Source organism: Cyrtonyx montezumae, unplaced genomic scaffold, assembly GCF_038088225.1.
Source record: "Cyrtonyx montezumae isolate F1298 unplaced genomic scaffold, pur_monq_1.0 scaffold_8, whole genome shotgun sequence".
In the NCBI taxonomy this organism is placed as follows: domain Eukaryota; kingdom Metazoa; phylum Chordata; class Aves; order Galliformes; family Odontophoridae; genus Cyrtonyx; species Cyrtonyx montezumae.
This window is the reverse complement of record NW_027072089.1, coordinates 87,649,975-87,721,563: the sequence shown is the minus strand read 5'-3', so window position 1 is coordinate 87,721,563 and position 71,589 is coordinate 87,649,975. Positions and strand designations below refer to the sequence as shown.

Below are 71,589 nucleotides of genomic sequence, written 5' to 3'. Positions count from 1 at the left end.
ATACAAAATAAAAGTCCCTGCAATTACAGATGTGTAATTGCCATAATTTTCAGTTGTATCAGCTCAATGTGACTGGAAAGTTCCACAAAGTTTAAACACTCACTTCTACATATTTTTGGAGTACTTTTACCCAGTGGCAGGCACTCCAATACAAAATCTTATTGAAGACACAGTGCATGCAGGTGATGTCTCGAAATTCCTAGGGCACAGAAACTCAAAGCAGGGTTTACAGAATGAATTGATTCTCAAGTTATATGCTCACTGCTAGTAGAAAAAGTATTAACTATAAAAAATTATAAATAATTCCTCTCTATGTATTGGAGAGAAGGCCTGTTTTGGAACACCAGCTCCAAGACCATAGAATTACAGTAACTGAGAAGACATCAGTGTAACATTGACATTTTAGTAACTGCTGAGAAATCAGAAGGCATTAACAGGAGGTGCAGTAGGCAGGAATGTTGCTAAATTAAAATTCAAATGCAAGTAATACTTGCAGCAACCCATGGTAAAATTGCTAGTGAGGTGCTATTTATGTATTCGTGCAGACATGACAAAAAATTGACCTATTACCATATGGGGATGATGTAAAACTAGTTTTGACCAAGGGAAAGGATGAATGTTTATCTGTCTCAGTGAAGGCTCACATACTTGAATAAATGAAAGAAAGGATTGTAGCCTATCACTGTAACCCCTTCTACTATTACTAGACCTCTTGACATCACCATTGGTAGGACAGAGAAGATACTAAAAATCTGCACAGAAAGCAGAAGTTTTACCTGAAGATAGCAAAAGTAACATGTGAATACAATTCATGGTGATGGACAAATACAGACAAGGGCACTCACTTCAGAATTTCAAAATTCTCAAAATTTTTGAAAAATTGGAAAAAAAAATGTCACATTTCTTGAAAATGAACAGTATCCTTTTCTTCAGAGCTGGAGGGCATTTCCTCAAACCAAAACAGATCAAGCTATTTTAGTGGGGAAAGGGTATATCCAAAAAAGCACGACACAGTCTAACAAAGGTAAGAATTCATATTCAATGAATTCTTGACAATGACAATTCAATGAATTCTTGACAATGACAATCACATCTCCAAGACCTCTTTCCCGAGGAATAACTGTCACATGAAGCAGCTGACTTAGTAAATGGAGAGAGGGAGAGCAGGGTGGATCTCTGCACCAACCCCGAGAGGGTAGGGACTCCCTACACACTGCCATGATGACACACACCCTTGCCACCAAGGCCAAGCTGCTAAGAAGGGCTGTTTGGTAGAGATGGAGTTGCATGTCACAGACTGCCTCCAAAATGCCTCTGGATATCTAGTCTAAAGTTAGTTGTCCCGGGTGATGACAGCTTCATAGAGCTTTTGTCTGACCAAATGAACGCACTTACTGTGGAAAGGCAGCTGGAGGTAACGAGATGAACATGTACCTAGAAGGCTACATTTTTGAAGTTTTAATTATCATCAGATTGCACGACAGTACACTGAACCTATTATTTCACTGAGGTTAAACCTACTAGTTCATATGAAAGGCAAGAATTGACTCAGCAAGAAAATATAATCTTAGCCTCAGCCACCTGCAGTAAATTTGCTTTCTTCATCCTCCATTTCACAGCATTTCTGAAGCTTGCAGGCTGCTGGTAAGCACCAGGTGCTGCTGCTTTGTTTCTTGAATGGATGCATGGGACTACAGGCATCCTGTCTGCTCTCTGGAGGAGGAATTCTGTGTGCAAAATTCAAGGGCACTCTGTTTTGAAGAAAGTAAATAGAGGCACAATTGCTGCTTTCATCCCTTCTCCCTGCTTGCACTAAGATCATAGGATGCATCTCTTGACGGGACAAGCAGAGAAGGCTTGTCTCCCTCAGGCTGTATTGCAATAAGGAGCTTTTGCATACTTGCACAGATCATTCAAAAAACACTAGCACTGAGTATGCAAGTGATTTTTTATTTATTTTTTCCTGCAGAAGAAATAAGTATGAAGATGTATCCACTGCATTTACCACCAGCAAATTAGAATCTCACAACTGTGCAAAGCATTGGAGGACAGTCCTCCTTCCCCACGGGATCAGTAAATCTGCGCTGCCAGGAAGGCTGCAAGGCATGAAAAATGGTTCTGCTTCACAAAGCAAACCTAGCCAGATTTCCTCTCTCTTCTTCAAAGTCTTAGTCAACATCATAAAAATACAGTTGTCTTCTCACTAACCTTATTATGTTGTTATAAGAGCAATTGTTAGGAGTCCACATTATTATTTTTATTTAAAATAAAGACTTCAGACTCCTTAAGTTGGTAAGAGCAGCCAACAGACAGAAATCACTGAAACTGAGGAATCAAAATTGATGTAACAACATAGCAAAAATATGGGGTAAAAAAAGGTAATTCCTTCAGACTTCATCATATATACCCCAAAGAAATCTGGCATTAGAGTTCAGAGATTTATTTCCTTGCTTTAAAGAGAAAACTTAATGGCTCCTCATAGCAAGAGTAACTTCAAGAAGCTTCATACAGCCTGTTGTTAAAAATGGGTAATAGGGCATCAGAAGGAAAGTAAAAAGAAATTATAAAAACAGCTGTATGCTGATGACGACAGTTACACACCTTTAGAGGAGTTTTGTTTTTTTTCCCCATCATGCCATAGCACTTCAAATATATCATTTTCTTGAGGCAAGCACAAAATCAATGTGACAGAAATATTGAATATTTTATTGAAAAACTATGCTGAAAAAATATATGGGTACTCTTATGGAGTCTTCACATGTCAGAAGTTTCCTACTTGTAATTGGGAGACGGGATTTTGCCAGTTGAGCAGAAATTGACGCATCTAACTAGGAAATAGAAGATCCAGAAGTAAAACAGAAAGATGATGGAGAAGTGCTGGCCTTGGTTGCCTTTACCAACTGCAGCAGTCCCCATGCACCTGTTCACTGCACAAAATGGAAAGCCTCTACCAAGAGTGACAGTATCCCCAAAACATTGTCCTTGAACCCAGAGCAGTCACCAGCCACGCACAGAGACCACCATGCAGCATAATGACACAAAGGAGATAGGTTCTCATCTTCAAGGGTCTTAGTTAGCAGGGATACTGAGTTCACATTTCAAGCACCGATGGACAAAGTCACATGGAAAAGAAGTCTCAGCAACTTTTGCCCGAAAATTCCTTGATTATTTAACCTTGAGACCATTCTGGAAGAATCCTCTTAAAGAATTATGGAGCATGCCAAGTTGGAAGGGAACTACAAGAATCACCAAGTCCAACACCTGGCTCTACACAAGATCACCCAAAATTCAAACTCCGAGAGTTTGAGAGTGCTGTCCAAATGCTTCTTGAACTCCAGGAGGCTTGGGGCTTTGACCAGTGTCTTGTAGAGCCTGTACCTGTATCTGACCAACCTCCACTGGGTAGCAATGCTGTGCTTGATGTACCCTAGGGTACAATTGTCTCTTTTGGCTGCCAGGGAACACCGTTGACTCAGATTCAACTTGCCTTCAAACAGAACTGCAGCTCCCTTTCTGCGGGGCTGCTCTCCAGCCTCTCATCCCAGAGTCTCCACAGAAACACGAAGTTACCCCATCCCAGGTGTAGAATCCAACACTTGCTCTTGAAAAACTAAACGCAGTTGGTGATTTCTCGACCCTCTAATTCAACAAGATCACTCTGCAACGCCTCTCCAGCCTTGGGGGAGTGGAAAGTTCCTCCCAGTTTATTGTCCTCTGCAAAGTTACTCAGTATATGTTTTAGTATTCAAGTCACTGATGAAAAAATTTAAAAGGAACTGAACCCTGTGGAATCCCATTACTAACTGGCCACCAGCCGCATGGGACACTATTATGTAACACTCCAGACAGAAAGCCCCTCCGTGAGACACCACAGCCGCGCCCAGAGCGCGGCCCCTTCCCCACGCCCACTCCCCAAGATGGAGACGATGAACCTGCGCGGAACGCGGCGGCCGCCCCTGGGAGGCGTGCGGACGAACGGCGCTCGCTCCTGAGTCAGCGGCGGTGTGTGGCACACGTCACCGCCGGCCCGCACCCGCCGAGCGTCCCCGGCACCCCAACGCAAACCGCTGTACGCCCACGGGAGAGGCGGGGGCTCCGCCGGCAGCTGCCCACCGCAGCCAGGTAGGCCGGCTGCCGCGGCCTCGGGTGCCGGCGCAGGGGATAAAGGGGCGGCTGAGCTCTGTGCCGGGCGCTGGTTAGACTCTCGCTGCCGAAAGGCCGGGGTGGGGAAGAGACCGAGGGCAGGCAGCGCCCCTGTTGTGAGCTGAAGTGCTGACGGGACAGCGGTAATTCGTGTATTTGTGTGAATGGTGAGCACGGTGCGCGTGTTTAGTGTGCATAATGCTTCGTCAGAGCGCACTAATAAGCAGCAGAACTTAAACTGAAGAAAATACTAGCGCTGCAATCTAGGGAGCTATTTGCATTGTAATTGCTTGACAGTGTCCACGTTCCTTTAATCACCTTCAGGAATGTATGGCTCGAGCAGACAGCCTTTGAATATGTCATATAGTTGAGGGAACAAAATTAAGCATGAGCTGGTTTTCACTCCACTCCTCCCTAATCTGTTTGTGCTGTAGGAACTCTCCCATGTGCCTCATACTGAGTATACAACCAGAAATTGATGTTGATACAGGATACCGTCTGTTCAACTCTTCAGGGTTGGTTCTGTGTGTGCCTTTGTGTTTACGGTATTTTACAGGAGTCTGATGCACAACCACACAACTGTAGTGTGAGTTTCATTTAATATTCCTGGTGTTTTGCAGGGTTTACTACTGAAGCTGTTATTTCATTGTTAGGCATTGTCTTAAGCTAAATGTATGTCTTAAGAACCCAGCATGATGCAAAGTTAACAGGTGATACTGTCCCTGCTTATTTTGGTAACTGAGGTCCCAGGGACTGAACTGCTCATCATATTGCACTTCATATTTTGTGTCTGAGTGGTGCATGTGTATGTGTGCAAGGTTCACAGACCAATACTTTTCCCTTAAGCACAAGGCAAAGCAATGTAACCTGGCTTTTGCATGATTGAAGCTAATTGGAGTCATGTTCATGACCTGTGAAGGAGGCTATGCTCCGGGGTTGCTTGCCTGCCCAGTCTGGTCTGCTTCCAGCTTTTCCTACAGGGAGTATTGTGTTGGAGAAACAGATGTGCACTTCATTAACACTACAGTTTCCTCATAAAAACAACAACAAAAAACAACCCGCCTGTTGCATAGTCATTAGTTACCTACCAGTGATCTATGATTCTGTCAATTCTAAGGATTCCATCGAGTGAGGAAGTTTTGGTGACATAAGCTTTAACATGCATAATTTTGCCCTATTAGTTTTTGATGCTGTCTTAGCAGGAAGAGATGGCTACTAGTTGCAGTGGTGTGGAGAAGGGAGAGTTCTCTTGTCTTCACATTGACAGCTTCCTGAACCTGCTGGTGTAATGTCCATTGGGAACAGTTCAAAACTATCCCAGCATCTGTTTCAGGTGTGGGCCTTCAGGTCCTTTCTGTTTGAATAATTGCTGTGGACTTCTTCACATGTATCACAAACCTACCTTACAGGTCTTTTCTTTAAAAACAAATAAAAAAAAAACAAACATGGTAATGTGTTTTTGCTTTTTACTAATGCTGCTAAATGCTCATGTTTAGTAGGAATTTGGCATTTAGAGCTTGGTCTGTGATCAAGTGCTGTACATCCAAGCAGTTGCCAATTTCAAAGCTGTAGAGCAAGTACAGAACCATGGTAATGGATATTATACCCCTGGGGAGAAATCCTTCCTCCTGTCAAGCAGTTTGCTTTCAATTTGTGTTACAAACTGTCTTCTTGAACAAATTTATAATACAATTTAGCTGCAAATGCTGTTTTTCCATTTAAATATCTGATTTTTTCCTAGTCAACATCAGGGTCTAACTTTATTGATTCAAGATGATATGAGGTTGCAATTAACAGATATGAATTGAGTAAATCATTCTGGAGATAGAATTCAATTAGCATGCTGTCAGTTTTCAACTAGTTGGCCTTGTTGAAGAGGTGGTTTAGTGATTGTCTAATCCTAATATGTTTTCCTACAAAAATATCTGTTCTCTATGTGCTTTACTAACTCTCCTGCATGTTACAATGAGTAACAAGCAGGAAAAATAAAAAAGTGCTCAGTCATTTATGTGGGGCTGTGAAGGTTTTCCTGTTGGTCGGGTGTGTGCATGCATACTTGTTTTACCTGTTTGTAACAAGGAATTAGGATCGATTCACTTTTAAACTGAAATCTGACAACTCTTTTTTCCATTCTTTTCACATAGCCTATTTTTCATATAGTCTTCTTTTTCTACAGCCTGCACTGATGGTGTGACAGGAGCACTATATTTATGGGGATTAGATGTGTTTTTGGAGGGGAAGGGGGGGCCTTCACAAGTTCAACTTGCAGTTCTGCCTCTTCTGACATGGCCATTTTTACAGAAGGGGTATCCAATCATCTCAGCGGCTCAGAAGTCCTCTTTAAAAAAAAAAAAAAGTTGAAAGCTAATGCTGAATATAAAACTTAGCATGGTCATGGGGTGAAAAGAGTTTTTTCTACATTTTTTTGACCAAGGAGATGAGGTTCTTTTTCCTTTGCTCTTGTGTCAACACGCAAGCTTTCAAAGCCTGGAATGGATGTATATATCATCCATCTGCACTAAGTCTTTTCTTGAAAGCAGTAAAACAGGAAGGCACAAATCGAAAGCATGTTTCTACACATCACCTCCAGGATCTTGTCTTTTCTGGCCACTTCTACCCAAACCACCACACATGACTCTTTTTTCTCTGCAGTGTAAATGATGTTATCTCGGGCAGTGGCTGGATGTTAAGTACTCATCTCGGAAGTAGTTAATCGGCATTGTTGACAATAGTACTTGCATTGCTTGAGCCAGTCTCAGTCTGTGAACAGCCACTGAAAGCTATTGTAAGTTAGATTCACTTAGGTAACTTGAAAGTCTACTTTTGTAACACTATATTGATTTAATACAAAAAGATTACCTAAAATCCTAGCTCATCTATTGATCTTCAAATGTCAACTTACTGTCTCCTCTGATAGATGCTGTGTTGCTTACTGATGCAGACAATGTCAGCCACCTTCCACAAAGGTGATAAAAGCCATAAAATGGAAAGCTTGCTTTTCATTTCAAGTGAAAAGGATTCCAGAGAGCTTTTGTGTTAAAACTTGAATTCTAATAAGTAGTTTCATACATCTTTCCCAACAATGTTTGTATCATAAGTACTATGACAGGTACAATTTTGAAGTTAAAATGTAGTGAATGTGTTCATTACAACAATTCAAATTGCGCTGGAAAATAAATAACCCAAAACCTTTTTCTACTCCTTGTGTGGCTTGTGTTGCTCTGCATGAAGCTGTAAAATATTTCAAGACAAATCATATGTTGTGGGGCAGCCAGCCTTTAATATCTGCAGTTTGCTTTTATCAGCAATATCAGATCTGATATTCTGTGTTGTGCATTTCTAAGGTCATTGTCCAGGTTTCTATGCAGTATATTTACAGACTTGGATTATCCTGATCTGCAGGTGCAAAGCTTTGCTTTTTAGATAGATGCAGTGTTACAAGAAGTTTATTTTTAAGTGTTAGATATTAAATAGCACTATTGCTGCTATTTTAGATGTCTATTAAACAGTAATAATCCTGTAGAACTACCTGCAAAGGGTCACATATCATGCGTGCTAATTGTTCAAATCTCCTAAATCCTAGACAGTGATTTAAATGGGACCATGACTTTGTCCTGTGAAGACCTCCTTAAAAAAAAAAAAAAGAAAGAAAAAAGTAATATTTCAAGTCTTTAATGTTAGAATGTGAGTCCTGTAGATTCAGCAGTGAGAGAAGGAACTTTTTTTAGTACTGAAGGTTGAGATTTCTCAGTACTTCCTGTAGTTCAGGAAATGACAGCGAAAAAAAAAAAAGAAAATACTGAGGACTGCAGTACAGTGATGGTTTGTACTAATTACTAGCTCCTTTTTGTTTACTTTTGAGAGCTTATACTCTCAGTATGGGGCATGGGGGGGGGAAATACTCCTAGATTCAAACCGAGGTAGTAGCAAAATTTTTTGTTATTTTAGTAGATTACTAGTATGGTAATTTTGACTATGAAGAGGTGCAAAACCATTCTTGTTCTCTGCTTTTATCGGTTATTTCATCTTCAGCTGCTTGAGTGTCTTTCTTCTCCTTATACATAGGTTGTTCCAAAAGTACTGCCTCCTATATGTTTCCATGGAAAGTACAACAAAGAGCACAGTAATGCTACATGATAGAGCATATTTTCAGCTACAAAACATGTTTTTCAACTTATTTACCACCATTAGCTGTACATTTTCACCAGTGATTTGCAAGAGCCTGTCAGCCAATTGTAAAAATCTGCCATCCAGAATATATATTAAATTTCACATTGCTGTCACTGCTGTTGAAACACACCACCCACTGCCTCACTGTGCTCACATCCACTGTTTGGTCTCCTTAAATATTCAGCAAGCATTGAGGCATGTCAGTGGGTGCCATTTTTTTCCATGTGGAGCAGTTCAGTTCCACATCTTCATACGTACTTCCATGCCAGACGCCATTTTGCCCAGCTGCCCCCCTGCTGCCATCTGTCATGTGGCAATAAAAAGGAACACATGGAAGAGCATATGAAGCAGAGGTGTGTCACTGAATTCCTCTATTAGAAGAAAATTGACATTAATCAATGCTTGCCGGATGTTTATGAAGTCTGGTCACTCTCATGGGTGGACCTTCCACCATATTCTCCCTCACCCTTCTCTCAAGTTCATGAGGCACCAAGGGTTGAGATTGCTTGCAACACTGGGATAGGACCTGTTCCCTCTCATCCTCTTCTCTTAAATCCCCTCTCTCTGCATGACAATGGCAGTGCAGGTGATCCACCACTTTCCAGTGGCACTTATCACAATTTTTTTGCCATGCTTTTACCTTTCTGTGAAGAGTCTCTCTGTGCAAAGCTCTGCTATGAAGCTGATCCACATGGTGTTATTTCCTGAAAGTGAAGGTTTTCTGCTTCTTACTGGAATAATGTCTGACCCTGTGCTGTTCTGTTTCCAAGTCTGGTGCATTTTTTCTGTTGGCTAAAGGACTGACAGTCTGTTATATGCATCTGGTCCTTTTGGCTTCAATGTGTGAAGGTTGCTACAAATGCCCTATATCTTGAAGGCCTTGAGCTTCAGCAGGAAGTTCTTCTGCAAATCATAAATCTTTGATTGAAAACAGTGACTGGGGAAGTGCCTGATTACTGAAGGAAAGCAAATGTCACACCTTTCCTTTCCCTCTACTTATCATTGGTGAAGCCTCCCCTGGAGGACCATGTCCTATTCTGTGCTCCACAAGAGAGGCATATCCACAGAGATTTCAGTGAAGGACCATGAAGATAATGAAAGCAATGGATCATCTCATCTTAGGAAAATAAAGGATGGGAGAGCTGGAACTGTTCAGTCTAGAGGAGAAAAGTCTTAGAAGGGATTTATAAATGACTATAAATCCCCTAAGTAGGATAACAGTGAAGATGCAGCCGAGCTTTTTTCATTGATGCCCAGTGCCAGGACAAGAGACAGTGTGCACAAACTGGAACATAGAAGGATGTGTCTGAAAATCAGAAAGTATGTCTTTACTGTGTGAGTCTCAAAGCACAGATTGCCTAGAGAGGATGTGGAGTCTCACTTCTTAGAAATCTTCTGAAGGTGCCTGGGCAGCCTGTCCCTGCTGGAGCAGGGGTTGGAGAGGATGTACCCAGTGAACCCTGCCAATCTCAACCATTCTGTGGATTTATTAGATGGGTCTTCATCATTAATTTCAGTGCAAAATGAAAATAATTCTGTTTGCATCACTTTTACAGTAAAAGGAAAAGGTTGTGCTCCAACTTGAGGAACTGTCTGGACTGTTTCAGAAGTGCTCTTCCTCTCCTGTGCTGAAGAGCTTACTTCTTTTCAGTTGTAGTTGTTACCGTACTCTGTCCCTGTTTAGGGCATGGCCTTTTAGCTTGCCTGGGCCACACTGAACAATAAGAAAATGTCTTGAGCTGCTTATTTATGCTTCCCAGAAGCAGTGCTTCCAATTTATTTTCACAGAAACTATGACAGATGCAACAAGCATAGTAACTTTCTTTGGTAGAGTAAGATCTCAGCAAAAAAACACTATTTTTTGACATTATCACCACCAATAGCTATGCGTTTTCACCAGCAATGAACAAGAGCCTGTATGCCATGCTTGTCAAAATCTGTTCCAGCAGAGGTGACATGCTGTCGCCATTACTGAAACACCACTTCACTGTGCCAGACACCATTTTGCTAGGCTGCCCTGAGTGGGTTTTCAGGGTGTTTTGTTAGAGATTTTTGCTGAAATTTTACTTTTGCTTTGCGTCATCCCTGGCAATAATTGTTCACAAATGTACATACTGACAAAACGTAATGACATGAATAAGGTGTGATCGTGGAGTGATGGATATTTCTCTCTGGTAAGATAGGGCTTATAAGAGCCTGGTAAAGAGACATGGTCAAGTTTTTGTGTTGAAAATTGATTGCAACTCTCTACATTCCACTTCAAAATTTGCCAGTAATGTATCAGTGTCAACTGAAAATTGAGTTGCAAACATAAATTGATTTTTTTTTTTTTTTTGCAACCTTGAAACCTATTCTCAAATTCCTTTATCAAAACTGAAAGCAAAGCCTTGTATTTTCTTCTGGTGTATGCAAAGCTGTGTTTAGCCAAAGGGTCAACATGCATACAATTATTAGCCATTAACATGAGTTAGCACTGAGCTGCACCCTACATGTGCCCTGGTTTCAGCCCAGACAGTGCCAATCGTGCACTGATGTTTGGTTGTTTCTGGATGGTGGATGTGCACTCAGGGCTGGGCTGGGCTGCTTGGAATAGATGCCAACATGATGGCATGGGGCAGGGAGTAGCTGCACTGCAAGCTGGGGCAGGCTGCTCATAGGCCACAGATTGGATGTGCCTGACCTCGTGCTTAGCCATTTCACTAGTATTCTAATGGGGACATACAGAACAGTTTGGCTTTAAGAATAAAAACTTTGGGGCTCTTTGTCCCTTATGAAAACCGTTAACTTTACGGCTGGTAGAAGGGCAGAAGAGCAGCTGGGAAATGAGAAATGTCAGAAATGGCATTTCTGAAGAGTTTCTCATGGAGTTAGTACCTGGAGGAATCCTGATCCTTTCTAATGTGAAGTATTCCTAAATTAGTCGAATTCATATCTGGGCACAGGAGCCAAGATGTGTTTGAAGTGTTTGAAGCAGTGCAGAGATATTGTGTGGTGGAGTGGATGTGTTGTTTTTTTTTGTTTTTTTGTTTTTTCTTTTTTTGACAGTTTTTTTTTTTGTGCTTAGAGATAAATTCTAATTGTGCGGCATAAGAATGAAATGAGACCAACTTACTCTTCATTGTTCTGACTGCTTTGCAGCTGCCCTTAAGAAAGAGTCTTCTGCTGTTGTTAGTTGAAACAAAGGTTACAAATGTCAAGTTATATTTTAAATGAAGTATCAAGCTTTTTCAAAATTCTAATCTTATCTGGTTCTGCAGAGACCTTGCTAGAAGCTTTATCCTTTTGCACTTGGGACTTATTTTTAATCGTTTTACCCTTTTCTTTCTTCTCTTTTTCTTTCTGTTTTTTTTAAGGCTGTTTAATATCTGTAGCTTATGTGCAGGGTCCATGATTCTTTTTTTTTTTTCCCTGCTTTAGTATTTGTTGCTTTGATTCCCTTATTTGGAGAACCTGAGTCAGGATGCTACCTTTGAAATTCTGCATAAGTATCTACTTGCATTACCTTGAGAGCAGGGACGGAATAGCTTGAATTGTGCCTTGAGGGCTGACTTAACACCATGTAGACGTTTAATATGGATGATAGTGTCTATGATTCTTCAATTAAAAGCCCCTACCAGTTTCCAGAAAATGAGACTTCCAGGTAGGTAATTTGTTCTGTATCTTCAGCTTCCTTCATCTACTATGTATTCAGTCACGAGGTTGGGAACTAATAATGAAGTCTGTGTTTAACCTGTCTATTTGTTTTTATGGTAATCTTCTAATTAGTGCTCACATCTGACCCATTTCTTCCTGTCCTGTTTGTTGCAGTGCTTCACAGCCACAGCAGAGCATTTGAATAATCTTAGAGGAAGCCAACATTAAGTGGTATAATTTCTGCACAGCTGGTTGGAAAAGCAGTTGTCTCTGCCTTCTCAGTGCAGCATGGCATTTGAACTTGGTGCTCTTTGCCTGTTATTATGGGCAATAACAGGTAGGAATTTACTTCTTTTGTTTCTGAGTTACACAGAGTGAAGCAGCTGCTCCTGGGGGGTGTGTGGAGGAGTGAATAAAATGTGAATAAGGCAAAAGTTAGGAAACCTTGTAGCTCCTCAGTGAGTTCTCACAAGTACAGCTTCATATTTAGCCACTTATTGCCGTGAGGGAATGCAGTTTTGGGTGGTTGTATGGAAACTGTTGAATCACGGCCTGAACCACTGATTGATCTGAGGCAAGCACCAAGTCAGCTGTAGGGGCACAGGTGAAGGTAATGTACCTGTGTGATGGGAAGGGGTGGAGTCTGGCTCCACCTCTCCCAGACCCCATTTAAGGGCTCTCCACCACCGGGGAAAAATCTCTTGTTGTAGATCTCTCCTGTGTGGAGTCATTGGTGAGCCTCAACCATTGTAAAAGGTGAGCCACCCTTTACTTACAAGTAGTCAGTGTACCATCTATATAAAGCCTTATGGAAATAAACCATCCGCTGTGATATCTCCTCTGAATTCCGTCCTTTTGAATTATCTGCCCTACAGTGGTTGTTTGGTGCCAATTTCAGGAGGACTGGTTGTACGTGCATGACAGAAGAGGGATTGGAAGAAGAGTGTCAAGAGCTTCCCTTCTCTTTCTATTGCAGGAAAACAAATCAGCAATTATGTATTGCTTGTGGGCTAAGATTTTTTGAATTCTGGAGTATGATAGGACAGTTGATTTATGAAAAGCAGATATAAGTTTGTCCACATTTTCCACCTGCCCATCCCCTCCTCAGGCACATATTTCTTCTAAAAGACCACAGGAAAGTCCTTAAGGTTTCTACTTCAGCCTCAGAAATACTTGCATAATTAGACAGACAGAGAATAATTGGCTTGATGTCTACGTGGAAACCAGTGATGGGTAGTGTCCCTCAGGGACCTGTATTGGGACTGGATTGTTTATCAGCAGCAGGTACAGTGGTACCGACTGCACTCTCAGCATGTCTGTGAATGGTTGAGTGGTGTGTTCAGCACCCGGGAGGTAAGGGATGCCATACAGAGGGACCTGGATGGAGTTGGGAGGTGAGCCTCTGCAAACGTATTTCAACATGTTCAAGGGCAATGCCCAAACACAAATACAGGCTATGCAGTGTGTGGATTGAGTGCAGTCCTGCAGAGGAGGACTTGAGGGTACTGGCGATGTTAAACTAAATATGAGCTGGCATTGCACACTTGCTGCCTAGAAAACAAATTGTATCCTGGGCTGTGTCAAAAGAAGTGTAGCTAGTAGTAGCAGTTCTCTTCCTTTAACTCTGCTTTTGTGAGACTCCATCTGCAATACTGTGATCAGCTTTGAAGCACCCAGCACAAGGAGAATGTGGACATGATGCACTGAGTCTAGAGGAAGCTACGAGGATTTTCAGAGGGCTGGAGCACCTCTCCCATGAGGACAGGCTGAGAGAGTTGGGGTTGTTGAGCCCAGAGAATCAAAGGCTCTTGGGGGACCTCATTGTAGCCTCCCAGTACCTAACGGGCCTACAAGAAAGCTGGAAGAAAGCTGGAGAGAGACTTTGTATCAGGGAGTGTAGTGATAAACTGAGAGGGTAGGTTTAGGTGAAACATTAGAATGAAATCAGGTGTTGTGGGGCACTGGAACAGGCGGCCCAGAGTTGTGAATTCCTGTCTGGGTGAGGCTTTGGGCAACCTGGTCTAGCCAAAGGTGTCCCTGCCCACAGCAGAAGGGTTGAAACTAGATGGTCTTTAAGGTACCTTCCCACCCAAACAATTCTGTGATGATTATGTGGTTGTTAATACTTGCCTCTATGTTGTAGTGAGACAGTTAATGCAGGCAGCTTTGAAAGGACAAGTGCGGAACAGTGTATGTAAATGTAGGCTTTATTTCTGTAAAAGGCAGTGTTTGTGTTCTTTATGTAGAGATTCTGGAAGTGTCTATGGTAGCAGGAATTAAAAATTTAACTCTCAGTTATCCGGCTTCCCTGTCCTGTGATGTAAACAGGATTGACTGTTTAATGAGGAAGAGCCTTTAATATATGTTAGGGTTTAAATTAGTTACTGAATTTGTAAAAAGGTGGTTGAGGGGAATAAACATGAACAGTGGTAGTTAATGCAAGCTTTTTAGGAGAATGTACAGCTCAGTGTAGGGTTTTTTTGTGTGTATTTTTGCTGGGTTTTTGTGGTCAGTTTTCTACTAAGCAGTAAGTATACCCTTCATAAATAATCACGTATAAATACTGCCATGAACCCTATAGCAGGTACTCAGTGTCTTGAGGTGGAAGAGAAAGGACACAGGGAAGTGAGGAAACAGACAAAAACTAACCAAGAAATAAAAAATACACACTCTTCAGTAGAAGTTAATAATGTGCATTAAATGCTGAATATTGGCTGTAAAGAGTTTTCACTAACATGGGTTGCTAGCAGGCTGGAATATCCTCCATGCGCATATATAGAAAGTGTTGTTTTAATTCTTCCATGCCAATTTTGCTACCTCTTCATTATTTGTCTGAGAACAAGATTACTCCATTCAAACTATCTGTATTCCATACGTTTCCTTGTATCTCAGGTATGAGCACACATAGTTGAGGGGCTAATATACAAGGGTGTTCAGAAAACATTTCCTCCAATTTTATGTTGTCCATTGATGGTACAGCAGTAGAGGCTGAACCTTCCTGCCATTATTCTGTTACGTTTTGTTCTTGTGTAACAGATGGCAGCAGAAGGGCAGTCTGACAAAAATGACATCTGACGTGGAAGAGCATGTGAAGCAAAGGTGTGTCATTGAATTCCCCCGTAAGGAAAAAAAGGCATCTCTTGACATTCCTTGGTGCTTGCTGAACATTTATGGAACCCAGACAGTGGATGTGAGCACACTGAAGCAGTGAGTGCTGTATTTCAGCAGCGGTGACAGTGACTTGAAAGACAAGCTGTGTTCCTGACAGCCATGTGACAACTGTCACATCACAAAATGAAGAGTGTATTGATTAGCTATTCCTTTCAAATCAGAAGAGGAATCTATGTACAGAGCTGAATATCGGCTTCAGTGCACTGGACACAATGATGGCAGAAAGAACACTGTATGCAAGTTTGTCGGGTCCTACTGAAACAATATGAGGTTGAAGGTGACAGTTTCCTGGATTACATCATTACTGGTGACAAGATGTACTGTCATCACTGTGAGCCAAAGTAGAAGTCTATGAAGGGATGATGTGAATTCCTCATTGAAAGAAGTTCAAGACATAGCCCTCAGTGGGTAAAGTGCTGTGCACAGGCTTTTTGTATGGGAAAGTAGCAGTCCTTCTGGATTTCCTGGAGCTCTGACAAACCATCAACTGTGACCACTCCATCATGGTGTTGATTAAGCTGAAGGGCGGAGATAACCTTTCTCTTGTGACACAATAATGCCAGGCTCCCTACCAGTTTGAAAATAATGCAGTCACGCTGCCAATCTTGTCCTTCCATACCTATTGTATAGTCCAAATGTGATGCCTTCCAATGTCCTTTTGAGGATGTTGTTCTGTTCAGGCTGATGAAAGATGGGTTCTCTGAGCAGCATTTTCCTAGCAGTGATACTGTCATAGTGGCTATAAAACGGATCAACTCTGCTGCAGATTTTTACAGACATGGCATGCAGGCTCTTGTTCATCACTGGCAAAAATGCATAGCTAATAGTGATAACTGATTTGGAAAAATATTGCTTTGTAGCTGAGAACTTTCAAGTAGTGTTATTGTGCTCTTTGTATCAGTTGTAGTTTACGTGGAAATAAATAGGAAGCTTTACTTTTAGAGTGACCTATGTATTTTAGTATCATCTAATTTGATGACATCATCCATCCATTTAAGGTCAACTCCAAACTGGAAGGTATTTGCTGATTTCCATGATCTTTTTTGATGAAATATGTCAGTAGATGCTAACCACTGTTACATCAAAGTAACTTCATGTTTTTGTGTGCATGCTTTAAGTAAGATGAATTGTTTCAGGTTCAGGAAACTGCTGAATGTTTTTTCTCTGTATTTGAGTTTATACTTCTAAAGGCTATTTGTTTTAGGAAAGGGAAAAAGAAATGCTGATGGAGGGAGAAATGCAGGAAGGAAGGAGGAAGCTTAAGACCTCCATCACTTCCACATTTCTTTTAAACAAGCATCTTTTTCCACAGGTAATAAGCAGATTTAATGTAAGAAAGGCTTGACATTGCATCTTTGAGAGGACAGAAAAACAGGTTTATTAGTGAATATCTTGAGAAGGATACTGAATAATGTGCTTTACTTTTTCAAAAGTTAATGTAGGCTACTCAGTACTAAAGACAGGGAGGTACAACATTTAAATAGATTACTACTAGATAAAGCAAAATTTGAGTGGGCAAGCAAAGGAAGGCATTTATTCATAAGCAGACACATTCAGCCTCTTGCAGGAAGGCAGGTCTCATTACAGTTGGAGCAGTTTCTTGAGAAGACAGACACCAGTACACTAAATGTCTCCTTGCTTCCTTCTTTTTTTCCAAGCCTTGTTTTCTTTTTCCAGAGTATAACATCATTTGATATGGAATATCCCTTCGGGATCATTTGGGGTCAGCTGTCCTGGCGCTGTCCCCTCCCAGCTCCTTGTGTACCCCCAGACTCACCACTGGCAGGGCAGCATCAGAAGTAGAAAAAGCTTCGGCTCTGTGCACGCACCACTCTGCAGCAACTAAAAATATAGCTGAGTTATCATCACTATCTTCATTACAAATCCAAAACACGCTGTATGAGCCTGTATGGAGAAAATCAACTCTATCCCAGCCAAGACCGTGACCCTCTCTCACTCAGCACTTCATATAGTATGAATGCCTGACTTCCTAGCTCATAATTTCTACAGGCATTCTTTGTTACACAGTTTCATTCCACTGACTTATGTCTATTCATTGATAAAATTAGCATATATTGGAATAGATATAAATTATTCTGAGCATTAATAAAATTAAAAAATATATTTTCCCATCTATGAATAAAAACTGAATAAATTTAAACTGCCCTATTAATTGGACTTACCTATTCACAGCTATCTGTCTTATAGAGAGAAGATGCTGCTTCCCACAAGAATAGCTGTTTATTTTTGTCTGGGAACTCAATCTTGTTCTCCTCTTGAAGAGTTATATTCATAATAACGTAGCTGAAATGTATTTCTGTATCTTTAAGAAAGCACTCTTGGCTGAGTCTCAGTTTTCACATATTATTTGTTCATATTGTGGTGCTTTATTCTTGGATTAGCAACTCCAACAGAAGCACAAAGATGTATTAGTAGGTAACTGCCAATGTACATTTTGTGTGCTCTAGTCTTTTGTTTTCCTCCATGCAGTCCACTTATTCATTACATCGCATCCCAAGACATCATGTCATGTCCCTTTATCTAGAATACATTCTCCTAGACTATGTTGAAGGCCATCATCTTTAAACATGCTTGACTACTGCTGGTTGTGAGCTTTGTGAGGAAGAAGGGTAAACATTTCTTCCCACATACAAACCAGTGAACCACAGACAGAGTGTCAGAGGACACTTTCTTTTACATCAAAAACACCTAAATATTAGCCAAAACCCAACACGCACAAATAAATGGCACTAAATAAGAGGAAAGAATAGCGCAAAATGGTTTAGTTCGAATGGGACCTCTAGAAGACATCTGGTACAGCTCCCTCTTCTCTAGCAGGGACACCCAGAATAGGGTGCCCAGGCCCATGTCCAGGTGGCTTTTGGAAATCTCCAAGAAGATTCCACAGCCTCTCTGGGGATGCAGTGCCAGTGCTTTCTCATCCTCATAGCACAGAAGTGCTTCATGGTATTCAGAAGGCACTTCTGTATTCTTGACACTAGGCACCACTGAAAAGAGCATGGCTCCATCCTCTGTGCAATTCTTTCTGGTATTTTTAGACATTGATAAAATCCCTTCTGAGCCTCCTCCGTGCTAAACAGTCCCAGCTCTCTCAGCCTTTCCTCATAAGTGAGATGCTTCAGTCCCTTCATCACTTTTGTGGCCCTTCTTTAGACTCTCTGGTAGCTCCAGGTCCACTCTTTTGTGGAGCCCAGAATTTTTCTTCAGGTGCAACCTCTCCAATCTTGAGTTAGAGGTTAAGGATCACCTGCCTTGAATACACTGCCTAATGCAGCCCAGGATATCATTAGCTTTGACAGCAAGAATGTGTTGCTACCTTGTGTTCAACTTGGCATCCACAAGGACTCCCAGGTCCTTTTCTGCAGAGCTGCTTTCTATCTGGAGCATTCCCCATGTGAGCTGATATCTGATGTTGTTTTTTCCCTTATGTAGAACTTTACATTTCTCTTCACTGAATTTGATGAGGTACCTCTCAGCCAATTTCCATGGCCTGTGACCCTACGACATATCAGCCAATCGTGCAACTTCTGTTGTGCCACCTTGAAACTTTCCATGAGCAGACTTTTCTCCATCATCCAGGTCATTAATGAAGATACAAGATTTGTATTGTTTTGTGTTGATCCCTGTTCATTACTGGCCTCTGACTAAACTACGCACCAGTGACTGCTACTCTCTGGGCTATTCGGGCAGTTTTCAGTCCACCTCAGTACCTGCTTATCCAGCCCATACTTTATTAGCTTTGCTATGAGGAGGACAGTGTCGAAGACTTTATTGAAGTCCAGAAAGGTAATATACACTGCTCCCCCGTCAACCATTTGGCTGATAATTTGATTATAGAAGCTCATTAGGTTGATAAGGTATACTTTTCCCTTGATGAATCCATGCTGCCTGCTCCTCAAGACTTTATTGTCCTTCACTTGCTTGGTTTCCAGGATTATGTCCATCACTTTCCCAATGTCCAGACTGCTTAAGTGTTCCTTGACCTGATCGTCTACAAACAAGGGTACATATTCCTTACCTCTCCCCTAGCCTCTGAGACCCTGGCTTCACAGGACTTTTCGCTGTCATGTGTTTTCCCTGTTTTGTTCTTCAAAGGTCCCAAATTTTCCCTCGTCTTCCTCTTGATATTGATGTATTTCAGAAACTTACCTTAACTTCCTTGTCCAAGGTAAGTTCCACTTTTAACCTGACCTCTCCTAACTTGATTTCTGCATGCTCTGATAGTGTCTCTGTATTCCTTCTAGATTGTCTGTCTTTGCTTTCACCATCACCTTTTTGTTTTTGAGTCAGGAGCTTGTTATTCATCCACACTGTCCTTCTGGCATTTTTGCCTGGCTTCCTCCTCACAGAGATGGACTGCTCTTGAGCTTTGAGGTGGTTATACTTTAATATTAACCAGCTTTCTTGGGCCCCTCCTCCCTCCAGAATCTTATTCCATATTATTCTTCCAAGCAGATCTCTGAAGAGGCCGAAGTGCTGTCCTGAATTCCAGTGTTGTGAATTTGCTATTAAGCTTTCTCTCTCCCTGCTCTGAGGATCCTGAATTCCACCATCTCATGTTCACTGCACCCAACACCACCTCTGACCTTCACATTCCCAACAAGTCCTTTGGTGTGAGTGTGTAGTCCAGAAAAGTATATCTTCTTATTGGCTTCTCTCACCTTGGAGAAGATAGTTGTCATCAGTGCACTGCAGGAATGTTCTTGGCTACTTCTGTCTGGGACTGTTGCCTATCCAACAAATACTGAAGTTTTTGAAGTCCACTGTGGATCCTATGAAAGTAAGGTTGCTGTCTGTAGAGGTTTCATCCTCTTGTTCTAGTCAGGGTTCTGTAGCAGCCATGCTTCACAGAAAGTTCAGTAGTTGTATATCCAGTCTGCGTTGATTGTGTGTAGTGCAGGAACATACTGCAGTTCAGCACAGAGGTGAGTTAACTGTGATGTGGTTCTTGGATACCCTTACACGTGTACTAGGAGTTACTGCATGTCCTCAGGGCTCTGGGTCATGCTCAGACCTAGCCCATACTGCTGGACTGTCTCTGCTCCCGGATTTTGCTTTTCCTCCCCATCAGTTCTACAGCTTTGTGCTGGAATCCATTAGTTAAATAGTCTTTTTCATATGCTATCACTAGTAATGCATTTTCTGCCACCAGAACTGACTTAACAACTGTGTTAATGATGTGCAAGGCAGGCAGGTCAAACACTGTCTTCCATTACTGTGTTAGTTCCGCAGTTGTGCCATCATTTTTTCATGGCTGAGTTAGCAAGCCCGATTGAAAACAATACTAAAAAGAATAGTTGGTTTTACTCAGCAGTTTTTTGAAGCACGATCAAGTTGAATTTTGGAGAGAGGGATTTGGAACAGTTGTAACAGTTGAGCAGTTGTAACATAATAATAAGATGTAGAAAAAGATCTACATTATGTTGATTCATGCTCAGTTTAAACACTTCACACTTATGGTCTCTGATGCTGTATGAAAATAATTCTAATGTCATTCCTTCCTTTGCAGTGGATGTGTAAATATTCTCTCCATGGGAGCAAGCTCTTGGGATTCCACATGAATGAAAATGGTTAAAGCAGCAAAATTTGATTCCCCTTCCTGTCTCTGGAGCTTTTATATTTAGTCCAGCAATTATGTTGATGTGGGAGACTTTTCATGAAGTTGAAGTGAGATATCTAGTACCTCAAATGTAAATCCTAGCTGCTTTCTTTCTCAGCTGGAGCAGTGACATGTTACTGCCTTCCCCACCCCCCCCCCCCCCCTTTTTTTTTTATTTTTAATAGCAACTTTTGCTATGAAACATTTTTTTGCTCACTTTCCTATGGCTGCAGTGGAAGTACCACATATTTTTTTCCTCTTCACTGCTCTGTTCTTGCTTTTAAGTATCCACAGCGGACTTTGATCTCTAAGTGATGGCATTTCTATCAAATGAATAAGAGACACTTCGTAAAATACATCATGATCCACTAAAAAACACTGAAAAAACACTAAAATACACTGAAAAATCCTACTGAGTATAACTACTGCTGCAAATGGCATGCTGTAAGAAAAGTGTGGTTAAAAGCAATGAGTTTATTTAAGCTGGGTACCAGCTGCTTTTGTTTTGTCTCCTGTCATAAGCTCCTTTGGGTCATAAAAAACACTTAAGTTTTTGTTGAAGTGTTGTGCTTCATGCTGGTGTTATTGTTCCAGGTTCCTATTGTGAGCAGTGCAGAGAAGGAGCCACGTATTCAAGTGCAGTAATATCTCCCAACTTAGAAACCACTAAAATTATCCGAGTTCCTCATGCTACATCAGTGTCTGAATGCATCACGGCGTGTTGTGACCTCTCTGGATGTGACTTGTCCTGGATGTTTGAACGGCGCTGTTACATTGTGAAGTGCCAGCACAAAGAGAACTGTGAACCTAAAACAATTGAGACGGTAAAATCTTATCTAACATTTGTTTTGAGACCTTCTCAGAGGCCAGCTTCACTGCTGGGATTTGGGCAGATGATCCCAAGCATGGTGCACTCTGTGGGACGTCAGAATGAGCCATCTGAGGAGGTATCTTTGCTTGGCAAAGAACTCAGCCTTGAGGAGATACCTGAATACATAGATGATTATAAAGACTTGGAGCAGGACCCCTTCCAGGTGAGCCTCAAACATGAACAGAAGGAGAGCACAGATTATGCTGACTGGGGCCTGATGGTAGCAGGTGAAAATGGCTTCAACACTTCAGTCAGTGACAATGGAGATAACCAGGAAGAGGAAGCTGGAAAGGTTGAAAGCCTTATGAATAAAAACAGGTCTGAATTGAGTTCTGTTACTGAACACTCCACAGAGAGGTTGTCTTCTCTCCCAGAGATTACACCGATCCCGGGGAAGATATCTGAAAGCAGAGCAGCTGTTGAGCTGCTTACACAACCTGCCAGTGCTTTGCAAGAAAAGGTATGTGTGCCCCTTGAAAAGCAGAAGGTGAGGCCACTTGACAGTTGTTTTGCTTAACAGATCCAAGGTTGTTGCTTTGTAACATAACCCTGAAACTCAAGTGAGTTACAGTCCATTACAGCATAGAAAAGACTGAAGAAGAGGGGATTGTCTTAGTAGGCAGATGAATCACTGAAGCACACTTCTCTTGCAGATGATGAGAAGCAGGACTGTTTCAAAGACCTTGTAGGGCTTATTTGGAAGTATTCCAATGGCTAGGCTTGAACTGGTGTTAGAGGAGTGGTTTGGTGTTCTGCCCTTCTGTCATTTGATATTTCAATTACAAGTAGTAAGCTTAGCAATGGTAGTGGACCTGCCAGTGTCCAAAGGCCGTGACCAGTAAACATAAGTTCCTCCATCAATAAAACTGTGTTTCATAGGATTTGTGTTAGTGAATGCCTAATGTGTTGTTTTAGACGTAATAATGCTGAATAAATAGCTTTTGTAACACTTTTAGAACATGAGAGAGGGGCAAGGTATGTAAGAAGGGACAGTGGGTTTTTTTGGACCACAGTGGACAGTAGGATAAACTGGATAAATTTCTGTTCTCAGAATCCTTTTCTAAAGTCTGGTAATAAGAAAAAACAAAGTTTAAATCTGTTTAATGCTTAAAATCTAATGTAGGTATCTAAGATGCAGCTGTTCTCCGTTTATGTCAGTAATGTAAGTGGACTTGGTGACTGAAAACGTGCTTGGTGCTGTTGCAGAAGAGTGTGTCCCAGTAAAGGTGTGACTGTGCCTTTCTGTACTGAGAAACCAGGATTGTTGCTGCTTGGGTGATAGCCTGGCACGGAGTCACAGGAGGAGGAAGGTCAGAAAAGAAGATTTCTAATGAATTTGGTTAGCTTGCAGAAGGGAGGTTGTAGTCCTTGATTCAGCTGTCCCTGACCCTACACAGAGGTCTTTTCTCTCTGACATTGTTTAAGCCAGAGCTGAGGACCACCACACAGTGTGTTCCTACAAGTGCAAAGATCACTCTGAGAGGTAACAGGGTGCAGCATGAGGGTGGAGAACATCTGACACAGTGGACAAATAAGAGTGCTCAAGGGGATCTTACCAGTGGATGTGAAAAATTGAATTGGGGACTGAAGAAGATGGAGCTGAATTCTTTTGGGTGGATCTAGTGACAGGACAAAAGGAAATTGACACAAACTTAAATACAAAACATTATACTGAATCATTTTAAAAATTGTTTTACAGTGTGGATGGTCAAACATTGGAATAGGTTGTTTGGAGAGGTTGAGTGTTTTCTGTTCTTAGGATTATTCAGAACCTCACTGGGCACAGTACTGAGCAGCCTATTCTGGCTTCCCCTGTTTTGAGCAGTGGGGGTAGAACAGATGATCTCCAGATGATCTCCAGATGATCTCCAGAGGTCCTTTTCTACCTCAGCCATTCTGTGATATGAGTGTGCATTTTAGCAACCTACATAATCCTGTGCTTTTGCGGTAGATTAGGTACAAATGGTAACAGTATTTGCTACCTTCATGTGCCGCACACATGGTAGCCTTAGTAGGGAAAATATTTTCCTGTAGATAGAAGGTCAGAAAGAAGTCTTGGTGGGAAAAGGTAAGGAAAATATACTGTCCCATTCAGACCGAGTCTTTAGAAGGTGATGGGGTTTGAGAGAAGGGAGAGGTGACGGGCAAAGCTAATGCAGTGCTTAGTTATTCCTGCATAACTTGCTGTGTCCTTCACTGCAGTTCTGGATCACTTACAAGGGTGGTGGGTGAGAAGAACACTACTGCTTTTCGACAGCTGTAGAGACTTAGGGCACTTTATTAGAAGTGAGGAAAGAAAAAAATTAAAAATGAGTAAATCCTGGTCGAACTAATGTAGTAAGAGGCAAGGATTCTGTGTGGATACAACATGAAGACAGTAGTAATCGCTGCAGATTTTGTCATTAGCTTGTAAATGTTTATTATCTGCCTTACTATACTGTTAGTGTTCTCTATTATTTTGAGAACTGATAGTTGTAATAGTATTTAAAGTTACTTGATTTTAGTGACTGTAATCTGTCCTTTTCTGCATCTGAAACTTGGAGAAAGATTAGCAATTCTTACAAAGACTTGTGGAAAAAAACAAAACAGTCCTTCTTTGGTAGATATTCTTTATGAGTAAAACCTCCTGACTATATAAATTATTAGGTGAACCCAACATGGTCCTTTAAGAGCAGCATACTTGTAAATCTGTAAATGTGAAAAATGTCTCTTTTATGACATTGTTTACCCATTCATTTTTCAGGTTCCTCCTTATTCCCCTCCATCAGATGAACTCGAATTCTCTCCAGGCATCTCAGACAAAACCCAGACTCCCACAGGGGCCCCAAACAATGTAACTGAACATGGAATCATGCTGCTTCCCAGTAATACTGAGCCATCTGAACTCATGCAGCAATTTACACCTCCTGCTACTGATGCCAAAGCAGGTAATGTTTCAACATGGCTAGTGTTGTGGTTTTATGGTTTTGATGCCGGTATTCCACACCAGAACATCATGCGGACAGTTAAGGAGTTAATGCTGTGGGGGAGCAGCAGAGGGGTGGAGCTCCGCACTGGATGCCAGGCAGCGCTCTCTCGGCTGCCCGTGGAGGTTCTGCACGTGTGCTTCCCCTGCGATTCCTCCTTAACGTAAGCTCACAGCTTTTGTTTTTGGAAACTTCATTTCTCTCTCAATTGTTTAATTTTATTATATTTAGTAAAGTTACGTTTCTTATCAGATCGTGCCGTTGTGTTTTTGTAGACCTATCGTTTCCCGCTGTTTCCCCCTGCCCCGGAGCGTGGCGGGCGGCCGCGAGGCCACTGACGCAGTTTTTTTTTCTTTTTCTCTCCTCTCTCCCTTTTCGGTTTCCCTTGGGTCACTGTCACGGATAACACCGTGACAATTATTGGTGGAGAATGCGGGCAGTGCAGTATTTGTACTCCATTGTAAATCTGGTGCTAAGTGGACTAAGGGTTTTTCATGTACCTTAGAGCATGCTGGCGTCTTTTTAAGCTCCTCATGTTCAGCACCGGAGTAATGTGTGCATACAGCTACTTTAGTGTGCTGATGGGGTTACATACGTCCTGCCTAAACACCTTGACTAACATGACAGATTATACGGCACGTGGATTGGTTTCCAGGTACTCTTTTCAGGTCTTTACTTATATTCAGGATGCCAGCCTGGCAACTGTGTTATCTGTTTTCCTGCATGCACTCTCTGCAACAGTAATTTACATCATGTGGAGGAAGCTTTCCTCAAAACCAGAGAGTGTTGAATGGCAGGGAAGGTGGAAAAAATTAGGAAAGAAATTAGAAGCGTGGGGACCCCCGGTGTTATGCAGTTTTGATCTTGAGCACCTGTGGGATCCTGAGAAATTCAGTGAGTGTTTAGGTAAGGAGTCATGTGACTCAGGACGATCTGAGAAGGAATGTATTGTTTGGGGTCTGGCTTGTGCTTATCGAGCTATAATTGATATTCTGGAGAGAAATGGTTTCCAAACCAAGGTCCAAAGCAAAAATGAGAACCTCGAAGTTAGACCTGACCAATCACAGGAAGCACCGGCATCAGTGTCGGTTGCCTCTGTGGAAGGCCAGAAATGGACATGGGTGTCCTCGCGCCTAGAACGGAAAGAAGAAGAAGCAGAGAAAGAAGAGGAAGATCCAGGCGAGGGGCCCTCCTCAGCCCCACCACCACCACCTAGAAAGGCCACTAAGAAAAGTGAGAGACATGGAGAAGACAGTGATGATGATGAAGTCACTGTTACCACTACTCGTCAGCCCCTAAAGATGACTGAAATACAAGGTTCAAGAAAGGAGTTTGTACGGCGCTCGGGTGAATCTATTGTCACCTGGTTGCTGCGGTGTTGGGACAACGGTGCCAGCAGCGTGTCCCTAGATGGCAGCGAAGCCCGCCAACTGGCAAGCATTGCCCGAGACCCAGCTATCGACAGAGGAATTGACAGATGTCTGAATGGAGTCGCTACCCTCTGGGAACGGGTACTAGTGGCTGTAAAGGAAAGATATCCTTACAAAGACGATCTGGAGCCTAAGGTGGAAAGATGGAACACCATGGAGAAAGGCATCCAATTTTTGAGAGAAACAGCTGTAGTAGAGATGCTGTATGATCCCAATTTCGTCCCTAACAATCCACACCAGGACCGTGATCCTGATAGAGTAAGGTGTACACCTGATGTATATCGTAAGCTCTCAAAAACAGCACCAGAGAGGTACGCAAGTACACTGGTAGCAACATTCCATAGATTCGAGGGTCAAGACAGAAGACTCCCAGTTTATGAATTGATTATTACGCTCCAAAACTTTGAACAACAGTTTCCGCCATCACGTGCTTCCATTGCAGCTATGTCAGCAGTAGCAGAAGAAGTAGGTGAGATAAAGAAGACACAGAAAATTATACTGGAGGAACTGTCATTACTAATGAATAGGGTAAACCTGTGTCAGTATTGGAAACACCTGATGAAAACGAGCATGACCCAAAGAATCTGATAAAGCAATTTATCAAACTGAAGAAAGTCTCGTCCACCAAAGGCAACCACCTCTCTGCTCGAGGAAATGACAGCAGTAACACCATGTCACATGTGGCCATGTGGAGCTTCTTACGAGAAAACGGAGAGGACATGAGGAAGTGGCATAAAAAACCCACTCCTGCACTGCAAGCACGGGTGAGAGAACTACAGCAGAGATCAGCCACCAATGAAATTGCTCCCGTCACTGCAGGTAACCAATAGAGGGGCTCTGCCCTCAGCCAGGGGAGGGAAAGGGATAACAGAGTGTATTGGACTGTGTGGATTAGATGGCCTGGCACATTAGAGCCACAAAGATATAAGGCACTGGTGGGCACTGGTGCACAGTGCACTCTAATGCCCTCGAGTTATAAAGGGACAGAATTGATTCATATTTCTGGAGTGACTGGGGGTTCTCAGGAACTGTCTGTGTTGGAGGCAGAAATAAGCCTCACCGGTAAAACCTGGCAGAAGCATCCCATAGTGACTGGACAGGAGGCTCCATGCATACTCAGTATTGACTATCTCAGAGCGGGACATTTCAAGGATCCCAAGGGATACCGATGGGCTTTAGGAATAGCTGCTGTAGATGTAGACAACACTCAGCAGCTATCTGTTTTAACTGGCCTGTCAGAAGATCCGTCTGTTGTGGGGGTACTGAAAGTGAAAGAGCAGCAGGTACCTATTGCTACAAAAATGGTGCACAGATGGCAGTACCGCACCAACAGGGATTCCTTGCTCCCCATTCATAACTTGATCCATCAGCTAGAGAGCCAGGGAGTGATCAGCAAAACTCACTCACCTTTTAACAGCCCCATATGGCCAGTGCGTAAAGCCAGTGGAGAATGGAAGCTGACGGTAGATTACCGTGGCCGGAATGAAGTCACACCCCCACTGAGTGCCAGATATGTTGGAGCTGCAATATGAACTGGAGTCAAAAGCAGCCAGGTGGTATGCCACCATTGACATTGCCAATGCATTCTTTTCTATTCCTTTGTCCACAGAGTGCAGACCACAGTTTCCTTTCACCTGGGGGGTTGTTCAGTACACCTGGAACTGTTTGCCCCAGGGGTGGAAACACAGTCCAACCATTTGCCATGGGCTGATTCAAACCACACTGGAACAGGGTGGGGCACCTGAGCACCTCCAGTACATTGATGACATTGTTGTGTGGGGTGATACAGCAGAGGAAGTTTTTAAAAAAGGAGAGCGAATAATCCAAATTCTTCTGGGTGCTGGTTTTGCTATTAAATGGAACAAAGTGAAGGGACCTGCCCAAGAAATTCAGTTCCTTGGAGTAAAATGGCAAGATGGATGTCGTCACATCCCAGGAGATGTGATTGACAAAATCACCAGTATGTCACCACCCACTGGCAAGAAAGAGACACAGTCTTTTCTGGGTGTAGTAGGTTTTTGGAGGATGCACATCCCAAACTACAGCCTCATAGTAAGCCCCCTCTATCAAGTGACCTGAAAAAAGAATAATTTTGCATGGGGTCCTGAACAGCAGCAGGCCTTTGAGCAAATTAAGCAGGAGATAGCCTTTGCTGTGGCCCTGGGGCCAGTACGGATGGGACAGGACGTAAAAAACTTCCTCTACGCTGCTGATGGAGAGAAAGGTCCCAATTGGAGTCTGCAGCAAAGAGCCTCTGGGGAGACCCGAGGCCAACCCCTTGGACTTTGGAGCAGAGCGTACAGGGGTTCAGAGGAGTGCTACACTCCAACTGAGAAGGAGATTTTGGCAGCATACAAGGGGGTTCGGGCTGCTGCTGAAGTAATTGGTACTGAGACACAGCTTCTTCTGGCACCTCAGTTGCTAGTGCTGAACTAGATGTTCAAAGGAAAGGTTCCCTCCACCCATCATGCTACCGATGCCACCTGGAGTAAGTGGATCGCACTGATTACACAGCGAGCTCTGATGGGGAACCTCAACCGTCCAGGAATCCTGGAGGTGATCATGGACTGGCCTGAAGGCAAGAAATTTGGAACATCCCCTTGAGAGGAGATACCATGTGCTAAAGAGGCCCCACCATGTAACGAACTACCAGACAATGAAAAGACATATGCCCTCTTCACTGATGGATCGTGTGGTATCGTTGGGAAGCATCGCAGATGGAAGGCTGCTGTGTGGAGCCCCACACGACGAGTTGCAGAGGCCACCGAAGGAGAAGGAGAGTCAAGCCAGTTTGGATAGGTAAAGGCTGTCCAGCTGGCCTTAGATATTGTTGAACAAGAGAGGTGGCCAGTGCTTTATCTTTACACCGACTCATGGATGGTGGCAAATGCTTTATGGGGGTGGTTACAGCAATGGGAACAGGACAACTGGCATCGGAAGGGTAAACCTATTTGGGCTGCTGAACTGTGGAAAGACATTGCTGCCCGAACAAAAAAGTTGGGTGTAAAGGTGCGTCATGTAGATGCTCATGTGCCCAATAATCGAGCTACTGAAGAGCAAAAAAATAACCATCAGGTAGATCGAGCTGCCAAAATTGAGGTGTCTCAGATAGACTTGAACTGGCAGAACAAAAGAGAGTTATTTTTAGCTCGGTGGGCCCATGAGACCTCAGGCCACCAAGGAAAGGATGCAACCTATAAGTGGGCTAGAGACCGAGGGGTGGACTTAACTATGGATGCCGTTGCACAGGTTATCCATGACTGTGACACATGTGCCATAATTAATCAAGCCAAGAGGATGAAACCTCTCTGGCAGGAAGGGCGATGGGAAAAGTATAAATATGGGGAGGTGTGGCAGGTTGATTATATCACCTTGCCACGATCTCGCGATGGTAAGCGTTACGTGCTCATCATGGTGGAGGCAACCACTGGGTGGCTTGAGACTTACGCAGTACCCCATGCTACCGCCCGAAACACCATCTTAGGGCTCGAGAAACAAGTCCTATGGCGACATGGCACTCCAGCAAGAATTGAGTCCGATAATGGGACTCATTTCAAAAATTCTTGTGTGGATATCTATGCCAAAGAACACGGCATTGAATGGATCTATCATATCCCCTACCATGCACCAGCTGCTGGGAAGATCGAGTGCTACAATGGGTTGTTAAAAACCACGTTGAGAGCAATGGGTGGCAGGACATTTAAGCACTGGGAGAAGCATTTGGCAGAAGCCACCTGGTTGGTCAACACTAGGGGATCAGTCAACCGAGAGGGTCCTACACAGTTCAGCTCCCTACAGACCATAGAGGGAGATAAGGTCCCTGTGGTACATGTGAGGAGCATGTTGGGAAAAGCGGTGTGGGTCCTTCCAGCCTCTGGAAAGGGCAAACCCCTCTGTGGAACCGTTTTTGCGCAGAGACCTGGGTGCACCTGGTGGGTAATGGATAAAAATGGGGACGTCCAGTGTGTACCACAAGGGAATTTTATGCTGGGGGAATGCAGTTTGTAATTTCATGTATGTATATGTATATATATATATATGTTTGTATGTAACTTATGTTATTGCTGTTTTGGTTATGTATAGATATGTGTGTAGCATGATGTGATGATGTGGAATAAGGGGTGGAATGTTGTGGTTTTGTGGCTTTGATGCCGGTATTCCACATCAGAGCATCACGCAGCAGTGAAGGAGTTACTGCTGTTGGGGGCAGCAGAGGGGCGGAGCTCCGCACCGGATGCAGGCGGTGCTCTGCCTGGGCGCGTTGCTCTGGGCAGCCGTGGAGGTTCAGCACGTGTGCTTCCCCTACAGTTCCTCCTTAACGTAAGCTTACAGCTTTTGTTTTTGGAAACTTCATTTCTCTCTCAATTGTTCAATCTTATTATATTTAGTAAAGTTACCGTTCCTTCTCAGATCATGCCGTTGTCTTCTTGTAGACCCATCTCTTCCTGCTGTTTCCTCCTCCCCCTGGAGCGCGGCTGTGCTTGGGCGGCCGTGCCGCGTGGCCACTGCCTCAGGTTTTTTTTTTCCTTTTTCTCTCCTCTCTCCCTTCTTGGTTTCCCTTGGGTCACTGTCACGGATAACACCATGACAGCTAGAGATCTGAGGGATACCTGCAGGTTGGAGAGGAGGTGAGGAGAGTTTTACTATTGTCAGGCTTGTATCCTTCTCTTAGTTATGAATTCTGTTTAAATGCAGCTTCATCCCACCTTAAGCATGTAGTCCTGCAGTAATACTGGGAACTCCATCCCTTTTTGCTGGTTACTTCTGAAGCAAAACTCTGACCAACCATAACATCAGTGGGAAATTATAACTCAAGCAAATACAGATAAGCAAAAAGCAGAGATTGAGAGCATTTTCTTTATGGCTTAATTTGTATATTGGTGATAAATACCTAAGACTTCCTGGAGTTTCATAACAGTCTCTTCTAGCCATGCTGTTGTTTTTGTTGCTTAAGAATATTGTTCCTTCTCAAAAACTCTTCAGTAAGGTTCCCACCATGTACAGCTGTCTGATATCACACAGGAAGACAGGTGGGCCACAAGAATCAGAGAAGCACAGATGTGTGCTTTTCTGCACTGCTGAGGATTATGTAGAGCTAAGCCCTTTGCTTCCTGGTAAAGAGGGTCTGATATGGGACGTTGCTGGCAACTTCTGCTAGGATCTGGCTAGCAGGTTGTATATCTGCTAGCCAGTTAGCAGTAGGATGTAATGGGAAGACATGAGCATCAAGAGGGTTCTTCTCCAAGGCAGTGAATTATTATTACCATTGAGGGTTGACTGGGCAGCTCCTCTTCACAGGAGGAGACTGAAGAAGTTTCAGAAAGGTGCTTGGAAGTAGCAGCTGAAGGGAAGATTGTGATGAACCCAACTGTAGTACTGTTCTATGCAAGGATTGCCTCAAGTTTGTGCTCAGCCTTACCATCTCAGTATAGGAGGCAGTCTCTCCTTCTCCTTTGGTCATCACCCTCGTCTAGCCATTTTGTTCTCATCTCATGTGAAGGTCAAAAGATTTTCATAGAATCATAGAATCATGAAGGTTGGAAAAGACCCACAGGATCATCCAGTCCAACCATCCACACATGAAGTTCTCACTATCTGAGAAGCCCAAGCCTTCACTCCACTGATGGCTACTATTCTAGAGCCTGAAATTTAAGAAGCAATGACAGAAAGTGTCCTTGTGGCATCTTCACTTCATCTCTGTTTACACCTCTCATCTGCCACCATTGAATAGTCACTTACTCATCTATTAAGAGTTCTTACTGAATGTTTAGATAGTATTGAGTGTTGCCTTTGGAAGAACTTTTGCTCTGTGGATTCCCACTATTCAGGAACAGACTTGAAATCTTTGAAAAACAGATCAGTGAGAACCTTGCTTGAAGTTGTGCTTTGGTATGTTTCTGTTGGGGAGTGGGTTTATGAACTTCAGCATTTCTGGAAAAGGAAAGATTTTTCACAGTTAAGAACTGCTTCTGGATGACACACAAGTTGAATTTGCAGTTTAGCTATAACTCCACTCCATTAACAGAATTTTTAAGAGTGAAACAATGAACTTGTCACTTAGCTATGCCTACCCAAATGCAATACAAATATAGAAGTAGTGTTTCCTGGTGGAAAAGAGGAACTAGTTTTAGGATCAACTATATTAGTTAATTTAGTGAAGTTTCACGGTGTTTATTCTGATGCTGGTGGCTCTTTTTGTACTTCATGTATTTTGAACTCCTGTAATTCCAACAAATTAAGAAAAATGTGTAATTCTTTATGCAGAGTAAAACTGTGATATATCGGAAAAAATCAGAACTCGTCTGTCTAAAATAGAAGTGAAATGGTAATTCATATTTAGGGAAGAACAATTGTCCAGAATAGTTCAGTACAAAGTGAAGGAGCCCTAGTCATGATTATAATTATCTGATTATGTATCAGGGAAACTGTTGTTAAAAGAATTATCTTTGCCTGTTTGTCAGATTTTTGCCTATTTGTCAGAAGATACGAAATCTATACCCATCGTATCTTTTGAAACATATTGTTCTCATTCTGTCTTAGATTCGGTAAAAGAACTTATTGTATCTGCTGGAGATAACATACAAATGACGCTACCCAAAAATGAGGTGGAACTGAATGCCTTTGTTGTCCCACCACCACCAACAGGTGAGTTGAGTGGCCTTGCCATACAGGACATGCTCACACTACCATCTTGTGAATGCAGATGAGTCCTGAGATATGTGATCATCTGCACTTAGGGAGAAGATGTCTTTCTTATCTCCTATTGCATTTTTTTTCATCCAACTGCCAAGACCATTTCCTTCTTTGAATTTCACACATTTTGAAATGGATTGTATTTTCAGACGTATGATTCAACAGAAAGCCAGTGATCTCTGCCTAATGATTTATGTAGCCCTGGTTTATAGCATCTTGGTGTTAAGCAGAGAAGGGAAGAAGTAGATTCAGAACACGTTGACCTTAAAACCACCAGATTCTGAGCTACAGAAGCGGAGAATACATATTTCATAGGTAGCCATGTAAAATGCATTCACTTCATTTGAATCTGGTTTTTAAAGTTATTTGTCAAGCCTGTTAATTTGTTGCTATTTTAGCAAGTTCCAGCATACTGTGGAAGCTTAACATGTATTTGTTACATTTCATTTTGCTGTCTCAAACAATAGCACTCATTATTTCCTACTATAGCATTTTATATTACTGGTAGTGAACTTGATTTCTTTGTTTCCTGGGCTTATCTAGAAGGGAAAGCTGATTATTCTTTTATTGTGTTATTGCACTAAGAAACATCCTACAACTATGAATGGAGATTAATTAGTCACCCCACTGACTATGGTGGTGAAATGGAGCACAGGTACACCCGGACACTGAAGCTCTCTCATGTAAGTGAACTGTAAGCTCAGGCTTATTTAGTTTGTTCAGTTCTTTCACAGGAATTTAACCTATGATGAAGGGTGCCTTTATTTGAGGAATTCACGTTACTGCAAGATTTTTTCACTTGCATGTACCACCAGTTCTTTCCTAGACTTTCAGAAATGTCTTCAGAGTGCCCTCATAATTTTCTAAGCTAGAGTAAAAATTCCTAAGTGTTTGCTTTGTGTTCCTCACCTCTGAATAGTAACCAGTGCTTTTTTATGTATGGGTTTATGAAAGGAAATCTAGGTTTCAGATATCCAGATTTTTCTGTGTTTACAATGTGATTGGCAGATTGTATGCATATTGCATCTATATATTTCACCATGTAACTGGATTTGTTCTGTGTATGTCTCAGTTGTCGGTGGGACTTTACGCCTTCAAAGTGACAGTTTCTGGTGAAAATGCCTTTGGCGAAGGTTTTGTAAATGTCACTGTCAAACCAGGTAAATCAGTTGACTAAAATAATTAATTTCTTCAACAAAGTCATAGTACAACATGTTTATATAACAGTCTGTCTTCCAAGGGCATCTAGAAGTTCAGTCATGCAGAGATGTATTTCATGTCTTTCTGTCTTTAAAGCATTTTAAGGAAGTACAACTAAGCATGTTGCCTAGCCTGTACTAGGCCTGAGGTAGTATAATCACATTTTCTGTGGTCCCTTTTTCTACTACAACAAGGATCAGGTAGTGGGTGCTCAGCTGGCTGTAGCTGCAAGTTATAGTGCACAGGTCTTCCCTGAGTTACACCAGATGGAAGGGTCAGCAGCAGAACACCACTGCTCTTTATCCCTTGGGCAGCAGATGCTGCAGAGCTGTCATTTTTACATTTTAGATTACTGAGGACTACTGATCTGTAGAGTTACCAGATTCTTTGCTTTGGTCCTCACAGTTTTTTTCAATCCTGTCTTTCTCACAGCAGTCAGAGTTAACCAGCCACCTGTTGCTATTGCTTCACCCAAAGTACAAGAAGTTTCTTTGCCTACAACTTCTACCTTCATTGATGGCAGTCGTATGTACTTGCTTACACCCTGTATTTTTAATACACAGTTAAAACATTGTTTATCAATAGCAAGTGGAATTCTTTCTTTTCATTCAACTCACAGAGTTAAACTAAAGGAAGGGAGATGTAGATTAGATGCCAGGGGAAGCTTTTTACTGAGAAGGTGGTGAAGTGCTGGAACAAGCTGCCCAGAGGGATTGTGGGTGCCTGGAGATGTTTAAGACCAAGCTGGATAGAGCCCTGGGCAAACTGATTTAGTGCTTGATCTAGCAGTTGTCAATACTGCTTGTGGCAGGGGTTTGGAACTACGTGATCTTTGAAGTAATTCAAGCCACTCTGTAGTTCCATGATTCATGTGGAAAGAGGCTGACTAAGATTGGCTTTACCTGTGTTTGTTTATGATAAAGCATTCAAAATGTAACTCATCATCTGGTTCAGTAGCTATGGTACATGAACTGTAGTAAAACAGTTAACTGTAGTAAAACACTGATCCATGACAGGATCAGTGCATGAGAGACTTCAGTATTCATACAGGTTGATGTTACACACAGTACTGATACGTTTTTCTTTAATTCATGTAGAAAGTACAGATGATATGAAGATCGTGAGTTACCACTGGGAGGAAATAAAGGGTCCTTTGCGGGAGCAGAAGGCATCTGCTGACACACCTGTCTTGCACTTGTCTAACCTTGTTCTTGGAAATTACACTTTCAGGTACACCTGCATGGATGATTTCCTTTCGGGTTTCAGACATTTCTATGATGTCAGCTAGATGTTTGGGGTTTTTTTGTGCTCATCAAGGAACTTCATTTTTCTTTTGTATGCTCTTTGCCTTCATTTTGCATAATGAAGGAACCCATGTTCCTTCATTATGCAAAATGAAATAAAAATACATAGCTTTCCCCTGCTTCAGACAATTCCAAACCCTCCTGGCTAGACAGTGGAATCTTGCAGCCAGTAACTGGTTGGAAAGTTAAAAGAGTCTCTAGTCTCCTCACCCACTTTTAATCAATTACAAACATGGACCAGTTTCATAAAGAAGTGCTTACAATGATTTTGTGACACTGGTGTAATGATACTCTGAAGCACAAACCTATGCAAATCAAGGTATCAGAAATCAACTAACTTCCCATTTCCTGCAATAATAGGTACAAGAGAATATATATATATATTTTTTTTGTTGGTAAATGTCCTGAGATGAGACTAAAGTCAGGATGTGGAAGTCGTCCCCTGAATAGTGGTAATGGAACAGAATTGGCAGTCTGATCTTTGCAAGGCTGTGTGGTGAGCTGAGTTTAGGAGAGTAATTCTCCTAAAGGCCTTCGCCTTGCTACTGTTTCCTTTCAGTTAATCCTTGCTGATGATGGACTTTGTCCAGACAACAGAAGCAGTGTTTATGGTTCTGGATGCTTTAATTAAAATCAGAATGCAAAAATTAAAATCATTTTCCACACTTTTTAACATCTTGTCCTGGACTTGCGCACTTTTCACTGAAGCATTCTTCACTGCTAGTGGGTAACAGCCTGCAGGTCAATACATCGTATATCAGTGTAGCATCAGCAGAATATTGAAACCTGTTGACGATCAGTGTATGACATACATTAAATATGGCCCTTTGTATAAGTGTCACCAAAAATTGCTTCAGCTTCAGTTTCATATTGGAATTGTTTCTTATTGTACAATTGCAGAAGTGAGAGTAAGATTGTTATTGTCTTTTCCTCCATTAAAAAGGATAGAGCTCACTTACATACATTGCTTTTAGGTGTGCTTTAAGCACAAGGAAATTATGAAATCACTTTTTCCATGTGCCTTTGGGGAAGTCTGAGGTACTTGAACAAGCAGCCTGTTCAAGCTCACAGGAAATTAGCTGAAAGGTACTCCAGGCACACTTGGTTGTGCATCTGCTGCAAAAGTATCCAGTTGCTGATGACAGGATCAGTAAGCATTATTGTTCTGGCTTGGGAAAGATTTCAAGAGTGGCTCCCTTCCATGTTTTCAGCTGTATGCAGTAGTCACAAAAGAGGTGAATTGAAGATGTACCAAGATCCCACACTGAGGAGAACAGTCTATCATTACTTTCAGGTGTTGTATTTTTAGGTAATTTGCCATTGTGTTTCTGAAAGGCAGTAATGATTAATACCTTATGTTACAGTTATTTTAGTGACTTGAAATTTCCTTACAAAATCAGGGCTGATAATGAGCTCCATTAATATTAATAGCAGTTTGTTTAAGAAATAAGAAGCTATGAGGTGTTACTGTGATATGATAAAGCAGAGCTTCTATTGTTCCACTATAGCAGATGAATGAAGTTACTGTTTTATACTGAGTGCATTTTTATATAATTTACATCAAAGACTCTGTGAATTGATAGAGTTGCCATTGACAGCATGGAAGAGGTTTCATCTGGGATCCAGAATAGATGATGATGCTTTTTTCTAAACAGGTTGCAAGCTGTGATTGAAAATAGTCTTCTGATTTCTTTCCTGCCTTAGTTGAAGGCTATGTCTTTCTGCAGCAGAGGTTTATAAAATTTAAAACACTAGCTCTGTTTTATGTAGTGATGTTATTCTCTTTGAGTGCCAGCAAAATGGGAATCTCTGGCTTCTGACTTGGTAGCAGTCTGATCTAACAAATTTCCAGTATAGTTTTTTTTTTCTATTGTAGACTCACTGTGATTGATTCGGATGGAGCAGCCAACTCCACGTTTGCGTCTCTGAGTGTCAACAAACCAGTGGATTACCCACCAATTGCAAATGCAGGACCTAATCAGGCAGTCACTTTGCCCCAAAACTTCATCACGTTGAATGGAAACCAGAGCAGCGATGACCATGAAATTGTCAGCTATGAGTGGTCACTCAGCCCTAGAAGCAAAGACAAAGTTGTAGCAATGCAGGTGTGTCTGTTTCTCCTTGCATAGTATTAGAAAGTTCTTTCATCTTTGCCTTTAGTGCGGAGAGAAACATAAACAAGTAATTTTCAGAAGCATTTAAATATCTAGAGCGCCATTGTTCCTCTCTGTTGTGTTCAGCTTTTTAGACTCCATTACTACTTGTAAATGTTTGTATCATTCCATATGGCCATTTCTGTTCCATGCTATTACTTGTTTGCGGGTGGTTTGGAAAAAATCTCTGTTCACTCTGTCTAATCTTGGACCCTGGAGCTTGCTCCACAGGTTTGCGTCTTTAGAGAGGCCAGACATGGAGCAAGCTGTTTTTGAAAGAAGGTGAAGCTTGTCCAAGTTTTTGTAAAACAGTTTATCTTCCTGGAAATAGTAGGACTCAGACAGGAGCTTAATGTTCTGAGTGAAAGATTACAAGACTTCTGTCAATTTCTTGCTGCTCACACTGGTGAGATTTCTTTTTTAACCTTAATAAAGCATGGGATTCCTATGAGTGCTGATTGATTTTACACTTATTTTTTATGGCTGCATATTTATTTTAACTTTTGATTTTTTAAATCTGAGAACTCAAGTCAGTACACACACCATTTCAGTGGACTTGCAGTCCCTAAGTTGCAGGTTCTTGTAGCAGTTTAGGTGGTTGGAGTAATTAATGTAATGATTCCAGCTGAGCTTCAGAAGCCATTTTTTATGAGATACATGAGCTCTGCTATGTTAAAAAGGCAAATGATTTAGGCCTTCTTCCAAAGTTGTAAGAGATCACTTTGTGTAGATTGTTTTAGAAAAGAAGTTATATTGTTGCCAGCATATTGTAGAGGTAATTACAATACTATGCAAAGTCTTAATAACTAATTTATGTTCAGTTACTGAAAAAAAATTTTCAGAAACATTCTTAAAACCTGCGGTTGCAGCTTTTGAGAGCTGGTATAGCTCAAAGCAACTTTAAGATGGCACTGTGAGAACATTTTACAGTTTCTTAATTTATTTTCAAGGGGTAGTAATCCTTGTCAAGTCTCTAAGTCTGAAGTTGCTGATTTTAGGCACATTACATGGTATCCATAGTACAAAGTAGCAAGTAGCTCTGATGGTCAGATGATCCTTTGGTTCATATTAGACTTCCCTGGATAATTATGATAATTGTAATTTTTATTGATGAAGGTGGAAGGGATGATTTCTCATGAGGTGTGTAAGTGGTCATTTTGGTAGCAAAAGGGCATATAGTTGGGCCTAATATTTTTGTGAGCTTTTATATATGCGTCAACTAATATTGATGGAAGTATATACTCATTACAGAGGTGTCTTAATTTTTTTTCCATTAGTCTATATAGCTGAAGTCAAGTATGTTTTTGTTTTTAATGACTTATTCATGCATTTAACTATTTTTAAAAATAAATACTGTATTAAATAATGTCATCGTTAATGTTCCATGCAACTGACAATTAACGTTGTTCAGAAATGATGCAGCAATTATACTAAAAATTGAGAAGATTTGCTGTTGTTAAATCAATCTCTGTATTGATAGACAGTTGCACTGCTGAATATATGATATCTGGCTGTGCATCAAATTTTAAGTCTCCTCTTCATCTGCAAAAATAATATATTTATTATGAATTAAAACATATTTTACTTTTCCTTCATGTCTTCTCTCCAAGACGTTTTATACCATGAGTACTGATCTCTCTCTCCTGACCACCTAGGGAGTGCGGACTCCATACCTCCAGCTATCTGCAATGCAGGAAGGAGATTATACCTTTCAGCTCACAGTCACAGATTCAGCAAGGCAGCAGTCCACAGCTGAAGTCACTCTAATAGTACAGCCTGGTAAGTTGACTGCGAGCACATCTGGGTCCCCCCGGCTGGATCAGCCTGAGCTCCTTAGCACTGTCATCAAATATCTCATCTCCCTGTCTGTATTGCACTACTCAGGTGGCAGTCCATATATCTGGTATCCCTGCATCAAGGAGACTCTTTCATCTCTATTTTCTATCAAAACAAACAGTAACAAGTGCAGAATCCCAGGAAATCCAGACAGTGATCCTGAAGGCTCCCACTGGCCTAGTTATATAAGACATTGTGCGCAGACATGTTTGAGTGTACTTTTAAAAACTAAAGTGTAGCTTTCAGTTTAATGCCCTGCTAAGCTGTTCACCATGTCAATTTGTGATTTGCTCAACTTCTTACTGTTCTGCAGTTCTTCAAGAATCCTGAATTGATCTGAATTCTCACTAGAATTCTTTTGCTCGAAGAAAAAATGTCAAGCAGAGAGTTTCAAAAGCTGCTTCTTTCACATGATTGATTAGATTTGGGAGCTGAATGATGAGAAGACCCAAATGCACCAGGCCAACAAAGTATTTTTTTTCCAATTTTTTGGTAACATGTTTGCATGTTGCAGGTTCTTACATCTGAAGTGCAAGAACTTTTAATGGATGCAGTTGTCTGCCCATCTGAAGGTCTCATATTACAGTATAGAGCAATGTTATGACTCCTTCATTTTGCTTATTCTACAACTAGTTGTAGAATCATAGAATGCTTTGTGTTGGAAGGGACCCTAAAGATCATCTAGTTTCAATCCCCTTGCTGTGGGCCAGGATGCTTCCCACTGGACCAAAGCCCCAACTTTCCCTTGATCAGGAGTGGGGCATTCTCAGCTTCTCTGAGCAACCTCTTCCAGCGCTTCATCACCTTCTGAGTAAAAAATTTCCTCTTAAATATCCATGACCCTTTTTAGGGAAACTTTGCAATGGACATTTACTGCAGAAACCAGGAATGTGAATTGCAAGTGCAGCACGTGGTGATATGTTTTAAATTGGTGACAGTGTCGAAGTGGAAATGAATATGGAGGAGAATAGTAGTGTTGGTGGTTTACCATGCCACAACAACAAAATTTGGAAACAGAGTAAGTTACGTTTTTTCACCAAGTCCTCAAAATTGAGACTAGCTTAGTGGCACTGCACTGACCTTGAGCAGTGGGAAAACTGGGCCAGCATCTTCTTTACCGTGTTTGTGAGGGTGATTTTGAGAGAGTCACAGTGATGGAGCCAGATCAGTACTGCACCACTCTTGTCATAAAGCACTTTTCTACAATGTACTGAGCAGACTACAGAGTTTGTGGAGTATGACTGTACCTTCAGATGTGACTGAGAAAAGAAAGAAGTCACTGTGGAATTTGACTTGTTGCAGAGCTGGTCTCTCCTACAAGTACTTTTTAGTGTTTTGTGCATATTATATTTGATCCCTAAGAAGGTGGTGGAACAACTAATCCTAGAAACCATTTCTAGCTACAAAAAGGACAAGAAAATCATCAAGATAGTCAGCACAGTTTCAGCAAGAAGAAGTAATGTCTGACCCACCAGATAAGCTTCTGTAATCAAATCACCGACCTGGTAGATCAGGGCAGAGCAGAAGAGGATCTTAGCATATATACCCAAGGGAGGTTGCAAAGAAGATGAAACTACTCTTCGGTGGCATCCTGTGCCAGGACAGTGGGCATAAACTGGAATACAAAAGGTTCCCTCTGAACACCTGGGAGCACTTGTGTGCTGCATGGGTGCTGGAGCACTGGCACAGGTTGTCTAAACAAACTGTGGAGTCTGGGAGATCTTCGAAAGTCTCCTGAACATGAGCCTGGACAGCTGCTCTCTGTTTCCCTGCTTGAGCAGGGGTTGTACTGGATGGACCCAGATTGCCCTTTCAACTTCAACTACTGTGTGGTTCTCTGATACTCTGGTTCATGCTTTTGAGGAACGTGGCAGGCTTCTAATTTTATATTCTGTGTAAAATCTTCTTGCTGATTGACAGTCTTTGCTAGTGATTAACCAGCAAATGTGATGCGCTAAATGCTATTTTTACAGAAAATAACAGTCCTCCAGTAGCAGTGGCTGGTCCTGACAAGGAATTGACGTTCCCAGTAGAAAGTACTACGCTGGATGGAAGCAGAAGTCAGGATGACCAAGGCATTGTCTTCTATCATTGGGAAAATATCAGGTAATCAGGTATCTAGAGGGATATATTACTAATCTATGGTTTCGAAGAAAAAAAGGAGAGAGAGAAAGAAGTGAAATTACTTGAGTTCCAGAGCCTCTTAATTGATTCTGTTGGGTGAAGCAGTGTTTGAAAACTGCTTTGGGGGTTTTCCTTCTTAGGTGGTAATAGTGTGAGATATAAGAATTTTAAGTTCATCTTGGTCTGCTTATGTTTTATTCTGTGTCATCTTGAAACCAGAGTCACAAAGTTATTTTATGAGGAAATTAAAGGAACTCTGTTATCTTCCATTAAGGGAGGCAACAGGCTTGGGTACTCTCCTGTAATGTGTAATTTTTTCTGTTAGTGCTTTCATAGTCTCTTCTGTTTGTTGGATAACGAAGGAAAATCACAATCCATTTAGCCTGAGCTTTCATTAGTAAATGACTAAAGCACTATAACATTAAAAATGTTGACATTTGTGTTGCACTTTAGTAGCAGTTTTAAATGCCATAGATTTCCTTTCTGGTCCCTTTTATAACATTAAAAATGTAATAGAGAAGCTTGTAATTGTGTGCTCTAATACAAAGCTAATTGATCCTTAATAAAAGAACAAAGGTATTAGTTTGTGCAGCTGTCCTATCCAGTGTATAGGAAGAAATATGATGGCACGTAGACCAACGGCATTTGCATTTGCTCCCATAGAGTAGTACAGCAAAAAGACTAAATTGGGGTGCATTTTCTGCTCTTTCAGTGGTAGTGTATGTGTTGCTTGAGTGTTCAGAATATCTTGAATAAGGTGGAATTATGAACTCCGATCTAAATTCATAATGTCTTTATTATCAATACATTTACAAGTAGTAGAACCCCAATATCCATAACAGCTAATGATAGGGGTGATGCTGCTTTGAGAAAAATTTGTCTGGTTTTGACAAATCAGTTTTATGAAATGTTTTGTTTCAGTGGGCCAAGCAATGTGCAGATGGAAAATGGTGACAAAGCAATAGCAACTGTGACTGGTCTTCAGGTTGGCACCTATCGCTTCAGACTGACAGTGAAAGACCAGCAGGGGTTAAGCAGTGCATGTGTTCTGTCTATTACTGTGAAGGAAGGTAAGCCTAGTTGCTGCTGCTTAGGATGTAATTGGCAAATTGCCAGTGAATTCAGTCACCAACAACATAAAGTAACTCAGAACAGGAATGGATAATGTATTTGTTGTCATTTTTCAAGAGATTCAAGAAGAGTAACTGCCATTTTGTAATAAAGGAGTATTGTAAGTAACTGCTAAAATTACTTCCTGCTTTTTCTTCCCCCTCTGCTCCCCACCCCACCCTCTCTCTCCAACTAATAATCAGACCAGTGAGGAGGCATTTTGTGCTTTCATACTTCACTGGTGACTTTGGTCATACTCACAGTACATGCTATAATTTCACTGCTAGCACTGAGCATAAAGCATTCCAGAACTGTAGTTACTATTGGATACACTTTGATTTAATACAGATATGAAAAAGTAAGACTTTCACACAAACTTCTGTTATGAGTGAAGAGCAATGTTTTCTCAAGGAGATATGACCCCATCATAGTGCTTTCATGCTGGGCTGTGTTTCTAAGGCAGGTAAAGAACTGTTTCCCTTGACTAAGGTGATGAGATGTATAAGTTACTGTGGGATTATGAACAGAGTACTCCACAATGCTTTAAGATATATTTTTGGATATTATTTGTTATCAATATTCTACTCAGAGTGCAAATCTGCTTTTGTCATTATAATTCCAGAGCCAAATTCTGCATATCTGCTCTTCCTTTTTCTGTCCTTTTGACATGAGGTTCTCATTAGTGCCTGTAATTATCAGGGTAAAGAGCTGAAGTGTGGGTGTATTGGTAATGGTATGTTACATCTCGCATGATTTGAGAGCAAATTCTTATCTGCTACTTTTATGGCTAGAAAGCAACAGTCCACCTGAGGCACATGCTGGTGGGAAGCATGTTCTTGTGCTTCCTAATAACTCTGTTACCTTGGATGGCTCAAGATCTGCTGATGACCAGGGAATTGTGTCATACCGGTGGATTCGGGATGGTCAGAGCCCAGCAGCTGGGGTAAGTTTTTTGAAGGTTTTAACTGGACTCAGGTTATGTATGTTGCTTCACTGCAGAAGGACAAGCAGGTCACTCATGAGTTGTGATGGGATGCTGTCTGTATCTGATTTATCTCCTCAGCACCTTCTAATGCTTTGGTTTAAGTAGCTTGTGTCTTTTTCAGTAGTACAAATTGGTAAGAATTGGGAGAGGAGAAGGTAAAATGATAGCAAAGTTTCTAGAAGCAATTCACGTAAGTATATGAGGAGGACTGGAGAGATTTAAGTTATAGCTGGCAGAAGTGTTAATTGGAAATTCATAAACTTGAAGGAGAGGAAATAATTTAAAAGAAAGCTGAGCTAATGATACTAGAGTAAAATTGAGAAATAGTAACTCAGATTTTCAGGTCACTAGGTACTTGAGGGTGTCAGTTGTTCTATGTGAGTGTTTAGTTGTATTTTTTTGTGTGCATTTTGTTTTAATGAAAATAATCCATACTGTGTGCAGAGATCCTTACTAATTCCCACGTCCAAATTTGCATTATTCTGCTATGAACTGTGGATTGTTCACATTTGTCCTAAAAGCCAAAGCAAGAACTCACACTGTCATATCAGATACCTGAGTTGATATTCATATCTGCAGTTTTATCTGAGGGTATAACCTTCCTGGTACCTGTTTTTGCAGGATGTGATCCATGGCTCAGACCATGAAGCAGTATTGCAGCTAACTAATCTGGTGGAAGGAATCTATATTTTTCACTTGAAAGTGACAGATGCCAAAGGAGATTCAGATATTGACTCTGCTACTGTTGAAGTGCGGCCTGGTATGACAATTAAAAGGTCATGGATACGTTGTGAATACCTCATCTTTGTTCTTCTTTTCACTTCTTCCAGTGTCTTCCTGTCAGGTTAAAACACAAATAAGTCTCTTTTCCTACCATCTTACTGCACTTCTCTCAACTGATATTGAGTGTGTTGAGCAAGACATGTCAGAGTTCTTTCCCATCAATTCCAGCATTGCTGTACTAGATAGATAAATCTATGAAAAATACACATCTTAGTGCCTTAGTTTTAGCTGAGACAGAGTTCTTCGGAGTGTCTCCTATGATGGTATGTTTTGGTTCTAGGAGAAAAACAGTGTTGATAACACACAGATGTTTATAGTTGCCTTCTATGCCGTGGGTGTTCATAGCGAAGTGCCCAAGGAGCTGGGAGGGAACAGAATTAAGACAGATGCCTTAACATGGCCAAAGGGATATTCCATACCATATGACATCAAGCAGAAGAAATTTTGTAGGGGATGGAAGTGCATCTTGCTCTCTTCTGCTGCTCAGAGGGTGGTGGTGAGCAATTGCTTATGCACTGCTTGTTATATATATTTTTATATATATACAGTCATGACTATTTTTCTTTTTCTCTGTTTTACTCAACCCACAAGTTCTACTTCATTTTTTTTATTCTCTACCCCATATGATTGGAAAGCGGGGAAGTGAGCAAACAACTGTGTGGTGTTGTTAACCTACCAGGTTAAACAGCAATTAACATTTTAATTTAGTTACTTCTTGCTTTTCTGTCATAGGTTGTAGATTCTTGGGTTTTTTTGCTTATTGATCAGTTTGGCCAATAGCAAGATGTGAACTGTGCATTAAGGTTAGGCAGTAGTGCTTTTGTATTGTTTTTTTGCTTCTCTTACTCTTAAGGACAAAAAGCAAACCTTCGAGGCTTTCAGAATGTTTAAAATATGATATTGCTCATAACATAATCTTGTTTTCAACTGTAGGCTAGATGGTTATGTGGTGTAAACAATGAGTTGAGTTTTCTGAAAATTAATGTGAGGCTGTAAGTCTGTTCAATTTCATGTTTGCCTGGTTTCTGGGCAATGATTTGATTTCTTCCTTGCTTTATTACTGAATGTAGTCACATGATAAGTGGCTCAAAATTATTATCGCATGTCTGTGAAGCTTGTTTTGTTTGCAAAACACTCTAGAAATGCAAATATTATTTGAATATATTTATCATGTTTGAAGAGAAATATTTTTGATAATTCTGAATCTGACCATCCTTATTTACTCACAATGTCTTGTGTACTACCTTGTGAGTCTGTCTTTGCATCCCTTTTCCTCATTGGTAGCCAGTATAAGATCACTAGCAGGGAACTTAAAAATTAGACTCACCTAGCACTTACCTTAGGTCTTAACGTGTCAGCATTTAAGGAAACAGACATCATTATTCTGCACAGGGATGTGGTAATGCTGGAAAACACACTGAAGTATTTTTTCCTGAACCGATGGATTGTTATCTTAGGACCTACCAGATTTATTTCAGAGGTAATGTGAAAAAGTAGGCTACTTTTGTAGGATCGCAAAAGGGGTGGGTTATAAGTGATGTTAGGCTTATGCAGAAAAATACTGTATTGATGAGTAATTGCAATACCACATGTCGTCTTCATTCATTACTGAAGTATTTGCCAGGCTCTGACAGCATACCATGTCTTCCTTCTGTTAGATCCCAAAAAGAGTGGTCTGGTGGAGCTGATTCTGCAAGTTGCAGTGGGACAGCTGAGTGAACAGCAGAAGGACACCCTGGTGAGGCAGCTAGCTGTATTGCTGAATGTCTTGGATTCAGATATCAAAGTACAGAAGATACAGGCATTCTCAGATATAAGGTACGCCCTGCTTTGCCAGGATGATTTATGATTTTCATCAAGTCTTTTACAGCTCATAGTTGTAAAATAATGTAGAAAATGTTTCAAAGATGCTATAGCTCTTTACTGCATATACTTTAAGAAGTAAGTTTCCTCTATTGATAGAAAATTGGTGAAGTGAGCTTTCTGAGAGCTTGGTTTTTAAATATTTGATTTGTAGAAAATCCTCTGCATATTATTATATTTGTTTATTCCCTTAATTATCTTTTATTCCTTCAAAGAAAATTCATGCAGAAATTTCAGTGTCTCTGTTCCATGTGAGGTTTTTATTTTTCCCAAATGTCATCTGGAATAAGATGGACAGACCTTCTCACAGTGAAGCAAGTACTGTATTTCAAAACAAGTTCTCAGCTGTATCTGTGATCACACTTCCTTTGTTCCCTTTTTTTACTCTCTAAGCTTCTGATACCTTTAAGTACTTTATATACATTTCCCCGGGTAACTGATAACAAAAAATCATCTTTTCACAGAGAAGTCACCAGATTTTGTAGCATTCTACATGTAGTATATTACTCCAAAGTAGATATCTTTTTTATTTGGAGTAGATGGATGGAGGTGGACATATGCACCATGATTGTTAAAAACATGTTGACATCTTAGTCTAAATTACTTCTTGCTAGCTGCTTGGTAGTTTAAAATCTATTTTAGTATCTATTCATGACTCTGGAAACCTCTTAAAATTAAAAAGGAAAAGAAAATCTACTATCTATGGCTATAATATCTTTAAGTTCAGGTTGGATATTAGGAGAGATTTCTTTTTAAAAAGAATTGTGCAGTATTGGAACAGGACACCCAGAAAAGTGTTGGAAGTCACCATATCTGGAGGTTTTCAATAAAAGGTAGATGTGTCACTGAGTGACGTGACCATGTTATGTCCAGCTTAGTAGGCATGGCTGTGATGGGTTGATGGTTGGACTAAAAGAACTTCAGTTTTCTTTTCAGTTTCCCTTAATGTTTCTATGTCAAATATTTGCATCTTCCAACTACTGCTTTCCACCTAAAGATGTTCCCTGAAGCACATGATGTTGGGCAAGATCAATACTACCAACACTTGAATTTTCTAGATATCTTCTAACTGCTTCAGGATGCTTTGTGATAGGTTCTGGACAAGTGGAATGAAAGCAGACATTGAGTACGTTCTTTACTTGAAGCGAGCGTCAGGAAGTCCTCTTCTTGTTCTCTTCCTCTATGAGGGAACTGAGGACCCTACTGGTGCTTTTGGTTTGGAATAAAATATAGTTGCCATGATATTTGGATAGAGTTGGCTGCTGCATAGTCAGAGTTCTCTAATCTGTATCAGTGGTGATATCTGCTTTTAAGAAACAAGCAAAAACAAAGGCTGTCAATGGAATACCTGACAAAAGTGATGTTAGACAGTTGTCCTAACCTGTACTGTTCTCTCTGCAGCACTGCGGTTGTGTTCTACGTGCAGAATGGACATCCTTCCAAGGTGATCAAGGCATCAGATGTGTCTCGAACACTGCATGTGCAGCTTCTGAAAGAGAAGGCTGACTTTCTGCTTTTTAAAGTCCTGCGTGTTGACACAGCTGGTATGTTTACCATCTGGTGTCGGGGATTTTTCTTTCTGAAAGATAACATTGATAATACTTAAAATGCATGTTTATATGTGTTAAACTGCTACCAGTTTAACACATCTCTTAAGAGATGTGCTTTTGCCTGCTGTTAAAGATAAAGCTTTATCTGACATAGGTCAGCAAGACCTGGGAAATGAGGATAAAGATTGACTACTTATATTTTGTTGGAAGATGAGCAAAGCTTACTATAGCCACACTATAGATTGTTCTATGTCTCTTCAAGGCTTTTAGTGTTCAGTAATAGGCTTATAATGCAGATTTTATCTGTCTGTAGCAGGTAAAATGGTCAGGTCATCACTGGGTTCACTTCTGAGAAGGTTATATTTGCATCATAAGTGGACCCCATGGGATTTTGTAGTGAACTTTTGCTTGAACTTCAAAACGTAGCCTGACATTAAACTATGATAGTAACGTGACCCCTTTATGACATTCATATTACAGATATGACTTCCTTCATCCTTTAAAAAGCAGGATCCGATCCAAATGCAAACAGAGTAAGCAACTGTAGCACTACAAATAGTCATTAAGTTCTGTAGTAAAATCTGGTTTTGTTCACCTGTGGAAAAGGACTGTTATTTTATTGTAGATACACTTGGATTACCAGAATGTGTAGCTATCGCTTGAAAATATTGCTTAATGTTTTGCTGTACATAGCAAATCTGCCACTATAAGTTTAAGAGGAATAACTTTATTTTATTCTAATATGACATGTTAGTCTAGCAACAGATTCTACTGTAAGCATATGATATGTAAGTGTTCTGGCGTTAGATCTTGCAATTCAGTTATGAAATACTGAAATGCACTTCAGTGGTGTGATGCTTGTCCTACAACACTTGTTAATACTAGTATTTCTGAGATATCAGGTACTTTAGAAGTGTGAGTCTAGTGAGGTTCAACAAGGACAAGTGCAAGGTGCTGCACTTGGGCCAGGGCAATTCCAGGTACTTATGCAGACTCAGGGAAGAACTCCTGGAGAGCAGCCCTGCAGAGATGGACCTGGGGGTCATAATGGACAAGAAGCTGGACATGAGCCAGCAGTGAGTGCTTGCAGGCCAGAGAGCCAACTATATATTCCAGGCTGCATTAAAAAAGGGGTGGCCAGCAGGGAGAGAAAAGTGATTGTGCCCCTCTACTCAGCTCTTGTGAGGCACCTTCTGGAGTAGTGCATCTGGGCCTAGGGCCAGATGAAACACACAAGGGCACAAGAAAATGCAGAGCTCTTAGAACAGATCCAGAGGAGGGCCTCTAAGATGATCAGAGGGCTGGAGCACCTCTCCCATGAAGAAAGGTTGAGGGAACTGGGCTTGTTTAGTTTGGAGAAGAGAAGGCTCCGTGGAGACCTCATTGTGGCCTTCCACTACTTGAAGGAAGAGTACAAACAGGAGCGGAAATGACTGTTTACATGGGTAGATAGGGATAAGGCAAGGGGAAATTGTTTTAAACTAAGACACGGGAGATTCAGGTTAGATGTTAGAAGGAAGTTTTTCACTCAGAGGGTGGTGATGCACTGGAACAGGTTGCCCAGAGAGGTTGTGGATGTCCCATCCCTGGATGCTGGATATGGCTCTGGGCTGCCTGGTCTGGTGGTTGACAATCCTGTCCATGGCAGGGGGCTTGAAACTAGATGATCTTTGAGGTCCATTTTCAATCCAGGCCATTCTATGATTCTTAGAAATATGTCATAAATAAAGGAGGAGGTCTGAACTCTGCAACTTTGGCTCATCATTAATTGTGGTTGGAATAATCTGTTCTCAACTTGCATACAATTTCAGCATTGTATGCATAAGTTATTCTCATCTTTCTCTTCACAGCCTGCTGAAACACACATTATTTAATACATGACATCAGAGAGATGCTTTACTGCCAATCTAGTCTCACAGTAAGAGAATGCATAGCAGTTGTCTATTTACACATCTAATTTATGTTTGTTATTGTTCTTAGCGTGTCTTTTAAAATGCTCTGGACATGGACATTGTGACCCTATAACAAAGCGCTGTATTTGCTACCAGCTGTGGATGGAAAACTTAATTAATCGTTATCTAAATGATGGTGAGAGTAACTGTGGTGAGTTTGAGTGTTACAGGATATATTCTAATAATCATTTTTCCTTTTATGATAACTGTTAGTATTTGCTAACCGAATAGAAGGTAGTTGCTGGAATATAAGTGTTAGAACAGTCTCTTTATTGTCCAGCCTGACAGTATCCTTCTATAGAAAGAAATATCTTTAAATTATTTTACTTTTGTCTTCAAAATTGTGTCTTTTGACTTACTATTAGTAGCCCTTATTTTAGGCATTTAAAACATTTTAAAAATAGGATTTCAAAAGTGTCACTGAGTGGAAAGTATAAAAAATGTAACCATCAGGAAAGAGAATTTGAGTCAACTTAGGGCCATGTGGCAGTTTTGTTTGATACTGTGTGCACTGCAAAGCTCTTAGGTGCATTCATCAGATTTTTGCAAAGCTAATAAAGAAAGCAACAATTCAGTTTTCTGAGTGATTGCTCAATGCTTCCATGCCAGAAGTATGCCCTGACCTAAGGAAAGCAAACACTGCTGTTCTGAACTAAACAATACAGTCATCAGTTCATCTGTAACTTCTTAAGATGATTAATTACACTGTTGGTTGTTTGATTTTGTTGTTTTGTTGTTTTTTTTGCTTTACCTGTTGCACATGGGAAATACAATCTAGTTTCATCATTTTAATCATGACTGTATTTCATGGCACATCTAACAAATCATGCCAATTTAATATTACGTAGGGACCTCCTATCTGAAGCAGGTAACAGTTTTAATTTAACTAAATAGGTATTTTATATAAGTTTGAGAAAAGCTGAACTTTTAGTACTCTGAAGACAGAGACATTTTATTGGGCAATACACTAGCTTTCTAGTATCACAGAATTTTAGGGGCTGGAAGGGACCTCTGGGGATCATCAAGTCTAACCTCCCTGCTGTATGAAATAGAGGTATGTAGTTGTCTTTGACCAGTTTTCAGATAATCTAAGAAAGGTATTAGTTGCAATCTGGTATTAAGGGAATATTTTACCGCACTCTGTGAGATAAGGGCTCACAAGAAGACTCCTCAGAGAAAGCAGTCTCCTGAGGAGAGATATACTTCCCTCCTGGCTGCCACCCCTTAAATGAGGCTAGAGAGGGGTTCACTCCTTCCAGATACACAGGTGAATTGCCTGCACCTGTGCTCCCAGAGCTGGCCATGCCTCTTTACTGTGTGCTCAGTCACTGGTTGAGGCTGTGACCTAATAGTTCCCATACACTACTAAGGCAGGTTCCCTAGAGTAGGCTGCACAGGAAGGTGTCCAGGTGGGTTCTGGATATCTCCAGAGAAGGAGACTCCACAACCTCTTTTAGCAGCTGTTCTAGTGCTCTGTCTCCTTCACAGTAAAGAAGGTCTTCCTTACATTTGTATGGAGCTTCCTGTTTTGCAGTTTTTGCCTGTACAAAACTTTTTGCCTTGTTTTGCTACTGCGCACCACTGAAAAGAGTGTGGCCCCATGTATTTGATTCCTTCACTTCAGATGTTTTAAACAGCAATGAGATCCCTTCTCAACCTTCTCCAAGCTGCTCCAAGCTTTTCAGCTTGGAGAAGGTTGATAAGGGATCTCATCTCAGCCTTTCCTCGTTGCTGTTGACATACTTGGGGAAAAAAAAAAAAAGCTTTTCTTGTCCTTAACCTCCTTTGTCTGCTTTAATTCCATGTGGGCCTTAACCTTCCTCATTACATCTCCACAGGCCTTGACTGTGTTCCTGTATTCCTCCCAAACGAGCAGGCCCTTTTTCTAAGATTCATAAACTTTCTTCTTCCCTTTGAGTTTTTCCATGAGTTCACTGCTCATCTATGGAGGTCTTCTGCCTCTTTTGCCTGATTTCTTACTCTTAGGGATGTGATAGTCTTGAGCTTGGGAGAAGTAGCACTTAAATGTTAATCCAAAAAGTAATTCTGCAGAAATTGATACAAAGTACATGGCTTTTGATACCAAGCTGTAACGTAACTGGGGACAAAGTATCTGGCTGTAAGTAGTGGTTGGTTATTGACCAACTGAAAATTTAAAAATTTAATTATGCAAGTAGAAGGATCTGTTGCTAACAGTTTTTCTCCTAAAGCATTGCTAAAATACCAGACAAAAGTTACATCTATGTTTGTTTGAATTAGAGAATGAGGACTGAGATGGTTACATTACTCTCTTGACTTCTAGCTCTTATATGAGTTTTGGCTGTTTTGTGATAGTAAAGGGCATAGGGATGGAGGAAAGGCTTTGAAAACGTACATTTTTTGTTTGGAACTTTAATGACATATTATTCTGAGATTACATGAAGGAGCTAGTTTTTCCTGTATTCCTTTTGGCACCTCCCATTGCCAGGATTACCACTTCCTGAAGGGAGGTTGTGGTGAGGAGGGGGTGGGCCTCTTCTCCCAGATAACTAATGACAGGACGAGAGGGAATGGCCACAAGTTGTGCCGGGGAAGATTTAGATTAGACCTGAGGAAACATTTTTTCTCTGAAAGAGTGGTCAGGCACTGGAATGGCCTGCCTAAAGAGGTGGTTGAGGCACCATCCCTAGCACTGTTCAAGAAGCATTTAGATGAGGTGCTAAGGGATTTGATTTAGTAGTTCAGTGGTTAGGGATGTTGATAGGAGGATGGTTGGACTAGATGATCTTGTAGGTCCTTTCCAACCTTATGAACCTATGAACCTTAATAGAAAAGTATTAGAAATTGTCATACACATATAACTTTATAAAGCACTGTTACGTTTCTTTTTACAGAGTGGAGTATACTCTATGTGACTGTGTCTGCTTTTATTATGATTGTGGTCACAATAGGGTTTGCCTGGTTCTGCATCTGCTGCTGTAAAAGGTACATGATTTGTGTTTCTTTTTAGTGGGGTATAAGCAACAACTGCACACAGCTGCCATGTTTTAATCCAGTCTTTAGCACTAAACTACTCAATTCCTTACAAACAATTGAGAATCTTCCTGTAGTAGTTTCTGTATATACATGCTTTCCTTTTTTGGGAATTAAAAAAAAAAAAAAGTAATAGTTATCTGTGGCTCTATGCATTCTTCTGTATTTTGAAAAACAAAAAGCCAGTGCTGGAATTCCTTTCAAATTAAGAGTTTATTTATGTCCAGTTGCTGAGTAAGTACTTCAGATTTTTGTGATCTTGTCATACTGAGTCTTCTAGCCACTCCATACTAAAAAAAAAAAAAAAAAAAAGGCATCTTGAAAGTCACTGAGATAGGACATGCAAAGGGAGCTACTCTCATCCTGTCTTTGACAGGAAAAGTAGACATGACTGCTGTATCTGGTTGTCAGGCAAGGAGTTCTCCAAGAACCCATCTTACAGACTCTTCGCTGCTTCTTTCTTTAAACAGCTTTACCTACTACTGTATGTTTTATTCCCATCTGAGAGCCCCAGCATCCTACCTGTCTTGTCTTTCCTAGTGAACCATTAAGAAATTGTTAGAAACTGAAGTCTGTTCAAATTCTGGAGCTAGATTTTTTGCTGCTGCATGAGCAAGTGCAGCAACAAGACATTAATGTGTTAGATGTTATCAAAATCTTTCTGGATTTTTAACTTTATCTAGGATATCTTTTTAGTATGTAAGGGATGCTGTTTGAAATGCACAGGTGTTGGAAATGCTTTCTCCTTATGCCTGAAGGAACAGTGCTATTTAGTATAAAAGGTTTAAATTGAAGTGCATCTCATATAAGCATGGGATACAGCATTGCAGGCTTGGGTGGATTTACTAAGAAAGAGATTGTTTATGGAGTTCAGCTGCTTCCTTGCTTTTGTCCTCGCACAAACAGCTGAAACTTAAGGTTAAGATTTGCAACACTGTAGGAGTGAATGCTGGAGAAGGATGAGGAAAAACTAGGTCAATTTTTGGCTACAGACCAGTAGTGCTTTGTCCCTTCATATGTATGAGGGAGCCGTTCTCTGTTTTAAACTGGTCTTCTCTGTAAATATAACCAGAAAAACTCTACTTAAACTCTCTTAGTTTTAAAATAACCAACCAAATAAACAAAGATCTAAACAGTTTAGTTTAGGAACTAAGCAATTCTTTCAGAAATTTTATTTGAGAACTATTGAGTATGTCTACCTTGTATCTAGCTGATGGGTTGAAATTGAACAAACTGAACCCCTGTGGGCTAGGAAATAACGTCAGCCTTGCCTGATTTCTTCATCTTAATATATAAGACAGAGTAAATAAATTCTACTCTCTAGTGCAGATTGTGCAGCTGCTTTTTACAGGTATAAACTGGAACAACTCTTCAGTGGGAGTTCTGTATACGAGGTATGTAGCTACATGTATGAGAAGAGGTAAGGGAATTTATGTGAGAACTAAATATCTTCATGGTAACTTCCTTTTTAGCAGAAAGAGGACTAAGATAAGAAAGAAAACAAAATATACCATCCTAGATAACATAGATGAGCAGGAGAGAATGGAGCTGCGACCCAAATATGGTGAGAGCTATCTCTTTCTTTGGAATTTCGTTAAGCAGTATATTTTTAAGCTGTGAATTCGTCCACCAAGTTTACAGTCAGTGGATTTAATTTGATATCTACAGTCAAGAGGAGCACAGAAGCTGGAGTTGGTTGGGAATGACGGAAGCAAGCATAGATGGAGAAATAGTTGGGCAAGAATCTCTTCCATTTCTTTCACAGTGCCTTGGGATCAGACAAAGTTCTGAGCTTCTTCATTAACTATAATTTAGAGCATCTGATTGTACCTCAGACTTTTTGCATGTAACCTCCCTTCCCCTCCCACACACTTCATAATTTGGAACTGACTTTATTGATGCATGGCAATTCCCTTCTGGACCATGAGTGCCTTGTTAAGTATCAGGTACTCCAGCTGCTAACCCCTGTTCACATATGTCACTGTTATCCATGACAATGACCCAAGGGAAACCGAGAAGGGAGAAGGGGAAAGGAAAAAAAACTGCACCGTCAGTGGCCACATGGCTGCCCGAGCAGAGCCGTGCGCTGGGGTGGGGAGGAGGAAACAGAGGGAATAGATGGGTCTACAAAGAAAATAAAACAACGGTACGATCTGAGAAGGAACAGTAACTTTACTAAATCTAATAAAATTGAACAATTGAGAGAGAAATAAAGTTTCCAAACCAAAAACTGTGAGCTTACGTTAAGGAGGAATTGCAGGAGAAGCACACGTGCTGAAGTTCCACGGCAGCAGAGAGAACGCTCTCAGGCAATCCTGGCATCAAAACCACAACAACATATATTTTAATTTACTTTATTTCAAATTTTAGCAGGGAAAATATTAGAACTCAGGGAAGTAAAAATCATTGTGAGAAATTGCTGTCATAGAAAGAAAAATGTAAAATTTCTGTAGAAAATATGACCTCTCATTACCAGTCACTTTAATCAGATAACTAAGCCAACAGACAAATGTCCAGATTCAGGCTATAAGAAGGGGGTTACTGTGTACTAAGGTCACTTAATTGTTTCTAACTTAAATGAATATGTTCACTTTCCAGGGCCATAAACCATTGGGGCTGCAGTGAGGTCAAAATTCTGTCCACCTGACCTTATTTTATACCTCCCAGATCAGTTTTTTGGGGTTTTTTTTTTGTTATGTGAGTGGTGGTAGTGGTGCAGGCTTTTAGGCTCGGTTGTGGAGTTTTCCTATTGCAGCAGAGTACTGAGTGATTAAGCTGTCAAAAGTGAAATGTTTCTAATGAACTCAGCTGTTGTTGTTTTTGTTTGTTTTGTTTTGCCTTAAATTTTTAGGTATAAAACACAGAAGTACAGAACACAACTCCAGCCTGATGGTTTCTGAATCAGAGTTTGACAGTGATCAGGACACTATCTTCAGCCGAGAGAGGATTGAAAGAGAGAATCCTAAAGCTTTCATGAACGGATCAATCAGAAATGGTGTTTCCTTCAACTACAGCTCCAAAGACAGATAACTGAATGAGGATAAAAGCGTAGAACACACTGGTCCAACACACCCAAGACGTGTCGACTGAATTCTGATTTTCTAAAGTGAAAGTTTCCTAAAATATCAACTAATCGCAGGTGAAAGGGTAAATTTCTAGAACAGTGGGAAAGAAGGCAGAATAAAATATATGGTCTGCTAACTCCTGTTGTTACTGCTACAGAAACAAGGAAAAGCACATCATATTTCTTGCATGTTCCATGCTGTTGTTTATCTGAAATTCTGAAGGCTGTTTTTTCTTGTGTTACTGCCACAAAATTAGCCAGGGTCATTATGGTGTTAACAATAGGTGGTATTTGAGACACATACAAATTTATGTCCTGTGCTCCTGTCTTTTTCTCAGAGGAACCATGTGATTATGACACTAGAACAGCAAAAACCAATATACACATTTTTTGTTACAGTTGTAGAGATCAATATGTTACTACAGGCTCCATTGTCAGTTTTGGCTGGGAGCACAGAGAGGGAACATTTGTAATGCATTGTGTTTTCCTGACTGTGCTTTGTGACTACCTTTTCTAGAGTAGTGATCATCAGATGAAAATACCTTTGTTTTTAAAGGAAGCTTACAATTTACTAGTTGCACTTAGCTATAAAGTAATGTGATACATCTTTGTGCGGTAGGATGCAGTGTTCTCTATATTTACATGTGTATGCTGTCTCAGTAAGGTGCCTCACATGTGTGGTGCCTCAGCATGGTGCCTGCAGGGAAGTTCAACCTTAGGTTGCTTCTTTAATGACAAAGGCACTTCTGCCTTCTTTGGAGTCTACCATGTCCAGCCAGTAGCAGAAAGGCACTGAGAACATGGGGCCATGTGCCTTTTCAGCATCCCAAACAACCCTTTGCTTAGCACTTTTAAAGGACCCTTTTAAGAGCAAACTCTTAGCTGAGATAAGTTTGATAAGTTGAGCACTCAGTGCTCGATTGGAGAATGTGACAGGTGTTTGTGTAGTGAAATGGTTATGGCAAAGTACCGTATGTGGAACGGAAGGTTCAGTGCTTATCTTCACAGTCCTGGCAGTTGGTTCTAAATTTTTAGCTTGAACGTTGAATTGTTTTACTTTTTCCTCTAGTTATTCAGTGGCTAGATGTATTGGCATAAAGTGTTTGAGTTCTGATGTTGCTGTTCTTGTTTGCAGTCTGGACAATGTCTTTTTCTTGTGTTTGTTAGGCCTTAAGGCCATGTTCCCAATACTGTTTTTGAAGTTGCACACAGAAGATCTGGCTTTTGTAACGTAAGCCTCACTTATGGGGGCATAGGCACCCATGGTAATGTCTGGCAATGATGACAGCCTTTCCTGTGGATTTTTTATTGACATGTTGGAGGTCTTGGGCTGAACTAGAAAAATATGTTGTAATGCAGAAAACATTCTCCTTGGGAGCACTTAGGGTAGGGCTTTGTTTTTTTTCGCTTGATGTTTTTTTGTGTTTTGGTTGTTAGTTGTTTTTTGGGGGGTTGGACTCGATGATCTCTAGAGGTCCCTTCCAACCCATGCAATTCTGTGATTTGTTTTAATCTGATGGTAGAAAATCCATTAATGGAGAGGGGTAGAACATTGTAGAGATCATGAAGAGGCAGATCAAAAGGGGCACAAAGAGAACATAACTCACCCCTGTAATGAGGAATAACTTGCTGGAAAATTTCTGGTGCTTTCTCCACTCTTTCCTAGAACTCTGACAAAGTTTGATTGGGTTGAACACTGTTTTTTGTGCATCTCTTGTTAATAGAGTTGGGCAAGTCAGAAGGACTAGCTAGGTTGAAAGGAATCAGCAGACAAAGTGCAGTAACATGGTATGCTTATTACTTGAATCCTCCTGTGACTGCATGATCTCATACATTTGATTTCTTTTTTTTTTATAGCAAATGTCTATGAAGTTATTAGTACTACACTGAGAATCTGTGCTCAGCCCTACATTTCTATGTGGAGACCTGAGAGTGGTCTCAGATGTCATAGAAGTGGGATAGGCAGAGATGGGCTAAAAATGGTTAATTGTTTTTTTTCCCATGTCCTCCAACATCCTCCAACAGATGAAATACCAACAGTCTGATTTGCTTTCTTTAGAAGCCAAGTTTTAACTATATGTGGGTTTTAGGACATTTATGGAAACGATCTACTTTCTCATCCTTCCCCCCTGGAATTTATCTATGTATATTTAGGAAGTCAGAATTGTAGAGTGGCTTGGGTTGGTAGGGACCTTAAAAATTATCTAATTTCAACCCCTCCTACCAGGGGCAGGCTTGACATCCACTAAACCAGTACTAGATGAGGCTGCGCAGGGCACCATTCAACCTGGCCTTGAACACGTCCAAGGCTGGGACATTCACAACTTCTCTGGGCAACTTGTTCCAAAGCCTCATCATCCTCTGAGGGAAAATTTTCCCCCTAGCATTTTATTTAAAGCTCATCTCTTTTTGTTTAAAATCGTCCCACCTCATCCTATCACTATCAAACCGTGTGAAAAGTCAGTCTCCATCTTGTTTATAAGCTTTTGTTAAATGCTGTAAAATGTGTCTCACTCCTGGTTATAAACTTTTTTCTGGAAGACCACAATGAGGTCTCACAATGGACTTGTTTAAACAGCAAATTTAAACTGAGATTTACCTAGGCAAGTCTGCTGTGATACACATCCAAGGCCTCCACGGTCCTGTGGTTCAACCTTCTATTTTAACTGATAGTGGACTGTTAAGAAATTCAAGAAAATATATGACCAGTCTAATCGTAGAGATGTTTATTTGCAGAGGGGAAAAAAGGATGTTTTTGTTTCATTTATAAGAATACACTTTCAGCTGCATTATTCTGGATAAACAGAAGATGAGTGGTGTCCTCTGCAAGATGTATCACATACAGCTCCTTTTCAAGCACCTGTTTTTATGCTGTCAGATGTGGTTGCCTGTAAAATGTGGGGTTTTTTTTTTAGCTTATTGTGGCGAACAAAATGAAGTGCAAACATGCAAGGAAGTTCACCATTCCAGAAACAGAAAAAATTCTCAATGCTGAGCTTGAATTTTCCTTTGACAGTTCAAATATTCTTGAAATAATTTTCTTAGGCAAATTTCCTATTCTTCTAGGCCACATGAAACTAGTTTTGCACCTCAGTATACTGGTAATGGGTTCTTGTCAGCTGGAGTTTTGGGATGGCAGTAATAAAATTACTAATACTGGTCTTCTGAACCATTTTTATAAGGATTGAGAAAGGAAGACATTTCACTAGAAGAAGGAAGATGAGGTAGAAGTGAATTAGTTTCTTAATGTCAGCTGTTGCTTATCATTGATACCTAACTTATTGAGCTCGTACCTCTGCGGCAAAGGAAAACCCATCACACACCCTTCAGGTCCAGAACTTCCCATGACAAGAGAACCTTGAAGCTTAGAAATGAAATCTAAGGGAAAAAAAAATAACAAAAGCCACCTTTATTTTGCAAAAGGTATGAACCAGGTGCAGGTGAGCCACACGTCATGTAGCTGGTCTGTGTATAGACAAACTTCTCCATGTGGGTGGATGGGTGAGCTACTGCAGAATTTATGCAAAGAATCCAATTCTAACAGATGTTACTTATTGAAAATGACAGCGTGTTGTAACTGGAACCATTTCTGAGCTGAAACTATTAATTTACGTAACTACTAATAAAATTTTGTCTTCTAAGAACTTGGTGAAATACTCTGTTAGACTTTCTGTATTGGACTAAATACATAAGTCAGGCTAAGAGAGACAAACTGCATAGCATAGCTGAAGTCTACCCAAAAAAACAGTATAATATTTGATCCCTTAACTTGCTACTGACAAAAGCAAAAAGGCATCTTATGCAGGGAGGGAGCATAATGCAGTATATTAGGGACCAGAAAAAACTGTTTTACTGCAGTTTACAGAATTTCCATGTCCTGCTTGTCCTTAGGTTAATTGCCTGTGCCACCTTCTGAATACCATACTTGAACTTTTTACTTTATGATAGGTTAAAAGCTCTACAAGCAGTAGGGCTGACAAAGGACAAAAAGTTATCCTTAAGTCTGCACCAGTTGCAATGATACAGCTACTTAACACCAAGTCAGATGGAGATTCTTTTTAATTGCAGGACTGCCAAGCTCCCAGCAGCATTTGAATGAATGAGTTTTGAACAGCATAAGCTATTTTACTGTGTGCAGAACATTTAAACTGCTATTTATGTTCTGTGAAGTTTATGAAACCTTAAAGTCAATCATAGATGTCTTTAAAAAACAAAAAATGTCTGACAAGTAAATGGATAGGCCACAGAACTCTAGCTAACTTATGCATTTCCTTAAATCCAAAGATCTTGGTGACAGGAGGGAAGGAAGAACAACAAGAACCTGCTATTCGAAACAAAATTAAATGCTAGATATTGGTCAAACTTGAAATACTTCTCAGTAGCGCCAGTTGTCTTGCTTCACTGTTACTGGATGTGTTACTAGGACTGGGGGACACCTCACTTAGTCTGTGTCTTCCAGTGTAGCATACCAATGGACAAGCAGCTTACCAGGAGAAAAAAATACATATCTTTTGCACTGCAGCTGTAGATTATTTCTGCCTCATAAGCTAAAAATGTTAATCTCTGGTAGAACTGGTAAATGTAGTTTCTTATGAGTTCACTATACTGAGAACACAGTAGAGGTAAATGACAGAAATGTAAAGGCTAGCATAAGAAAATGAGATGGAATTTGGCCTTCAGTGAGTTGAACTGAAAATTAGAAATCATTTGCTGAGACAAATGGGAATAAGGTTTTTAAAAACCTATTTTAAATAAATTGAGAATCATGCAGGTAATCACAGCCTGAGAGCAGAGAAAAACATTCTGATCCACAAAGCCTATCTTTTGTGGTAAAATGTTTAATTCACCATAGAAGATTTGTATATGGAATAACTCATGGCATACAAATATGTCAAGGTAGTCTCATCTACCTGCTTTATAGTCAAGTGTCAATGGTTTACGGGCAAGTTCGGCCCGGTTCCGTGACGATTGGTGTGGGGGACCCACGCCCCAGGAAAGGGGAAGGGGGAAAGGGAAAAGGGAGATGAGCCTAGAAACAAAACAGCAGCAATGATCTGAGGAGGAAAGCTAATTTACTAAATAAGATATCGGAAAGCAAAATACCACAATATAATACAATATAATTGGAATTAAAGCTAATAAATCAAATAAAATGAGCAAGAGAGAGTGTCCGATAAACCAAAGGTATTACGCTAACGCTGAAGGTGAGACGGCAGTGAGCACCCACTGCTGAGTAGATCCCAAAGGAAAGAGAGTGTCCTGTGACCGCAGACAGTTTTTATCTTTCCCTCTGAGCGTAAACACGTAAGAACGCAAAGCATCACAAAGTCCTCTGGGGAATGGAGTTCTTCTTCTCTTCTGAGACAGGTATACCTGGAACTGTCGATGATCCACGGAGCTGGAGCATTAACTCTTTAAATGCACTACATGATGCTATGATGTGGAATACCAGTACCAAAAATCATAAAACGATGACATCAAGGCATTGTAATTGGGATAACCAATCATGCACCTACAGATCACCTGCATGCAGAGAAATATTTTTCTTTCTAGCGCTAAGCCTTGCACGACAAAATCTCTAAGGAGATCTGAAGGACTGAACTTAACTTTGCTGCTGTCAGCTTATGAAGTTTAACAGTGAATACTGTAATAAAACACAAAATCCAATGCTTTCACATAAGTTATTTATTAATTGAAAATGTTTTTTCCATCACAGTGTTAAATCCAGAAATTTCTTAACATCACAAACATTATTAACAGAACTCAAATATGAGGCTTCAAGTACATCTTTTTATTAAAGAATCACAGCTTTTGCCATGAAAACAACTTTAAGATTATTCTGTGCTTACTAATGTAGACATTAATGACACAGAGGTACTATGCTGGAATCCAACCACAATCCAGACAAAAGTATTTTTCAACTTCATTATCTAACTTAACAATTGTGGTTTGTGCTTGTTATCAGGCAAAGTTAAAAAAAAATACAAAAAGTAAACATTTACTCATTTATAGTAATGGTGCTATTCTTAGAAGTTACATCAAGATTTTAAACTCACCAAGGCATCAGATCACTAATTCTGCAGTGAAGAGAGCAGCAGACTGAGAAATTAATTCTCCATGTGCAGTATCCCAAGAAGTACATGTACATTCAAGACCGCGCTGTCATACAGCAGTAAACGAGATAAGTTTAACTGATTTGACAGTGCAAGCATATTCTAAGTATGTGCAATTGAAGTGGTGACTATTCCAACCTGCATACAATGTCCGTAAGTGTGCTTTAATCACTGTGCTATTGGTACCCAGGTACCAAGTGACTGTTTTTTTCTGCTGAGCTACATTTTGCTAGGAATAAAAATGTATCAGCAGCCACAGCTGGCAAACAGCTCCCTGTTCCACATCGTGTTCCCCAGTCAGGCAGCCTGTGAACTCAGTAGTGCAAGCTCAGAAGCTGCCTAGAAGAATAATTTTCTTGCAGTTTACGTGGGTAGAAATAAGTTATCCTTTTTTTTTCTTCACAGAAAGCAAATGTGCTACAACTGATAAGAGTATCCAGTCCTTAACCATTGTAATGTGCATTCTTGGTGCGTTGGAAATTTCTGATGTGCAGTTAGTGTCCTTTACTTGTACTTCAGCTGGCAGGATGTACACACACACACACACACGCATTCTACTGACAAGTAATGTTCTACACCCACCTGTTCTCAGGTGTTAAAGAAATACAACCATAAAAAAATATTCAGAAATAACTAGTAGGAGTTAATGCTACCCAATGCGACTATAAAAAAACCTGTGCAACTCAGCTCTGGCTTTTCTTTAAGTCTTTTCTTTAAGTCTTTCTAACCCTGGTACCTTTTTGCCTAATTGCATCAAGTTTCTTAAAACAGCCCCTTTCACAGGGTACATTCATTAGTGTGTGTATATATATGAAGGAGAGATGTGTTACCTGCCTTTATTTGTAACAATTAATGGGTAGAACCCCACCAATAAGTTAATTACAGGAAACGAAATTTCTTCTCCTTAGCTTCTACAGTGCTGATCTATTTGACAAATTAATATTACAAAAAAACAAACAAGGGCTTCGTCCTATTTCCACTGAAATCATGTTTAAATGTTGGTTGGTTGTTGTTTTTTGTCTCCACACAACAGAATCTTTATTATCTTCTAAAGATGACAATTAAAATCCTTATTAGACTACAAGTTACCCAAGTTTAAAAATGTGTAACTTTTTCAGTAATGGATATTTGTTTGTGTGACCACAAGTCCAAAGCACAACACCCAGTGGAGCAGAACCATCTTCCCATGTTATTTGAATGTGTTGAGTAACATTGTAGACACTGAGTAAACATTTACATCAGTGACCTTCCTTCTACCAAAGGACAGTTACATTCTTCTCACAGAAGAGAGTTTATATATATTCTCATGTCACCATTTGGGATTCATTCATATAGACCTTTCAGTGTCCCCTCAAAACTCTGTAAGTTATTCCTGCAGCTATGCATCCCATCTTCCTCTTGCTCCTTGCTGAGCCAGCAACTCTTTGTCCTGCACTGCCATTTTCCCTGAACAACCAAGACTTGCATACATACCAAACAAGGGCCATACCTGATCCCAAACTTGCAAGCTGTTAGGCACAAATTACAGCTCTTTGCTCAGCAGCCCAAAGGCTGAACAGCTGACAGCTCTGCAGCCAGTATTAAGATGCACTTATAAAGCTATTCCTTCACCTGCATGGGTTCCTAGTTGTAGCCAAAACTTTCTCGTCCTTCATAAGCATCAGATTATCCCACAGTTAAAAAAAAGTACATGCCTGCTTCTAAAAGAAAGTTACACAACCACATTAGAAAATGTCAGTATTTGCACAGAAGTTTAAAGGCAGTCTGCCATCCCCAGAACTACCCCCATCCTACACACACTCAAATCGAAGCAGTAGAAGATGGTCTGTTCTCCCCTTGACACAGATTATGATCTTTTTCCATAATGCAGAAATCTCCAAGACCTCCCAGCTAACAAGGGTGATCTAAGAATATTAAATGTGCATTCTTCCCTACTCCTTTTTAGAGATAATGGGCACTGTGATGACATTGCTGAAGAACAATGTACTCTAGTATAAACATGTAAAAACATGTGGCATATAATGTTGTCAATATGTCTTGTATACAGGACAGGGTTGCTTATTTTTAAAGAAGGTGAAAGTTGCATTCATAACATATTTCTGGTTCAAAAATGCTTTTAAAAATACAGCACTCTTGTCCAAGATGTTGGGATAATGCTTTCTGAAGCTTGTTACAAGCCTCCAAAGCAGACGTACTTTATTTCTAAGTATTCATCAATGCCGTATTTAGAACCTTCTCGTCCTATGCCAGACTGCTTTATCCCACCAAAAGGACTCTCAACTGAGGAGACTATGCCTTCATTTACACCAACCATTCCAACTTCCAGCTGTTCTGCGACTCTCCAGATCTGTGCCGGATCTTGGGAATAGAAATATCCTGCCATGCAGACACAGAGATGCAAAATGAAAATGAAGTCAGCAGGAACAATAGCAGAAGACTGATAAAGATACTTACTGATGTGATGCTTGTTACTTCATTAGAAGTTCCCTTAGCACTGAAGCTTATGTAAGAGATATGATAAGAGAAGCATACCTGCTAAACCCACATCGGCTGCATTTGCTATAGCAATAGCTTCTGCTTCAGTCTCAAATCTGTTGATATGAAGAAAAAAAACATCCCAATGAGGCCTGCCACTGACCTAGCATTCTGCTCACTTACTGCCAAGAAGCAACTTTATCAGAAATATGCAGTTGTTGGTTTTTTAAAATGTATTTTCAAAATTAATTTAATTTGAAATTCAAAGTAATGGAGGAGTTTCTACCACTTAACTTCAATTTGAACTACAATGAAGTTTTTCCCTAGATGCTGGTAGCTAAACGTGCACTTTCACATGAGTCAGCTCACTGATCTCCCCAGCCACGTAGGCACTCTCAACTACAATAGATGACCATATGTTCTTCTGTCATGTCCAATCACTGTGTACAGAGGCAAAGAAGATTGCAAGGAGAAAAGAGAACTAAGTCATCCTCAACCAGAAAAACTTAGGGCTAGCAAATCAAGTTGCAAACTCCTGCCTCCCACTTCAGTCTGCAAAAGATGAAATTTAAGAGTGTTCTGCTTAATCGCTGATGCAATTTAAAAATCATTTTCAAACATCTGCAGCAATGCTCAGATCAGGTCAAGAGAGAATCAGGCTAACTAGATACAAATAGTAAGTACCCACATATGAACTTCAGCCTAAGAAGCTTCTGGCAAACGGCCAGTCAAATCTTATTCAAAAGAGTATTTCCTTAATTTTTATTGCTTTTAATCTCAAAGAGTCTTACTTGATAACTGGTGCTAAAGGGCCAAATGTCTCCTCTTGTGTGCAAAGCATTTTTGTCGTAACATTACTCAGTAATGTTGGTTCAAAGAAATTCTTTCCCAAGCTGTGTCGTTTCCCTCCTGTCACAACAGATGCTCCTTGTGAAACTGCATCGTTAATGTGTCTCTCTACCTAAGGTATGAAAAACAAAAATCTTAAAGCTAGCATTTAAAAATGAACATGTGAAGTGTATTATTCACTAAATAAATAAGTCAGTATTAAAAATTATTAAAAGTATACTTGACAGAATTTCAAGTATTACATAATTTGTCTCAGCTAATTCTGAGTATTTTCAGAATTTATAAATTATTCTTACATTTTTTAACCTTAGAAAGGGTTAAATGATATTACAGAAAATGTAACTTTCTACAATTTAAAAATAAAATTGCTGGAGTCACAAATCATTCAAAACAGAAGACCCAAACAATGCATTTAAGATTTCAAATGACTACAGCATCCTGAGCTCTGGTACTTTTAACCTCGGTGTGTTATTTTGCTCATTTCTTGCCAAACAGTGGCAAAGTAATGTCCTCAAAGTAAGTTCTCAATCACAGCGCTTTAGAACTGTGGAATCATCACATAACTCTCACAGCATATCCAATTTCAGTTAATGTTTTCGAGAACAGACAAGAAATAATTAGGAAGACTTATTTTCTCAAGGAGGAATGTCTTTTTCCTTTGATGGAAATAAGAAAACGACACATTAACTGGCCATGTCTCTTTCTCTATGTATACGCACAAGCTTGGAGGAGATAGCACACTTCCAGCCACACCACTAATACTTTCTAGCAGAAGCATTAAAAAGTTAATTAGAATTCTAAGGTACTTTATAGATCATAAAAAGGAATTTCAGATGTCAAAAATGAATATATATATATTACCTTTTCTACTGCTTTTTCATTAATTAATGGCCCTTGCGTAGTTTTTGCATCAAATCCACTTCCAACACGTAGCTCGCTCTCTATGGCTTTAGCAAATTTTTCTATAAATTTGTCATGGATGCCTTTTTGCACCAGGAAACGGTTTGTACAAACACACGTCTGAAAACAAAACGTGAAAAGGAAAAGCAAACAGTGGTTTATATTGTATTCATTATGAATTCATTCTGTCCTTCATGCCACAATGACAGGATACTACAGTGATCTGTCCTATGCCTCTTCTTGAACATCCTAAGCTGTCACTTAGTTTTACCACTTTTTCCACCCTACTTGCTTAGGAAATACAATTTCAGCAAACTGTACACACCTGTGTAAAATATGCCATATTGTTAAAAAGTTGCTTATGCTGGGAAAAGGCCATGTGATTTCTGTGGATACTGGTATGTGGATAAAGCAGGGTTCAGAAGCTGCAAGAAATATCACACTGTAATTACACACACCAGAGAATGCTGGATTGAGCAGAAGAATTTCAATTCACACTTGGTGGTATGGGGTCATTTTTGTTTCCCTCCTTTCTCCTAACTCCTTCATTAACTGAACTTAAGTTATCTTTCCTCATGGAGTTTGTTTGCAAGTGCTTTCAGTTGTCTACTAACATACTCGTTTATGCTATCCCCTATGCTCTGACTGAATCTTACTTTGATTACTACAGTCTCTCAAAAGTAACAGCTATTTTCTGTATACCTGAAAGTACATAGATGTAATTTTACACTGCTGTTATTCAGACTTGCTGCACGATAGCTGGTTTAAGTGCCCATAGCCATGTGTAGCGCCAGCCTCCTTCTCTCCACACTGAAATGTTTTATGCTTTCCTTATATAAAAAATAGCTTGTTTATGGCTCAAACTACATTTACAGCTCTTCCATTTCCAGAAACAAGGACAAAATAATTATTCTTACCTGGCCTGAGTTTCTATACTTAGAAGCAAGGGCTCCTGCAACAGCACGGTCCACATCAGCACTGTCAAAGACTATAAAAGGAGCATGCCCTCCAAGCTCCATGGAAACTCGCTTCACAGTGCCAGCTGCATGTTTCAGCAATATCTAAGGAAACAGAAATTTCTACTTCTACTAGATGCAAACTACTGCACCACAGAGCTTATAGATGGCAGGCACAGAAAAACTATGGCAGAGAGTTAATCTGCATCTTCCCTGTTAAGCTAGACCACCTTTTTTTCTGCCATCACAAATACAAAGAATAATTTCCTTCATTAAAGTCTTTAGAGATTACATTCTGCTGAAAATGTAGGAAAGGATTTTCATCACTTTCAGGTCAGGCTTTTATACACTGACACTGTCACTCATTTGCATGTTCATTTCTTTTTTTGGAACAAAAATCTTGACTACTCACAGCAATTTTCTAATACATGCTAGAATTTGGTATTAAGATTTGCTTTAGGGATCAGGCTTTTCCTTCATTCCACCTACAGCCACTGCATAGAATTCTTACATCTTAAGCCATTGTTGTTGGAGTAAAGCTTACAGGAGGCTAAATTTGATACAAGAACATCACTTCCCTAACGCTTCCTGTCAATTATGAAAGCCATTCCCAATCAGCACCTTTGAAATTCAATTTCAGTGTGCCGTCACAGTATATGAAACAAACATTTTATACAAAGTGCTCAGGTTATAATTCAATAAGGAGCAGCTCTCCAGAAGCCGCACACAGGCATCCTTCTGTGAAGTACTGACACTCAATAGGCAGTACCTCAACAGGTACACACTTGTTTGGACAATCTGTGTAGTGTAGCCAGGAAAGAAGAAGGCTCTGTATGAATGCACACGTTTCCCCCTACCTTTCTGGTATAACCATAGTAACAATCTTCAAGGACATTCTGTGCACTTATGTACCTTTCCTGTTGCAGTGGAGCCTGTGAAAGATATTTTGGCTACCAATGGATCAGTGCACAGAACTTCCCCTACAGCAGGTGCCTGCTGTCTCGAACAAGGAACAACATTATACACTCCTGCTGGAATTCCAGCCTGGTTTGCAAGCTGCAACAAAGGACAGAGAAATTGTAGTATCAGTGCACTTCAAATGAGGAACAGTCATATAATCATTATTGTTTTAAAGAAATTGGTTTGCAGTCAAAAGAAATTCAAGGTGCACACCACAACTAACAGATGTCACAGTGTCATGAGCACAGCTTCACTCCTGTTTAAGCTGGCTATCATTCAAAATAACCAAAGAAAAGATACAAAAATGTTTCCCTTGCCTCAGTGTCCAGATCCACTTTGAGAATCTAGACAGTGTTAGAGGCAACTTACAGAGAAATCTAATGAAACAAAACACCAATTTGGCCAACTTCACATGTGAAACTGGCTCAAGTTATCCATAAATCCCACTTGTAGGCTCTAATTTACAGCTTCAGTCCATCATTAACCTACAGCTTAACAAAAAAGCTCACCTCTCCAAGAGCTAATGCTGATAAAGGTGTGTCTTCTGCAGGTTTCACTACTACTGTACAGCCAGCTGCCAAAGCTGCACCAACCTTCCGGGTAATCATAGCACTGGGGAAATTCCACTAGGATGAGAGAAAAGAACAATCAAACTTAGGGAAATTCCTCCAGTTTTTGCAGCAATAGTAGTTGCTGTTTTCTGCAGTTACATGGCAGCCTAAACAGACCCGCATGATGTGCTTTGTTCCAAGCGAACATTACAAAGAAGCACCACTGACCAATAAGGAGTGAGAACAGGGTGGAAATGAAACTCTACAGGGGTGTTTCCTGAGGCAAGAAGAGCCATAAGGCCCCATGGTGTAAGCTAAGCTGAAAACCTTCACATGATTTGACACATTCATCTGTACTTACTGGAGTTATAATTGCTGCCACTCCTACCGGCTGTTTAAAGACCAGGATTCTTCTGTCTTTTGCAGATGCTGGAATGACATCACCATAAACTCGGCGAGCCTCTTCTGCAAACCACTCCAGAAATGAGGCAGAATATAAGACTTCCCCCTCTGCTTCTTTCAGAGGTTTTCCCTTTGGTTAAATCAAATCGAAAATACGCTGTGTCAGACTGAAGCAATGCAAATAAACTGAAGTACTTTCAGAGTTCTTTTCAAAGTGCTTTATAATCCTGTACTGCATATACTGCAGACTCCAGAAAGGACTTAGTATTATTCCCACCAGCAGAGTTTCAGCACACAAACATCCTACAGGGTGCTTTGAGTGCTGCACCTATCTTCATACCTGGGTTCCACAAGGGAGATGGAACAGCAGATGTAGCCAGTGTTTATTTACAAGCTCGGCAGCTAGTTGCTAGTAGCATTCTGAAGCAGATACAAATGGAGGCAAAATATCTACAAGTTTATGGCAGAGACCGCTGTGTTTGGGTATATTACTCTGCGGACCTTCAGGTCTTACCATTACCTGTTAGAACACAGCAGAGGAGCTGCTGTGGTATCTTCCAGAATTTATCCAGAAGGACACCACCAGTCTGTGCATTTCCAGACTGGTCTGCATTGCAAATTCAAACACATTAAGCAAGCACAGCTGGAAGACTGGTTTAGTGGTACATCCCAATCCAAAATCAGTCAGTAATGCAGACATTACACATCACTCCCACTTATAAGTTGTACTAAAATAATTTTGACTTGAAAAGGCTGTGTGTCAGTTTTACAAACAATACCATAATTATTACAGTTATTAATTACTTGTCAGATGGCTTTCCTGCCATTAAAAGACAGAGAGTGCTGTAAAAAGAAGCTTCCTAAAAACACTATGATCCTCATCAAAGCTTGTTCTTGTTATTAGCGCTGTGTGTCTGCTTGCACCTGCTGTTAAGGCCACAGTTTCGATCTGCACATTGCCACTGTACTGCATGAAACACAGTGCAGGTGTTAATTCCAGACAGGTACTACTGTGGTCAAGTTAAAGCACTTGTAAAAACAGGTGTTTGAAATACTGATGTAAAAGCAATGTGAATGCACAATGTGAATGCACAATGTGTGGCCTAACATTGTAGGTAAAACATTTAATCAAAAAGATACGGTGGTAACTGGTGAATCGCACAGCGGGTGCATCGGCAGCTTTCAGTTTTAACATCAGCATCCATATGTTATGTTTCTAAATAAGAGAAATGTTAGCACAGCGAGCTATGATTTGGACAGATGCGGAGCTTAGAGATGCAACGTGCGGGGCTGCTGTGCGTGCTGCTGATTTTAGGGGACATTCAGAAATACTCTTCAGTAAGAACTCAACTCTCGCGGGCCGCGCTCTGCCCGCCTTCCCCCTGCCGCCATACTCACGTTTTCCGCCGTTATGATCGTGGCCAGATCTTTCTTCCTTTCGATCATCAGCTCGTACCACCTGCGAAGGAGCGCGCTCCTCTCCTGCAAGGACAGAAGCCCGCCGTGGTCCCCGCACACAGGACGGCCTCCACCTGCCCCCCATCCCTCGCCCCGCTCCTCCCGGCCGCCCCGCGCCATCTTCCGCCGCCGCTCACCTTGGCGGGGAGGCGGCCCCAGGAGGCGCCGGCTTCGTGCGCGATCCGCACGGCCGTCCTCGCCTCGGCCTCGCCGCAGTCGGACACCCGGCCCAGCTCGTCGCCGCTGGCCGGGTCCCGCACGGGGAACGCGGCGGGCGTCTCTACCCAGCGGCCGCCCAGCAAAGCGGCGCGGCGCAGCAGGGCGGCGGGCAGAGTACAGCTGCTGCGGTGAGACGCCGCCGGCCCCGGAGGAGGCGGCGGGAGGAAGAGGAGGCGGCGGCCGGCAGCGGGACACCGCCGCAGGAAGCACGCCATGGCCGCTCGCCGGCTGCGGGACTCGGGCCGAGCCTAGCCGCAACGCCCCGGAGGAGGAGCTGCGGAGGGGCCGGGCCTGAAGCCGCCTCTGGCCGGGGCGCGGAGCGGTCGTTGGGCACGGGTGTGCCATCCCTTGGCACGTCGTGACTTTTCTCCTTCGGGAGAGGGGACGCTTAGAATCAAGGGTGGAAAAGACCTGATGATCATCTAGCAGCCGTCAACCCATCGCCCTTCACGTCCTTCACTGCCGCATCTGCCCTTCTCTTGAGTGCCCCCACCACCTCCCTGGGCAGCCTGTTCTAGCGCCTCACCGCTCATTTCTTCAGAAATTAGTCCTTACGTCCAACCTCGCCTGGTGCAACTCAAGGCTCTTACCTCTCCTGGTTACCTGGGAGAAGCTGACCCCCACCTCGACACAACCTCCCATCAGGTAGTTATAGAGAGCAGTTTTCTCTTTGACATTTCCTCTGGTCCTCCTTTTCTCCAGACTGAACAATTCCAGTTCCCTCAGCTGCTCCTCATAAAGCCTGTACTCCAGACCCTTCAGCAGCTTCTTTGTCCTTTGGACACACTCCTGGGCCTCAGTGTACTGTGCAGTGAACTGAACACAGTACTTGAGGTGAAGCCTCACCAGTGCTGAGTACAGAGGGATGATCTACCCTGCTCCTGCTGACTACGACATTTCTGATATGGATGCCACTTGATGACCTGGGCACGCTGCTGGCTCTGTTCAGCTGGCTGCCAGCTAACACCCACAGATCCTTTGCCTCCGCGCAGCTTGCCAGCCTCTCTTCCTCAAGCCTGGAACAATGCACGGTGTTGTAACTGAAGTTCAGGACCTGGAACTGGGTCTTGTTA

General features: G+C 41.0%; 2 protein-coding genes across 3 annotated transcripts; one reads left to right on the top strand and one right to left on the bottom strand.

The window, feature by feature from the left end:
• Positions 1–12,234: 12,234 nt before the first annotated feature.
• Positions 12,235–56,160, top strand: KIAA0319 (KIAA0319 ortholog). Of its 2 annotated transcripts, none has more exons than XM_065753255.1 (20): positions 12,235–12,283; positions 21,332–22,068; positions 24,352–24,535; positions 32,545–32,649; positions 33,283–33,380; positions 33,770–33,857; positions 34,330–34,422; positions 34,995–35,127; positions 37,078–37,306; positions 39,010–39,133; positions 41,164–41,296; positions 42,236–42,384; positions 43,216–43,367; positions 44,031–44,169; positions 45,851–46,010; positions 47,457–47,599; positions 49,586–49,708; positions 52,431–52,521; positions 54,042–54,133; positions 55,421–56,160. In XM_065753255.1, the coding sequence occupies exons 1-20, from the start codon at positions 12,235–12,237 to the stop codon at positions 55,597–55,599; spliced, it is 3,201 nt and encodes a 1,066-aa protein (XP_065609327.1). In that variant the 3' UTR covers positions 55,600–56,160. The 2 variants fall into 2 exon arrangements, with proteins under 2 accessions (XP_065609327.1, XP_065609329.1); XM_065753257.1 differs by having other exon boundaries at positions 21,332–22,074.
• A 7,110-nt stretch (positions 56,161–63,270) lies between these two features.
• On the bottom strand, positions 63,271–70,731 carry ALDH5A1 (aldehyde dehydrogenase 5 family member A1). The gene is made up of 10 exons (XM_065753258.1): positions 70,435–70,731; positions 70,238–70,321; positions 68,799–68,969; positions 68,396–68,512; positions 67,839–67,982; positions 66,888–67,031; positions 65,932–66,090; positions 65,013–65,182; positions 64,279–64,337; positions 63,271–64,122 (listed from the first exon to the last, which is right to left on the bottom strand). The coding sequence occupies exons 1-10, from the start codon at positions 70,729–70,731 to the stop codon at positions 63,917–63,919; spliced, it is 1,551 nt and encodes a 516-aa protein (XP_065609330.1). The 3' UTR covers positions 63,271–63,916.
• Between the last annotated feature and the right edge of the window lie 858 nt (positions 70,732–71,589).

Coding starts and splice junctions, on each gene's coding strand:
- ALDH5A1 (XM_065753258.1), bottom strand. CDS start 70,731: ATGGCGTGCTTCCTGCGGCGGTGTCCCGCTGCCGGCCGCCGCCTCCTC. Junction 68,513..68,798: donor TGGCAGCAATTATAACTCCA/GTAAGTACAGAT, acceptor CTCTCATCCTAG/TGGAATTTCCCCAGTGCTAT. Junction 64,123..64,278: donor AGCCGATGTGGGTTTAGCAG/GTATGCTTCTCT, acceptor TCTGCATGGCAG/GATATTTCTATTCCCAAGAT.
- KIAA0319 (XM_065753257.1), top strand. CDS start 12,235: ATGGCATTTGAACTTGGTGCTCTTTGCCTGTTATTATGGGCAATAACA. Junction 39,134..41,163: donor CACTCTAATAGTACAGCCTG/GTAAGTTGACTG, acceptor CTATTTTTACAG/AAAATAACAGTCCTCCAGTA. Junction 49,709..52,430: donor TGATGGTGAGAGTAACTGTG/GTGAGTTTGAGT, acceptor TTCTTTTTACAG/AGTGGAGTATACTCTATGTG.